Source organism: Pezoporus flaviventris, unplaced genomic scaffold, assembly GCF_033815535.1.
Source record: "Pezoporus flaviventris isolate CSIRO_AGI_PZ_B2104156 unplaced genomic scaffold, CSIRO_AGI_Pfla_v1 ptg000213l, whole genome shotgun sequence".
In the NCBI taxonomy this organism is placed as follows: domain Eukaryota; kingdom Metazoa; phylum Chordata; class Aves; order Psittaciformes; family Psittacidae; genus Pezoporus; species Pezoporus flaviventris.
The window spans coordinates 14,834,343-14,905,989 of NW_026892761.1; the positions used below are offsets into that span (position 1 = coordinate 14,834,343).

At 46.3% G+C, this 71,647-nt stretch overlaps 1 protein-coding gene and 1 long non-coding RNA gene across 2 annotated transcripts; one reads left to right on the top strand and one right to left on the bottom strand.

Annotated features, from left to right (window-relative positions):
- Window positions 1-1,755: 1,755 nt before the first annotated feature.
- LOC133262349 (uncharacterized) lies at window positions 1,756-10,317 on the bottom strand. The gene is made up of 2 exons (XR_009741280.1): window positions 9,880-10,317; window positions 1,756-2,264 (listed from the first exon to the last, which is right to left on the bottom strand). It is a non-coding gene; the product is annotated as an uncharacterized LOC133262349 (long non-coding RNA).
- Window positions 10,318-13,758: 3,441 nt separating this feature from the next.
- On the top strand, window positions 13,759-17,483 carry MAFB (MAF bZIP transcription factor B). The gene has a single exon (XM_061441271.1). It carries the CDS (start codon window positions 14,420-14,422, stop codon window positions 15,353-15,355), a length of 936 nt encoding a protein of 311 aa, XP_061297255.1. The 5' UTR covers window positions 13,759-14,419; the 3' UTR covers window positions 15,356-17,483.
- Window positions 17,484-71,647: the final 54,164 nt, after the last annotated feature.

A 71,647-nucleotide genomic window follows, 5' to 3' on the forward strand; every position in this document is an offset into this window, starting at 1 on the left:
GTCTATTTAGGCTGGTGGACCTTTCAGGACCAATTTGTAGTGGGTCACTGATTCTGCTAGTGTATTATCTTCTTTACTACTAGTACCAGTTGGGCAAGCAGCAAAGATTAATGATTTTAGCTGCCGACTGTTTGTGGCAATCTACTGTTTCTGGACCAAAGATTAAGATTTTTTCATGCTTTACTAGAAAGGACACACCTTTTATCCTGGACCCGTTTTTATGTGCTGAGTTCTGTACAAATAATATATATTAAAACAAAAAATAATAGGCATCTCAGCTGCCTTTCTAGTGGCAATAAAAAGGATTTTTGCTGGTGCATAGCACAACAGAAGAGGGTTTTGCAAGGGAATAATAAAACTTGAAGATGAGAGTAAGTTTCATTTTCATTGGGCTAGAGAACATGGCACAACACAGATCTTTTTCCCGTCCCTCAATACACAGTGCTGAGAAAATGCAAAGACCTCCCTCCCCCTCTTTAAAAGAAGGGGAAGGAGGGAAATGGGGCTCTCTACAGCAAGAGCTCATTCTCCTGGTTGATCTTTCATTATCTTTCGTAGCTGAAATCCCCAGTATAATGGATTTGGACATAGTGCAAAATAACTCAAGCTGCATCCCAGAAGAATGGATTAGTGCAGGAGCCCCTTGGCTTTGGTGGACCTGCCAGGGCGCTGAGTGGCTTTGGTCACTTCTGAAGCCAGTTTCTTCAAAAATGATGATGCTGTGTCTGTATCACTGGAACAGAGCAACACAGAACAGTGACTGACAACTTCCAAGAAAGCAAACAAGGGAGGGGAGAGACTTTGGTTAAATGTGTCTTTTCAGAGGTATGAACTGCCTCCCATCAGCCCATTAGCAAACTCCGAGATACGCTTCCAAGCTCAAGGGGTGGTGTAGGAGGACACTGGGAACTTGCAGAGAAATGCCACAGGCTCTTTATTGTAAGAGACCTGGCGCTGCTTACCTCCTTGAGCCGAGAAGAGACAAGCCACTGCTGAAGAAATTGGAAGTGGAAATGTAATGACAGCCAAGTAATTCTGCTGTTGGAAAGAAGAAGTGGCAGAACCAGGACAAAAGAACCCCAAGCTGCAACACTTCCAGAAGCTCTGATCCAAGCTTTCACTATCAGTATTACCTGCCTGAAGCAGTGCGATGTGCTAGAGACTTCCCAGCAGCTGGGGAGGAGGCTGCAGCTCTGTCAGGCAAAGGTCAGGCCATCAGGAAGATAGGAGGACCCAGCAGTGAGAAAATGGTACCGACACCAGCACAATCCCTGCAAAGGACGCGGCAGGAATTGATCTTTGCAGAGGGCTTCCGCGGCACATGGGTCAGGGCTTGGGTGAGCTCTGGGAAGTCCTGTGAGCTCCTGCAGCTTTCCCAGCCCCTGTGAAATTAAAGACATTGCACAGCAGCATTTCCACAGGAAAGCCCAGGATTTTCCCTCAACTGAAAACCAGGACAAAGCACCCAAGTGCGTGAAAAATGCACTCATCAAGGATCTAAGTTTTAAAGGGAAGAATTCTATAAATGACCTAATATAGAAGTGATCTAATTGTTTCCACAACTGCTTCTGAAATTACCAGGGCCTTTTCTCCTTGTTTGTCATTGTTCATGGAGTCATAAATCACAACCCGGGCGATCACTCAGCTCTTGACAATTTGCAGCTATACTACCAGGTCTAGTGTTCATCCGGGCTGTGATCACTGACAAGCTGTTACTTAGCAGTTGACAGGTTCAAAATAGCACAAACTGCAAGGTTACCACCAAGTAAAGAGCTTTTAATTTCTTTTTTTACATGCTTATCTTCTCCTCCTGTTGCGAGCACTATCAGAAAACATGGATACTCCATTCTATGTTGCAAAATCACGCTATGAAATCTGATGTGAATATGAGTTTCCTTCTGCACTCTTTCCTGAAATATTGATGCTATTTCATAAGTCAGGTAAAGGTCTCTCATTTTGAAGGACGCTTATACAGACAAGTTTTCCATGTGTTACATGGAGGATGTTTTCTTACTTTGACTGCTGAAACAGGCTTTCACCAAAACCAGAAAGCATAGAGAACTGAAGTTTTAGGAAAACTGTCAACCTTTCAGAAAAACAAACAGCGCAGCATTGCATCTCACACCTTCTTATTCTGTGGTGGCCGTCTCTCTGGATTTATCCTTGGTGGCATTTGGTTCCTGGGAGAGAGGTGCTGGAGCCAGAGCTCCTCTGTTGGAAGCAGATGGGAAAGCTGCCGGTCCCGTTCAGCTGCCTACACAGCGCTGTGGCATAGCAAAGCAAACAGCGTGACTGGCAACAAAGACAGGGTGATGACATATGTATTTTAAATCCCAGCTAGCAAAACAACAGTAGGTGTTTCTCAAATTTGATCCTCAGGATGACAAACACTCTCCTCTCTTTTGTTCCCCAACATAATTGAGCTGGCCCTTTTTGCAGCTGTATTTCATTCCCTGTTCACTTGCAGATGTGTTTTGACATTGCTTAGTGAGCCTGGGCTGTATTTTAAACACATAGTTAAGGAAACTGGGGTGCATCTGGCACTGGGAAGCACCACACTGGAATCTCTCTTCTCCTCTCATATGAATGGTAGAAAGCATCCTGCCTAAACACATCACAAATAATCATACCATATTTAAAGCTCAGACTCATTCCTCTAGGCACTTTCTTGGATTTAATACCATCAAACAACAACAAAAAAGATACTAAATATTAAGTTGAGCCCATAACTTCTGGGAAATTCCCTGGGCAGTCTTCTTTTTGGGATGGTCATCCCATGTACTGCAGCTCCTTTCCTTAAGGAAACTCTCCCATACCCAGGGAAAGTAATAAAAACATTTTTTTCAGTGAATCATCAGAGAGTGAGCTAACCTTTGCTCAGAAGGACCAAGCACTTGACAGAAAGTTGGGGCCAAGGAATCAACTTTCCTGACCCATGAAAGAGCTACCAAGAAACTCATTTAATAACTGAGTGTTGGCAAGGGGAGAGACAGTGTTGTGGTGTACATCTAAAGCAGCTATGTTGGAAGAGAAATGGGCATTACCTGTGGCAGGAGACAAAGTTGTACAAAGTCTTTTACAGTGGGGAAAAGTGAAGAAATGGAAAAAAAACCCAGCTTGTGGTAATCTTGTAGTGCAGTGTTTTGGGCGTTTCTGTGGGGTTTTTTATCCTCCCTCCTGGGAGGACACAGCCTTTTTAGGTGTTCTTTCTTTGATTTTGGCCTGGTTTCATGGTGCCTTGGAGCACAAGTGGAGGACACTGGTAGGCAGTGTGCTAGGTAGGGGTCAAGCACTAAGCTCAAACTTTTCCCAAACCTTGGCTGGAGAGCAAAGGCATCTCCTCATGGCCTGGAATGGGGAGGATGTACCTGTGGGAGAGCTACATGCTGCAGGGCACTTTCCTGCATCCTCCCAGCTAAGGTACAGGTGATGGAAACATTCCTTGCCCTTGCTGGAAACCCGTTAGATGTCAAGTCCTCCTGCTTAAAAATTAAAACACCCTGAATGCAAAGATCCTTTGCAAAGGGCAGAGCTGTAACAACCGGAGACTTTGCTTCCTTTTCACTCCGAGTAGAACATTATCGTATCCAAGTTCAGACTTGGATACAGCTTTTTCCCTCCTGAATTCAAAGGCAAAGTGCACAGCTGGCCTGGGATCCGGTCTTCTGTCTACAAAATCCTTGCCTTAAAGGAAGATCAGATCTCTGCTGATGGCACTCAATAGCTAGAGCAGAACAAAAGGGCAGCTGGTCAGAAATCGCTCCATGAACCACAGCTGGCCTCCGAGCAAAGCCAAGCAGCACAGCACTCTGATGTCTTTGCATGGAGACCTGGTGGAGCACTTAGGGCAACATGGCATGAAGCAATGTGTCACCCTTACAGCAAAACAGAGTGAGCCCCTGTGTAAGGGGAGTCCAGGACACAGGCTGAATGCACACAAAATCATCAGCTCCAAAGAGCTGCTTCCAGATTGCCTCCCTTCCAGAAAACTACTACCAGCCTTGCATATGCACCTTCCTTTAGATATTTAGGGTGATGGAGCAGCAATATCCCAGCTCTACCACAAGAGATTTTTAGCCAGTTAAGGAGGCACAAAGAGGGCAAGTGACATGACCAAGGCCACAGAGGAAATTAGTGGCAGGGCAAAACCCCTGATTCTTCTCCCACTCCCCCCCAAATTCCATCAGTTGCTCAAACTCCTGGAAGGTTGTGCTTATAGAAACCAACAGGAGTTTCAGTGGTTTAAAGGTCAGGCCCAAGCATAGCAAAACCCAGGGGCAAAAATGGGCTTCTCCTCTCCCTTCCCTCCAGCAAGTGTAAAGCCCAACACTCCTTCACTGGAGTCCCTTGAATAAAGAGAAGCTTCTGGGAGCACACTGAGCAAATGGGTTATTTTGAAAGGACAAGTTAGCTCTATAATTTGCCTTCACAATGTGTTCTGCACTCTAATTACAAATGCAAACACAGTAATTGAGAACAGCATCATAAAACTCTTAAGGAAGCCATAAGTGATATAATACATGGACATGTTTACCATTTGGTGCAGCAGGATGCCTCTGTGATGTTTTCCCCATGCTTAAACAGGGTGGAGATTTGCTTTTCTTTCATAAAGTTAATTCCATGAGAGCAATTCTTCCCTCAGCCTCCCTGCTCCCGAGCCTGAGTCAGTTAAAATACAGCTGCTGGAAAACATTTCCTCTCTTTTCTCAAGTGAGAAAAACACCTTTTCCTTTGAAAGATAATAAAATTGTTAATTAAAGCTGTTCTAAAGGGAATCAAAAGGGGAAGATCTTAGTGTGTTCTCCACCTGGCACCTCCCACTCTTGCCTGCAATGGCAAATAACTCAGTAGAGTGAAATACAGAAGGGATTGAGGGCTGTACTGCTGCTCACCCCATCTAAACTGTCCTTGGGGAGACTTCAGTCCTTCCAGTGGTTCACAGTAGAGGGGCTCCCCATGCAGCTTTCCTCCAGGAGCCCACTGCCTGGAGGTAACCTTGATGTTCTCCACCCGTTGAATGATCTCTGCCATGTGCTGGGTGTGGAGAGAGTTCAATGTCCCAGTTTTTCACAGTGAGAGAAGGGTGAGTAGTTTTGGCTGATGAATGGCAAATGAAGTCAGGCAAGCTGCTCACAGGCTGGCTGAGAGTTTTCTGCATGGATGGACAGCATCCTGCCCATGGTGCAGTCCCACATCCTTGCCTTCATCCACTTTTTCCCTTTTTGCCCTTCCTCCTCTGTCTCCCAGATCTCCCCCCCCATGTCAAACTGGGGTCCTGCTCCAACAAAGACTTCTAATCAAGGCAAAGTCTATGGGCTTTAAAAGGCTTACCAGAGAACAGAGAAACAGAAGAAAAGTGTAAATATAAATGTAATATCAGCCTTGTCCTCTGGAAAGGGCCTTTGGGATGCTGGTGTTAGGGAGGAGTGAACAGGAGGGATGCTCAGTTCTTCAGGGAGTTCTGCAAGACGAATGGTGGGACCATTTGCAAAGGAACCAGGTAGCAACAAATATACCAGGAGAGGATTAGGGCTGGTGTGCACTGACAGGGTCCTACAAGCTTCCCTGAGCTTAACAGCTGCTAAATAACATGACAAATCATGTGATTCAAACCAGAAGGGTTCAACCTGCCGTTGGAGGTTGATGCAGACGGGTGTCCTCTGCCGCTCGCTCGCGCACACATCCCATCTCTTTACATTCGCTGAAAGCTGCTGTGGCCTGAACTTCGGAGGTGCTGAGTGCCTGCAGCTCATCATGACAGGCTATACATCAAACCCATCACCTCTTGGGAAACTTGATTGCCCTCATGGAAACCCTCGTTTCAGACATTTAACTGGTTCCTACTGGCTTCAGCCAGCCAGCTAGGTTTTGGAATGCATCACTTCATTTGGGCTGTACTAATCCTACAGGTGAAATAAATCCAAGTCCACAAAGACCAGGATAGGAATCTACTGAAATGTCAAGAAAGGTATCAATTAAAATAAAACATACCCCAAAACGCTGTTTTTAAAACACTGAACCAATAAAAATAACTCATACTTGGCTGGTTAGAGCTGTTCATCAGGTGACTTGCTGCTGAACAGATGTCTCCAGCTGGGAATTCTTGGATGAAATTCTCTATCTTCTCCTTTTTTATATATAAACTAGTTATTAAAGAAGTACTTTAGAGGTTTGAAACATGTGTTAATTCAAGCCAGGAAAAAAAAAAATAAAATAAATCAAAACAGAAACCACACGTAGATTGCCAAGAGAGAGGTTGCTGAGGTGTGATCACAGCTTTAAGGGGTGAAGCTCTTTATGTGAATCTTTGAAGGATGAAAACGCAGTTATTAAAACCCCTGGAAATACAGAGTTAAGGCTGAACATACACAGGGCACTCATTCTGAAAGCATGGAGACCCCTAGAGAAGGCTGTCCATGAGGCTTTAATCTGGTTTTCCACACTGCTCAGAAAACGTACAATGTGGTAACTCAGTGTGTACATGGAGATTAGTTCACAGCAGTTAGAATTGGGTCTTTTTCCTAATTTTTCAGCCACAATGGGTGTTAATATATATTAAAAGCCTAATTAATATCTGTCTTAGTACTTAGCCAAAGTCTCTGCCTGGAAAAGGAACAACAGAATCTGATATAGGATGGGTATATATTGATTGCTGCAGGAGCTGTTTCTTTTCTACCTTAGAGGGTACATGCTAGAAATTTTAGTGTGCATTTTGCCTCCATTAACGTACAAGGAATTGATCCCACCAGAGGAAAACAAGGTGAAATTATTTCCTACGGTGCAGCAAATCTGAATTGTCCGTAGAATTGCCATTAAAATAGATGCAGAAACGAAGCATCTTTCCCTGACCGCCTCTCATTCTCGCTGCTGCCTGCACTCACTCTCACTGCTCCTCTCCTTGCTGTGTTTTGCTGCGAGCCCTCTCTCCAGCCAAGGAGATGTGGCCATTATTTATGGGATCTCAGAATGACCCATACAGCATCCAGGCAATTTGGCTGGAGAGCATTTAGCTGGGGAAGCAGTGGGTGAGAACTCACAGCAGGGCTGTGTTGCCTGCACTCCTGCACAAACAAATGTCACTGCTCTGCAGAGAAGCTCTGAGAGCAAAGAAATAGAAACTGCAGCTTGCCCCAGGGACAGCAGTCAGCTCCATCAGCCCTCCCCATGCCCTGGCCCAGTCCTGGTCCTCTTAGACCTGCTGCTCTTGACCCTCAGGATCCTTGTAGTGGCCAGTGATGGGAACATCTCCAGCTTTCCTAGGGCCTTGAGGGCTAGGGAGGTTGAAGCTGGGAGGTGTTCACAACATAGAAGCACACAGCACACAGCTAAAACACAGCTTTATTTCCCAAAGATGAAATGGCAAGTTGCACTATGAGCCAAATATCTTGCTAGGGCAAACAGAGCATAATTTACACTCTGAGGCTGATTTTAAATCATTTGATCTGGGGCTATTCATGGCTGTAGATCTGTTTATATGTAAAAGAAACAAAGATGAGGAACCTTCCTCTTTCTTCTGTCTGGGTAACAGCCAAAGGAGTGTTCCTCGGACAAACAAGGAGAACAAACAAAAGCACTTGCCCAGAATTATTCCCTTTCTTTGTTGTATTTCCTCTTCTCATGTTTAGGGCTTAAGAATGTTTGGGGGGGAAGGTGAAGGCTTGTGGAAGCCACCTTGTCTCCAGTTTAACTCATCTTTACCTCTCAGAAATATGCAAAAGGACTTTAATTTCACTGCATAACAGCTTTCTACTAAATACTTTCCTTCTGCACCTGGATCTATCTGTCAGGGCTAGCATAGGAAGATAGCTTCATTTCTTTAGGTGAATAGAGACCTTAATTCCCAAAGGACACAATAAACCTGATCCTTCCTCTTCTGATCAACAGGAGCACAGAAGCTGCTAACCTGACCAGTACATCAAAAAGGAGCTTGAAAACTACTTTGAGCAAAAAATGCTAACGGTGCATCCTTCTCCTGTAACGGCACTGATATTAAATCAGGAAACAGTATAGAACAACCACAAGCACATATATACAGGGGCTGTCAAAACAGAAACAATACAAAATCCCTAATGGGGACTAAAGGTGCAAAGAGCAGAAAGAAGAACACACAGCACAGGCTTTATGATTATATTTAAATCCTTATGCAGCAAATGCTGGAAAGGGAATTCCAAACATTTTCTATATATAAGCAGTTTTTTTGATCCAGGACTTTGTGGAGTGAAAAGGAATTACAGATCAGTTGGAATGAAAGGGTAGGGGTCCCTGGGGGTGCTGGAGCATGCCCAGGGGCTGCAAGGGCCCCTGATCCTGCAAGGGCGAACAGCTATGCTCAGCTCAGTGTGAACAGCCTCCTGGTGCTGCAGTGCTGGTCCTCCTGAATAGGTGCTGCATGGTCCTGAGTTTCCTCAAGCACAGCTGAGGCCCCATCTTCCTTCCCTCCTTCTTAACCATCTAAAGCTCTGATCATCAAGAAAGCCTCCAGCTGAGCCTCTTGGAAAACAGGCAACAGGCTGAGGGCAGAAAGGGATGCTGACCTTCTCTGGAAGATCTCCTGGCTGCTCATGACTTTGTGACATCAGGTACAGGTCCAGGACACTTCCCCTGTCTCCCTGACATCTCTCTTTTCTATATCCCTTACAAGGAAACCAAACTCTCTTGGGAAGATCACTTTTCCCACCCAAACACCTGTGCAGTGCCTCTGGATTTGCAAGAGAAGCAGATAAGCAGGAGAGAATTCTTTTCTAGTAAGATGTGGTCCAAGTTCTGAAGTGTTGGAAAAACCTTTGAATGACACAAAATGCAACTGCAAGATATGACTGCAGTAGAGTTCTTGAGCTTCTACTGGCTACTTCCATCCCAAAAGGCAAGTTCTGATCACTCAGAAAGGTTTTGGTACTGCCTATTAGTAAAATGCTCCTAAAGGGGCTCTGATAATGAATTCAGCATGCCCTGGATCAAGTGGGAAGCAGGACTCAGCCCAGCACAGGAGCAAAGCTGATTCTAGCCAGGTTTGAACAGGGGATTTTGTGCTTCTGGCTTAGGTGGTTTTGCTAGAAACGATTTTTACCGTGGTGACAAGGGCAGCAATAACATGAGTATGTATCAGAGAGGGGCCTATGATGAGACTGCAGAGTTTGGAAATTATGAGAAAGAGACACATTCTCTTGAGAACAAGTTTGGATTGACTCATTCAGGGGGCTAAGGCTGTGAGAAATAACCAGAAAAAGAACGTTTCTGCTGTCTGCTTACCTCCCTGCCAAAGACACCCTCATGGGACGTTGTACAAGAGGGTGAAGTGTTGCACTTTCAGCTCCAATACATCTCCTTTCCCCCCCCAGGGCGCAGCCAGACCCCGACCCGCTGCCGAGTTGCGCTCGTTTCTCCGCATGAAAGGCAGGAGGCAGCAGCCCCATCCCCACCCCCGGCCACGCATCCCTGCGGCGCGGGATGACCCCAGCAGCGGGGGCTCCCCGGGTCCTGCAGCGCAGGGACGCGGAGCATCGCCCCAGCGACCGCTGCTGCGGGGCCCCCGGGACCCCCCTCCCGGAGCCGTCGCCGCCCGCAACCCCCCCGGCAGCCGCGGGGTGCAGAGGGAGCTCGGGACGGGCAGGATTCACCTCCAGCCCCGGGAGCAGGCCCTCACCAGCCCCCCCCCCCCCCCCCCGGTTCCGACACCGCCGAAGGCACGGGTTTAATTAAATGTTGTGCTCTCAAATCACACACTTCCCCCCCCAACGCGCCGTCCCGCACAGCAACACCCGCAGCCGCTCTCCGGGACCACCCGCACCGAGCCCAGCCCCAGCCCCAGCCGCAGCCTGGATGTGCTGCTGGGGACTGCGAAGTCTCGGGGAAGAAATATCCCCCCCCCCCGCCACCTACCCTTCGGAAGTGCCGCTCCGCTCCCTTGTCACATATCCACCTGGGAAAACCTGGCTAAAGTTAGTAATGGGATTTGCCCCGCTCCTAACTGGTTCGAGGCTAAGATCTTGAAGAGGTCCCAGTTAACCCAGGAGGGTGCGATAGCTTATTTTGTACTGCAAAGTTGCTGTGAGACTGCCCAAAGAATGTTGCGCGCTTTACTTTGACAATCCCAGCAGAAAAGGGAAAGGGAGAGAGAGGAAACAAAGACTTATGATCACCATTAGTAATTTAATCCTAAATTCGTGGGCCATTCCCATCAGCCCGAACAAGCAAACATCAACACTTTCCTTTCTCATGCACATCTATCTGCGATAGATGATTAACCAGGTCCCTCGCTGCTTACACAGGGAAATACATCCTGACGAGCAGCACGGTGTCTGCTTGCAGTTTGGGAAATTAAACATCAGCGGCGGGGGGGGTAAGAATTAGGGAAGTGACAAAGCAACCCTTTTCCTGCGGTGGTGCGGCTGCTGGACACGGGGGATTCTTTAACAAAGCCCCCATTTCAGCCACTGTGTCCCACGAATGCGTTGGGGTGAAGAAGCTAATTCCAGAGGGGGAAGTAGCAGTCAGCTGCCAAACTCGAGAAGCGCTTCCCGGAGAACGAGTATACTGGAAAATACATATATAACAGTCCTATTCTTTATCAGTTACCTGAATCTGCCGCTTCAAAGAATTGGGGATTGGGATGGGCATCGTAAATGTGTAAATGTCACCTCCCGATTCAGACAGAAAACCCCCAAACCAAGCACATATATATATACACGCTATACATACATACGATGTATATATAATATATATAAGCTTCTCCAGTTTTGAGGACGAACTTTCAAATTTCAGGGACAAGACACTGCGATGACACCCTCTTTTCTTTGAACTCTTCCCGATTTTGGCCGGGAGTTTGCGAAGGGGAAGGTGGGGAGGAGGGAGACCTGGAAGAAGTTGTTCTGTGCTCGGAAGTACCCTTCAAAAAACGGATTTAAAGCATAAAAAGCTAAAAAGAGAAATAAAACCAAGCCACTGGATGATCAGCTTTGGGGTGCTGGGAGAAGGTCGCAGTTAAACACCGATGCCTCGGAGGGGTCGAAGGGGAGCTGACGGGTACCGCTTTTCCTCCGCGAACGCAGAGCGGACGGGACGGGTCGCGACGGGACAGAACGGAACGGGTCTGGAAACCTTCCCGCGGAAGCCCGGAGAAGGAAAACCTTCTCCGCGTTGACCAGCGGAGGCTTTTAGGGTGCGGGCGGCCGCGCAGAGGGGCTCCCCCAGCGCGCAGCACCGTGGCTGTGGCCGCCCTGCCCCACGGAAGGGAAACTCGCTGCTTGCTGGGATGCTCAGCCCAGGAATCCTCCTCTGCTGCTGCAGCAACACGATTTCTTCCCCAGCCCTTAAGAAATAAATAGGTAGCACGGAGGAGCATCCCCCCACCTAACATACACGTCCGAGCGAGGATAACCTGGGGTGGATGAGTTAAAAGCTCTACAATAAACAAAATTGGCCTTTAATCGGGGATTCGGGGCACTTCAGCCAGCCGCGCAGAGCCGCAAGTTTTGCTGGATGTGTTTCGTAAAGGGGAGCGAGGGATGGAAAAAGCAAAGGAACGGACTCAAAAAGGGCCCCGAAATTTTATGACGATGAGGATGGACGCGCCGAACTGATCTGTCATTCACAGTTTAAAAGACTGAGCAAAAGGATGCAGCATGTGTGGACAGGGAGATATTCAGATCGATGCTTCCTCCGCCTTTCAGTAGCTCCACCTTGTGAAGATACCTCAGTAATTATGAGAAGGAAAAGTATTCTCTAGCTAATGGCACGTTTCTCGGGGCTGCTGCTCAGCTCCCCGAGCTCGCCAGGGTCCCCTCTCCCCCGCTGCCACCGGTAACGTTTAACGTGCAGGTACAAATACCGCTCTGCCCAGCAGCTTCCAGGACCTCATAAATAACAACGGCGGAGGACCCGCCGCGGGGTCTCTGCTCTCCCCGGCCCTGGGAGGCAGCCGAGCTGCTGCTCCGATCCGCTGCCCCGAGCGGCCGGATCCCGCCCCCCCCGGGCCCCTCTCCTCCTCCCTGCGCCTCCGGGCCTCTCGTTAGCCGCGGAAAGACGGCGATTCCCCAAACCTGGAACTGATGGGAAAGCAGCAGTGCGGGGCCCGTGCGGACCCCGGAGCCCCAGCACCGCCGGGGCTGTGTCGCCCGGGGGGAACGCAGGGAATGCCGGGGACGGGGGTATGTCCAGGCGTGGGGAGCCCCGGGGCTGGCCGCTATCCACTGGGAGTGATGTTCACCCCGAAAGCATCGCGGGGAAAAACTCCAGCAAGGTACTGCCACACGCGATGAAGCCGCTGTGCTGAGAATGGGGTTCACCCAAATCCCCCTCCCGGGTCCCCTCTCCCCTCTCCAGCCCGCTGCCGGCGGGAGGGACCCCCGGCAAACTTTCTGGGGGGTGAGGATGGCACTTGGGGCGACTTTCACCTCCTCGGTTCCCTGCGCGGCCGCGGCCGGCTCCGCAGATCTGTGGAGGAGCAGAAGCACCGCGGCCGAGCTGCGGGCATCTCCCGAGGCTGCGGCTAGGGCTCGGCCCCAGGGTTGGGAGGGGGAATTTGGCAGTGTTATCCTTGCTCCAGAGAGGCAGCTCCCTCCTCATTCATTTCTGGGGCGCAGCAGATCTACAGATCTCGAACTTTTCCGTTCTTCTGGCTAAATAAATTGGGGTGGGGGATAAGGGAGATGCTGAAGCGCAGCTCCGGAGCGGCGCGGCCGGGACGGGACAGCACGGGATGGCAACAGCCCCGTTCCCGCTGCCGGTCCCGATTCCGCCTCCCTCCGCTTCTTTCCCTTTTCTCCTCGTGTTTTTATCCCTTGAAAAGTATCTGTTATTTCTGCAAACGGACACTTGGGGTCGCACTTTCTGTCTGTTTGAGCGTAAAAACAGTGCAAAAAGGAGCCCTAATCTCCCTTAATCGTTACAAAATGTTCAAAAAAAAAAAAAACAACACCAAAAAACAAAACAAAACCCCAACCCAACCAAAAAAAAAAGGAAAATCCTGTTACCGGACAAAAAAAAAAAAAAAAAAAAAACAACCCAAAACAAAACCAAAACCTAAAATCCCGGCACGGCGAGTGCTCCTTTGCATGCAGGCCCTCACTCAGGGAGCAGCAGAGGAAAGCAAACGCGGTCCCCTCAGAGCTGAAATGTAATTATATTTCCTCCCTTCTCTCCCTAACATTTGCGGCGGTTTGTGTCAATGCCTTTGCCTCACTTTAGGGACAGATTCGCTTCCTGTCACCGGAGGATTTCCCCGGTAGTACGCGGGGAGCTGCCCCTCGGCCGCCCCCAGCCCCAGCGCTGGCTCCCAGCCGGACCCGCTCACATCGGGAGCGGCCACAGAAAGTTTGAAAGGGGCGATGGGAATGCGTGGAGCGGGGCGCAGGGGGGTGAGTGTGTGACCAGCTTCGGACGTGCTGCGGGACGGCAGCGGGCGCGGAGGGACTTTGTCACGTTTAGAACAAAGGGACGGGGGGTGGGGGGGATGTCCCCAAACCCCCCCTCCGCGATCCTCTGGGGATCGCAGAGACTGAGAGGGGTGTAAGGAAGCGCAGGAGGAGCGGTGCGGTGGAGCCGAGGAGCGGGCGGGGAACGCCCGGCGGGGAGCGGCGGCCGCTCCTCCGGCGCTGCGGAGCTGTCACGGCGCGGCCCGTGCCCGCCCCCGGCCCGCCCCCGGCCCCGCCACCGCCCGCCCGGCCCGGCCCCGCCGCTGCGCTGCCATTGGCGAGGCCGCCGCCGGCCCCGGCCCCCGCCGCGCTCTCGGCGGGCACGGCCGTATAAGAAGCCAAGGGGGGCTGCGCTGCGAGCACAGCTGCACAACGAGCGCTGGCGGCGGCCGCAGCGGAGCCCCGGTCCTGCTCGTGTCCCCTCTCCTCCTTTTTTGTTTTCTCCCCTCCTTCCTCCCCTCTTCCCTCCCCTTCCCCCGCGCTGCCCGAGCCCGCCGGCGCTGCCCGGCACAGCCCAACACCCAGCGCGCTGCCCCGGCCGCCGGCCCGGGCTGGAAAGTTGCGACAGACTCCGGTGCTCTGCACCGCGGGGGGAAGGCTCCGGACTTACAAAACCCAGACGGTTCGCACCGCTCTGCTTCCTGCGCAGACCCGAAGGCAGCATCTTTGTTTTGTTTTGCTTTTGCCCTTCCTCGCTCCTTTCTCCTTGCGACCGGGCGCGTCCGTGCCAGGAGCCGCTGCAGCTTGCGGCGCGCTGCGTGCTCTCATACAAAAGGGCAGGAGACATCCAGGCGGCCCCGGCTCGTCCTTGGCTTTGTTGTCCTGACTGAAGAAGCTCCAGAAGCCGGGAGAAGGAGGCGGCGGTGGAGGGGGAGCGGAGGAAAGGAAGCGAGAGAGCAGAGCCAGGGCTGGTTTGGAATAGGGGAGCGCGGGCAGCCCCCTGCCAGGCTGCGCGCTGGGGTGAGGTCTCCAGCCCCTCCGCCGGGAGAGGTGCCCGCAAGACAGCGATGGCCGGAGAGCTCAGCATCGGAGCCGAGCTGCCCACTAGCCCCCTGGCCATGGAGTATGTCAACGACTTCGACCTGATGAAGTTCGACGTGAAGAAGGAGCCCCTGGGCAGGAACGACCGCTCGGGCAGGCACTGCACACGCCTGCAGCCTGCCGGCTCCGTCTCCTCCACTCCCATCAGCACGCCCTGCAGCTCCGTGCCCTCCTCGCCCAGCTTCAGCCCTACTGAGCAGAAGACCCACTTGGAGGACCTGTACTGGATGGCGAACAGCTACCAGCAGATGAACCCCGAGGCGCTGAACCTCACCCCGGAGGACGCTGTTGAAGCCCTCATTGGGTCCCACCAGGTGTCCCAGCAACTGCAAGGCTTCGAGAGCTTCCGGGCCCACCATCACCACCATCATCACCATCACCAGCACCACCACCAGTACCCTGCCGTCACTCATGAAGACCTGGCCGGCAGCGGGCACCCTCACCATCACCACCACCATCACCACCAGGCCTCTCCCACTCCCTCCACCTCCTCCAGCTCCTCCCAGCAGCTCCAGAACTCGCACCAGCAGCATCCCCCCTCCAGCAGCGTGGAGGACCGGTTCTCAGATGACCAGCTGGTCTCTATGTCCGTGAGGGAGCTCAACAGGCACCTCCGAGGCTTCACCAAAGATGAGGTGATCCGCCTCAAGCAGAAGAGGAGGACCTTGAAGAACAGGGGCTATGCCCAGTCCTGCAGGTATAAACGTGTCCAGCAGAAACACCACCTGGAGAACGAAAAGACACAGCTCATTCAGCAGGTAGAACAGCTCAAGCAAGAAGTGACCCGGCTCGCCAGAGAGAGAGACGCCTACAAGCTCAAGTGTGAGAAACTTGCCAGCAATGGCTTCAGAGAGGCCGGCTCCACCAGTGACAACCCATCTTCCCCTGAGTTCTTCATGTGAGTGATTAACAAAAATGATTAAAAAGCAAACACCCCCCCCCCCAATCCCCAAACCTGACCCAGTCACCTTCCCCCCGCTCCCATCTTCCTCTGACATCTCCATCCATCTGTCTGCTTGACTAGAGAGAAAGGAGAGAAAAAACAGACTTGACTTTTTTGTTTTGTTTTTTGCAGCATCCAAGTCTTCTAGAGTAGCTGTGGGAAGAGTAGGCTGGGGGTGGGGATGGGAGAGGTGAAGTGCAACTTTTGGACTTTCGTTTGTGAGTTAGGGAGAGGGACAGAGGCAGACGCCAAGGTGAAAAGGCCAAGTGAAGCAGTTTATAGCTTGCTCACTTGCCAAACGAGATGGACTTTAAGAGAATAATAATAAAGGACAATGAACAAGCCATCTATAACGTGCTGCCTGCTCGGGAAGAGAGAGGACATACCCAGCACCATCTCATGCACAATTTACCTGCTTGGAAAAAAAAAAAAAGAATGAATAAAAAGGACAATATATGCAAACTCTCCATATATTGCCTGCTTTGAGACATAAGTTGCAGGACTCAGATGGGATATTGAATCTAAGAAAGGAAAGAAAGAATGAAAGAAAAGAAAAAAAAACTCATCAGTTTTAATGCCTGCTTGATTATATAGAAAAATACGAAAATCTGCATTAAAAATATTAATCCTGCATGCTGGACATGTATGGTAATAATTTCTATTTTGTACCATTTTCTTGTTTAACTATAGCATGTTGATCATCGACCATAGATTTCTGTTATTGTTTTGTTTCATCGCTAAGAAAAGCATCCCAAGTTATCAAACTTTCTACTACTTGTGCAGTTCTGTTCGTTGGTTTTGCTCTTGGTTTTCTTTTATGGTGTTGGCTTGTAAATATCTGCTACTTCAAACCGCACAGGAGAGAAAAACACAGACACACAAAAACATTTCAGCAGGCTGGTCGTACGGTTTGTTTGGTATTAAAGAGATGCTTAAGGAAAAGAAGTTATGGGCATTTTGCATTAGAAAAAACAGAACAACTTCGTGTATCTGGTGCACTTTTGAGTTGTGTTTTTGATTTCTTTGTCTTAGTTTTCATTTTGGTTTTTGTTTGTTGGGGCAGAAGCCAAACCGCCCGAATGGCATTGACAAACCTAAACTTACCAGGGGAAAACTCCGATCGGTCACTAGAGACTCCTCCATGCCTTAGTGGCAGCGAAGCTCTTCCCTTCAGGACAATTCCCAGCCTGTAGCGGGGAGGTTTGGCCATGGAGTTTCCCTTCTGATTGTACACTCAGGAAGCGAAGGACGGACGAGATACTAGTTCCTTTAGAGCAGCAACTGCCCCTTGGGTTTCGGTAAAGGGAAACTAAACCCAACCAACCGCCTCCTCGACAGGAGCTGAGTCGCGATAGCAGCGAGGGCTCCCTGTGCCCCCTGAAGTCGGGTTCTCGCTGGCAGCAGCCCAGGGGAAGGTGGTGGGGGGGGGGGAGAACAAGTGAGCCCCACACGTGGTTTGAGGAAGACACACCGCAACTTTCAAGTGTATTCTTTTGCAATGATTTGTAACCTGCTTCTCTGCTTCCCTATGCAGCGAATGAACGTTTTAGCCCAAATTTATTTGCAGTTGTGTAGTAGCATTAGTTTGGAGTCTTATGGGTGTTTTTATTACTTTGGTTTTGTTGTTTGGTTTTTTTTTTTTCCTCCTGCAGGTCAGTAAAAGGATTTACGTTGCACTGACAAAAATACCAAAATGAAAACTTATTTTTTAGTTTCCTGTTAGGGTAGCTGGCACTGCTGGCCGGATGCATTTTAAGTTTGTATTAGTTTATAAATTAACAGTAATAACAAGATTGTAATGAACAGCATGGTGCTTGCAGTTTTAAATATTGTGGATATTAGTCATGCATCAGAAAACGAGCTTTGGTTTTTACTGATTCAACTGTGTTGAAATCAAAACATTGCAGCAGCGGGAAAAAAAATGGTTTTTATTTCATGTAAAGTTCTGAAGGGATCAATTTCAAATCCTGCTTATGATATGGAAAATATTAAAAAACCTGGTCTATTGTAGTTTTATTCAGACTGGTTTCTGTTTTTGGTTATTAAAATTGTTTCCTATTTTGCTTATTAAAATCATGGAAATGGCATTTCTTGGAGGGAGCTGCTTCTCTGACGTCTCGTATGCTGAAAAAAAGGAGAAAAAAGTAATAAAAGAAGGGGCAGGTTTGGACCCTTCCGTGTCCCCTCGCTGCTCCAGGGGCTCAGCAGCCGCCGCTCTCCAGGGGCTCACAACCGGTTTTTCCCCACCCCGGGATCTCCGCTGGACGCAGTCTCGCGCCCGCCTCTGCTTTGCCCGGGTCTCACCCGTGGCAGAGGGCAACATTCCCCCTCCACTCCCTCCTTATCTCCCCCCTGCATCCCTTATGCACTCCCCGGGTCTCCCCGCCGAGAGATGCGGAGCTGCTGAGGGGTCCCTCCCTCTGCGGGGAGCGGGAGCCTCCGGCCCTGCCGCCCCGGGCTGCGGGAGAGGGGAAGAGCAGGGTGCAGGCACGGCTTTCTCTTCTTTTCTTTTTCCCTCCTTTTTTTTTTTGCATTAGAAAAGGAGAGGACTTTGACAAGTGTGTCGTTTCTCCCTGCTCCTTTGGGCTCCAGGCTCGCCATCCACTTTCTTCTCTCCATATGCATTGTATTTTATTTTATTTTATTTTTCACTTTATTTTATTTTATTTTAATTTTCACTTTATTTTATTTTACTTTATTTACGCTATTTTATTTTAACCACACCTAAGCGGCAGTTTGTCAACTCTTTAGATGCCTGTGGAGAAGGGCTCAGACACCCCCCCCACCCCGCTCCTCTCGGGGCAGGTACCGCCGCTGCCGGGACTGCAGCCGGGGAGCGCCGGGAGCCCGGAGCCGGGCGGCAGCGTGACTGCGCGCTCCTGCTTTCCCAGCGGGAAAACTGCGCTGGGCTTGAAACCGCGCTGAAAAACCCAAATCCGAGGCACCGCACAACCGAAAATAACGGCCCTCTCCTCCCCACAGCCCCGAGCTGCCTTTGCAGGGGCTGCACAAGGCGCGTTTGGAGAGCAAACCCGCTAAGGACAGAGTGTGAAAAACAACAACAAAAAAAGGCAAATACAGTAACTTAAACCCCAAATCCCCTCTTAAATCCCAGCCGCATCCCTGCCTGGTCAGAGCCAGCTGGGCTAGGGAGCTCAGAAGGGGCCGGGCCCGTTCCAGCCCCCCGGCCACATGAGTCAGGCCGGAGAACGACCTCGTTCCCTGCTGGCCTGCGAGGGGGGACAGGAGTTTGCAGAGGAAAAGGCTCAGGGAGCCTGGCTTGCCCTGCATAGCCTCCCCCTCGCCTGTAAATGCTATGGCTGCAGAAAGCCTGAGAGGAATATTGTTTGTGGGAACTGCCACCGCATATTAATGTCCCCTCATGCATGCATTGAATAAATCACCAGGGCTAATTGAACAACAACAACAACAACAAAAAATAGGAAAAACAGGCCTTAGAAAAGCCCTTCAGATTCCCACCGCAGGACTGTGTCAGCGCCGGGGCAGACCCGCCGCCCGGTCCCATTCCTGAGGTTTAATTTATCCCATCGGAAAAGAAAAGGAAAACGGAGCCAAGCACCGAGCACCGTCACGGCTGCAGCGCGGGCATCAGCACCGGGGCCGGCACCGGGAAGGGCCAGCGCTGGAGCGGGGCCGCGGGCTGCCCTCCTGCCGGAGCTCCGCCGTGCCCAGTGGGGCGAGCAGCCACAGAGCTGGTGCTGGGCCCGGCCGGCGGCTGGGCCGGCCTCCGCCCCGGCGTCACCGGGCACCTGGCACGGGCAGCGCAGCTGCCTGGACCCCTGGACCCCAACCCCCGCGGTGACACTTCCCCCCCCCCCCGGCTTCGCTCGCCATTGCTATCCCCGCTCATCGGCCTTGATCTCCCTCTGCTCATCACTGGTTCATGGAGGGCTGTTGACACCGGAGTCGGGGCACGATGAGGGCACTTTCTTGAAGAGAAAGGGGAACGGAGCAGCCCCTGTTTTCCTGCCCGCCGTGGGCTCCCACGGAAACCAGGGTCTCTGCGGGTCAGTTCGGGGGTCCCCGCTTCCCACCCGGAGCCCTGCGAGAAGCTGCATGTCAGCTGCGGGGGATAAAGCATCTTCCCACCCTAAACCCCTCTTCTTGCCCCTCTCCGGGCAGGCAGCCTTGCGGGCGCCTCCTCTGCTGTCCTTACAGCCCCGGGAGCTGCTGCAGTGCCCGGCTTCGGCAATCGATGAGGCTCGGGGCGCCGAGCGCGACCACCTCCCGCTCCGGAAACCTTCCCAGTCATCAGCATATCGCCCTTGAGGCTCTCCGGAGCCCAGCTGCTGCAAACCGCCTCCCAAAACACTCGGTGAGGCCTGGGAGCGGTCCCCATCCTTGCCCCGGGGAGGACAGACGGGGCCGGGCATCGGCCGGGGAGGCTCCGGTGCTTACTGCCGGGCCCCCGCAGCAGCGATGGGCCGAGCCTGCACCCCGGGTACGGGGTGTGCGGAGGGGAAGAGCTCAGGGTTTGCACGGCTGAAGTAGGCTGCCGGACGACGGGTCACTGGCGATCTCGTGTAGTGCGTGAGGACGGCTCCCTTCAGCGAAACCCGTGTTATTTTGTTTGATCTCGCAGGTTTGCAAGAGCTGTTGCGAGCAGCCAGAGCAGAGCTGAATCCCCCGGGGCAGAGGAGAACGACCGGCCCCGGCTGCTCCAGCACTGGAAGAGACACTCGATCAGGAAACACAATTGGAACGCTCCCCTTCCCCCATTTACTGACAGAACTTACAGACCAACTCTGCCGACTGCTTCATAGACTCTTTTCAACATTCCCTGCCCCCCTCCCCTCCAAGAGGGTGTATAAAACCGATTGTCTTTAGTTCCAAATCAGAGAAACCAAAAAGACTTTTCGAAATAAAGATAGAGACAGCATCCCAAGACTGTCCAGAGATGCTGAGCGCGGCTGCTGGCCGGCAGCCGAGCTGCTCCGTGTTGAGGTGGGCAGGCGGGATGTGTTGTGAGGATGAGCCAGGGCTTGGAGATAACTGCTCCCAGCTGGTTTAGGGTTTAATTTTCCTTCTTTCTTTCCCTTTTTTCTCCCGTTCCTTCCCCCTTCCGGGCTGGCGCGGTGCCCGCCTGGCTCTGGCAGCCGGGCTGCACTCAGTGATTGACAGACCGGGGTCAGGGAAGCTCCCCGGGGCTCTGCGTGTCAGGTTTCGGGAGGACACACAACGCACCTCCAGCCCTCGGGATGCCCCTCCTGGCTCCGCGGCGGCGCAGCTCCCCGCGCATCCTGCCCGGCAGCTTCTCTCCTGCAGTGCCTCGCCGTGCCCCGCTCCTCTCTTCTCTCCTCTCTCCAATATCTTCTCTTCTTTGTCCGCTCTCTTCTTTCCTGTCTCCTCTCTCCACTCTTTTCCGCTTTTCTCTTTTCTCTCTCCAACTTTAAGTTTGCTCTCCCCCTACAACGATTAAACAGTAATTCCCCACCACCGAGGGGGAAAAAGTGATTTTCCTCCTTCTTTGGACAATTTTCAGTTATGCTTTTTTTATTTATTCTTTTTTTTTAAAAATTTAATTTAAATCTTTGCATTTCACTCCATTCAGGGTACAGTAAATCTGAAGTTACATGTGCATGCACACACACACACACGCTCTAAATACCCTATTGCATAATCCTGTGTAGCACATTCTGTAGTGTGTAGCAGTCTGATAGGATCCCACACCGGACTTTTGTCTTATGCAGGAAGAAGAAGAACAAGAAGATGAAGGGGGGGGGGGGGGGGGCGAGGTGGGAGGAAGCTATCGAGTGCTTCTTTTTCTTGTTTTTTAAATGGTGATGCTCAGTTGTGAATCCTGAACACAGCGCGAGGTGCTGCAAAATGTGTTCAAGGCCAGGTTGGACACAGGGGCTTGGAGCAAGCTGCTCTAGTGGAAGGGGTCCCACCCCGTGGCAGGGGTTGGAGCTGGATGGCCTTTAAGGTCCATTCCAACACAAACCAGGCTGGGATTCTATGATTCTGTGAAAATGTTTCCTTTCCCCTGCATCCCAGACAGGGAAGAGACGATTTGTATTTGTGAGCTGGTCCTGCGCATCACGGTATGTGGAAGTGTTAGAAAATGGATTGTGGTGTACTCAAACCCTGAGATACTGCGAATCCTTTTCCTTAAGCAGAACTGCTCCAATGGAGGCTTATTGTGTTTACAGCTTTGTCACAACATGGTTAGAATAAACACCGCAGTAAAGAGGGAAAAAAATCATTCCACAGAAAGCAAGACACATGTTTCCCTGTCCCACGGAGGCTGCTATTAGGTTTTGAGAGAGTTGTCCTCTACTGTGTTGTATTTCCCCTTTTAAAGTTTCCCTGTTTGTCTTAAGGCACAGATTCAAAACACTGCATTTCCACTTTATACATGTGTTCTCTTAAAAGATTTGTTTAGACAAGGAAACCAATGCTAAGTGTTCTCACTTGAAAGAAATTAAATATATAGAATGATAAGCTGCTGCTAAAATATATAAAAAACACTTAAATTAATAATAAGAACTTGTTCTGAGGCAAAATTCAATTTTACTTCCTATTATGCAATCTTTGCATGTAAAGTTGCTTTAATGCAAAATAGCAGCTCATCAAAAATTCTGTTTTATTGGTATCAAAAATTTATGATATCCTGAGGCATGAGGGGCAGAGAGCAAGGTAGGAAAGCTGTGTCCTTTTACCAAGTTTAGTGCTTTCTTTAAAGAAACATGTCAAACTTATTCCTTCTCCCTTCTTTCCCGTGTTTGGAGTCAGTGGGCAAAGGGAAAGCTCTTCCACTGACAATGTCACCGTGCCTCTCTAGCACACCAATCTGTTAACCGTACCCTCCCTGCAGACTCCTGCTTGCACTGCAGTACTGGGAGACACCAGGGCACGTCCACACAAATCTAGAAATGGGGCGATTTCATTCAGCATTGCAATAACGTTGATGAATTGCAATGACACGTGCATTGTTTGTGCCTGTATTTGACTATCAATGCCTGCAACCTCCCGGTGATAAATGTAGAGATTTGATTCTGCTCTAGTTTGGGCTTCCCACTAATGAGTCTTCATTTGTTTCCAGAGAGGTGCTCTTGGCTTTCTAAAGGATATTAAACACTTAGTGACAAGGACATTGTGTCCAGTATGATTATTTTACTCTGAAATAAGCATGGCAAGAAACCAGCGCCAAGCACCTGAAATCTGCATTGATAAACTGTTCTTACTGCTTCTTCCGTAGAACTTCACACAATTTATTAAAGGCCACTGACCTTTTATAGCTGGGGAAACTGAGGCAAGGCTGGTGGCAGGGCTTGGTCAGATACGTCCCTTGAGCCGTGGTGCCCCAGCTCCCCTTGCCACAGCTGCAACCATGCCAGGGTCTTTAATCTGGGGGGGTTTATGGATCCTGTCTTATTGGCTACTGAATGGAGCAGAAATCTTCCTGCTGGTTCAGGGGGCCCATTCAGAAAAGAAATTACAGAGGGCAATAAAGCTGCACCTTGGACTTCTAACTTCCTTGCTCCTATGCTATGGTGCACTTATTACTTAAGGCCTCTAAACACATGAGAAAGGGAATATATGGTTATAAACAGGTCTTTGAGCTATCACAGCTCTCTGGGTCTGCATTTTCCCCTAATTAAGGCAACCAACAACTACAGACAAAAGGGGTTTGAGTCTGAAATCTCTGCTCATGTGATTCTAAAGGAGAGCTTTTACATTTATCCACAGTCTGGCCTCCAAGTTGCTTACTGCCCAGCAGCATCCAGCCCCACATGCCCTGCTAGTGATATTGCAATGCTATTGTCAGCTCTAGGATGGAGTCAGCCCATGTAGTTGCTGCGGCTGATGAATGCAGAATGCATTCAGGACACCGGGAAAAGAGGTCTGCTAAACTCTTTCTGATGCAGTCCATCCTTATTTTTATGCTAGCCTTGACCCATGGATCAAGCATTTTATTCTGGGTATTGTAGTGGCAACGCTACACTGGTCTGCGAGCGCACACACTAATCTCAGGGATTGGAAAAGCACAAATTCATAAGGTCCAGCAGTGGTTTTGCAGAGTGACAGGTTAACCCACTCCACAGATGAATAAAAGGGGTAGCAAGGATGTTAGTAGAAAATGGGTTTGAAAGCATATTTCCAGGTCCTCACATACCTCTAGTTAGGCACCCAAAAGAGCAGGGTGTTAAGCAAACACCTCTGAGCCTGTGGGGCTGCGTAATGAGTGACTCACACAGAAGTCTGACAGTCAGGAATTGTGACAATAAAAACAATCACAAAAAAAAAAAGCATATGGCTTTCTGGTTGCAGCATTACCAGAGCTCTCTTATGCAGTGATTTCTGTCCTCCTGCGTGACTTATATCGTGAAGTGATGAAAAAGAAAAGGACCCTTTGCTGCTAATATTAAACAGCAGGTAAGTTTAAATTCAGAATAAACAGATTTTATAGTCATGTTACTCAGCTCCATAACTAATAAAATAGCTTGGATAAAATTTAAAGCATAGCAGAGGTATCAGCTGATCTCTCCTCCAGTATCTAAACCCAATGTTTCTATTAAATAAGTCTCATATCTTTTAAAAGAAGCCCTTTGCCATAATCTGTTTTCAATTGAAGACCACAGTAAATATATCAAGATTACCGGATCACATTGTTTACAGATGAAACAGTTTAAAGGTGAGGTTATTTTTGGTTTAAATCTTCTGTTTTAAAATGAAAGGCATTTCTGGAGTAGCTGCCGAAAAAGAAGAACACCAGAAAAAAGAAGATAAAACGTGGCACTGTGAGGGTTAAGCAAGGTCCTAGGATCCAAGTAAATATTTATACGAGTGCTCAAAGAGGGGGGAAAAAAATCTCAATATAACCAAAATATAAATCACTGTGCTTTATGTTAGCTGTCAAATTATTCTAGCCCCTGCATTCCAGTACTTGCTCTACTGGTAATGTCACATACAATATATGGGCTTATGCCCTGGTGCAGGTTTGGCTGGTAATTAAAGTCAGTTGCATGGAGGTTTACACAGACTCCCTCCGATCCACTAAAAGACAAACAACCTGTTAACTGTGATAGCTCCAAGTGTGCAAAACTACATGGGAACAGGGATTCTCCACGCAGGGAAGAGCAGCCTGACTCTGGTGTGCTGCTCCATGCCTTGTCTCCAGCATGGATTAACTCTTCGTTGCCTCTGTAGCAGCAGACCCAGCAGCCAGGCGTTTGCCAGAGGGGAAAACACAACACTAAAAGCAAGGCCTGCGGGCAGGTAGCCTCGGGTCAGGCTTGCCTGCATTCTTGACCTGGGGGGGACTATTCCTGCTAGAAGTCATCTGGGTGATTCAGTCTGATTTCAGCCTTGTCCTGCCTCTCTGTATATTGGAGACTCCAGTCATGACAGTGAATTATTCCCAACAGCGTCACAATGCAGCCTGTTCTCCAACCTGAGACGGTCCTGGAGACCCTCAGCTCCTTCCCTGGGAGGCGGCCAGTAAATGATACCCAGAGCTTAAGTCTCATGGCCTTTGATGGAACGCTGTCAATAAAAGACAACCAGAATGAAACTGCAGCTCGGCCCCTGCCAGCTTTCACCCTCTCATTTGGCTTCCTTGTATGAACAGGTCAGAAGGAAGGTTTTCAGGTGTGCTCCTCATTCTGCTCTCCCTGCCAGAGGTGATCCCGTCCCGGGGTGTGTGTGTGTGTGTGTGTGTGGATCTTTGCACTGGGAAGCACCTGCGCATCGCCTGCTCCACATAGGAAATGTGTGCAGGGCTGCAGGTTCCGCTCTGGGAACCAGAGTGCTGTGAAGCCACACCTGCGTGGATGCAACCCTGGTGTCAGGGAGCCGTGCCAGCACCGACACCACCGCCGTGCGACACCCTCTTATTTAACCACAGAATTAGCATGGCACCAAGATGACGGGTTATTGCCCTCCGGCTCTCCCCACGTGTGAGTCATCCCTACCTCCAGCCTCTAACGACACACGCTGGGGGCAGAGAATGAATCCTTCCCCATGTGGGCTGCATTTCACTGCCTTTCAATGGAAGACTCCAGGACAAAGTCAAGCTGTATGGGGGACACCCATCTGCAAGGGTAACCCCACCACCACAGGGGCTAGTGAACAACCGCCATTTAGCTGCCATCCATTCACCTAGATGTGAGAATACACATTCATATTCATTTAACCAGTCTCCTATGATAATCTCTGTCTACCTTTTTTCTTATCTTCTAGTCATTTACAAAATCAAAGAGCAAGGGCCTTCCTGTATTAGCCCAGATTCCTGTTACTAATCTTGGCAAACATGGGGTTGAATCATAGCAGTAAGGAAAGAAACCTTCCAAAACCCTAAACCAAGCACAGATCAACTCTTGGAATTGCTTAGGTCCCTTATCTGCCCTAATCAAATGGTTATTTGCCTGTCTGATCAGAGTTTAGATAAAGTTCTCATCAATTTGCAGTAATTAAACGTGAAAGGGGAAGAAGCAGAGGGTTTCCCAGCAACATGCTGCAGGAGGGGAGTTTTGGAGGAAGGCAGAACCCCTTGTTGAACATCAGCCAGCCTGCACGGAAGGTAGCGGTGATTTCCCTGCTCTTACGGAGTTCCTCCCTCCTCTTCACTCACTGCAAAGATGTTCTCCTTCTGCTGCTAAAATCAACCAGAGGAGAGAGAAAATCCCTGGAGAGCAGGAGAATATTTTCCAAAACAAGCTATTGCCTCTGATTACAGCAAGTGACCGATACGAAAAAGAAAATAAAGTCCCAAGGGAAGGCACCGTCACCTCCCCCATCAGGACTTTGCTCCCATGTCAGAATTATGCAAGCTAGAGCACAGAGCAAGGCTTGCTCTATTCGAGATAGTTGTCAAGAGCAAAGTATAAACATTTCCAGCAAATGCACTTAATAGAAGTTTGTTTGCCCAGTCCTGCAGCCTCCTTTCTTGGTTATGGTGAGGAAAAGGCCTTTTTCATGGGGGGGGGGGGGAATGACGGGACACCCCCTCTCCCGATTAAAGGAAATCCTAAACCTGTGAATGTAAAGCCTTTTCTAGATGCCTGCATCAACTGTAGCAGCAAAGTAGCCAAAGTCTATCCAAAGGGGATGCAGAAGGCGTGGAGCAGAGCCCCTGTGGTACATAAAACATGGTCACATTCCTGGGAGGAAAGGCTTTGGGAATATGCCCGTTGGACTTTGCTGGAACTAGAGTTTCACTCCAGCCTTCAAGGGGTTAGGTGCCTTCTGCCAGGAGATAGCTGAACCCAGGGAAGAGAGACACTGTGGCAGCAATTAGGCTATAATCTGCCTTTGCTTGAATCACTTTGCTCCACCCTGAACATGCAGTACAGCAGGGCTGGAAGCTCCTCCAGCCAAGAACTTGGGACTCCAGGGAAGGGGTGTGTTTGTTCCTCTTCTGAACAAACTACTTCATTCCAAAAGTTGTCTTGAGCTACTGTCGCCAGCTCAATATGCCTTTAGCAGGAAACAGGAGCTTTCTGTGAATGAAAAGGGCCTGAAGAGGATGCTTCTGTTTTAATTAACTGATGTACCCTATAGAGTCATGCTTTTTCCTTGAAATCTCAGTTGGTTTCTGTCATTGCTGTCCTCAGTGACACAGCCTGATTCCCCCTCCCTGCACTACACTTGCCTTTTCCCAGGGCGCTCCCAGTGAGCCCTCCCATAGCCGGAGTGCGGGAGGAGCTGCTTCCCACTGGGAACCTGCTGATGACTCCAGGATGACTGCAGAAAACCCTCCCTGACTCCATCCCTCCATGCTCCCACATGACAAGTGTTGGCTGGAGAGGAGCTCTGGAGGGCTCTCATCCACCCTCCCGCTCCAAGCAGGGCTGTTGCCAGCACGAGATCGGTTCAGCCATGGCTGTGCCTCAGCAAGTCTTGAACCCCCCCAGGTGGAGATCCCACCACCTCTCTCGGTGTCTGTTCCACTCACATTCTGCTGATTCTATTTCTAGGAACTTACCCGTCTGCAAAGAACTCTGTTCTCCCACAGGACAATAGCTTCAAGATGTTTTGCAATGCATCCCACCTCAAGTCCTTTAAGGACCTGAAGACCCAGAAACACACAGGAAGTTGAACACCTATGATAGGAAGCAGGAGCATTAAGTTTCTGTTTAGGTCCTCAAAATCCCTGTCAGAGCCAGACTGTTCCTCAAGCTCACAGGCTGGAGACACCTGTAAAGTTCTCCAGACCCCTGGAGTCCTGCTGCTTGGATGGCCAGGAGCAGCTTGCCGCCTGTCGCAAGCTTAGGTCTAATTCACATACATGAAAATAAGATATTATTCTACCTCTCCCAGCTTAAGGCTCAATTTGCCAAGGTGTTCTTAGAGCACTGCCATCAGATCTACCTGACTCTGCAGCAGGATTTATGTACTGAGTGCATATCTATTATCCTACCCATGCCCATATATTCATGTTTGCAGTCTATTCCCCCTGGCCCAGGTTGCTCTGCACATAGCAGAACAGCTTTAATAGAGCACAGCAGGAAAGTAATGGTGCCAGGCACCCCTGGGATGGGTGCTTATACCCCTGGGTGCGGTAGCAAACCCAGTCCATGTCTCTTGCCCCATAGAAAGGCAGCCAGGGCCAGGGCTTCCATTTGAAAGGAGAGCTTGGGATGCCCACCTTCAGGAGAAAATTCTATGTGTGACGGGGAAGCAGACGCCAATATAAGCCTGAATAGGGTGGATAATTGCCATTGGAGCATGATCTGAATCTTGCTTTGTTTCATGGATCCCATGGTTGTATAGCTTGTGACAGGGCTCAGAAAAAATCATAGGGATTACAGTGGAAAAGTCAGTGTCCTGCTGTTTCACCACCAGTTAGAAGCTCCAGTGGTGGCTTGGTTGCCATCTAGCCTACACAAAGAAAACAAATCTCACAGGGGAAGGACTCAGTATCTACAAATCAGAGGAAGATGGAATTCCAGGCTCAAACAGAGGACATTTGGATGGGAATGATAGAGCTAAAATAAGCAGTGATTTGAACAGCTCATGGGGGGGTTGCAAAGGTACATTCAATTGCCTGGAAATGGTAAGGAAAAGATTGGATATGTTTCCAAGAGTTGTTTTAACCAAATGAGGAATTAATCCAGATGTGTCCTATGGTCTATTATACATATGAAATCAGATTAAATGGTCACAGTGGTTTCTTCTGGTCTTACAATCAATGAAAAAAAGAAAGTAATTGTGGTGGTAGAGAAACAGTGAATAAATATAGTGCTGAATGAGCAGGGAAGGTACAGCCATATGAAAATATTATGAATTCTAGAAGTTATATAATAGATTGCATTCACTTCAGCAAGAACCACCATTGTTTTTTTCCACATTTAATTTAAAGAGGCAATATCCTTTTAAGCTTTCATTCTGCAGCAGGGTAGATTAAATTTAAAATAGAAAAGTGCTGCAGAATAGATCTAGGGATGTTCAGGGCTGGAGGACAACTTAATGAAGCAGAAACTGAAATACCATACGTCTCCAATAGCTTTAATTTATATAAATATTATCTTTGTGTCTTTCATAACATGATGCAGAGGAGCTCAGAGTACAGTGCAATTCCTTTGCTTTTCAAGACAATTTTATCCATTTTAGTACCTGGGTTTGAAACCAGCCCAATTCAAACCAAAAGAGCTATAAAGATTTTTTTTTTTTGCTCTAATTGCTGAAACAGGCACACATAAAATCAGTTTAATGGCTGGAAAAGGCTGTATGATGTATAAATAGGGATAAGTACCAGACCACCTAGAGCCCAGTCCTGCCACAGTATTCAGACTGTTCAGTGCTGTCACATGTAGACAGCGCAGGATTGGTGGCAATGTTGGTCATGCTGAGATGGAAACTGGGAACCCTCCTAACACAGGTGCTTCCAGACCCAGTACATCATGCTTTAAACAGCTTGGTTTTGTAGGGCTGTACCTTCAACGAATCATAGAATAGAATCACACAATCCCAGCCTGGTTTGTGTTAAAGGGATCTCAAGGCTTATCCCGTTCCAGCCCCTGCCATGGGCAGGGACCCCTTCCACCAGAGCAGCTTGCTCCAAGCCCCTGTGTCCAACCTGCCCTTGAACACTGCCAGGGATGGGGCAGCCACAGCTTCTCTGGGCACCCTGTGCCAGCGCCTCAGCACCCTCACGGGGAAGAGCTTCTGCCTAAGAGCTCATCTCAGTCTCCCCTGTTTCAGTTTGAACCCATCACCCTTGTCCTGTCGCTCCATTCCCTGATGAAGAGTCTCTCTCCAGGTTTCCTGTACCCCCTTCAAACACTGGAAGCTGCTCTGAGGTCTCCATGCAGCTTCTCTTCTCCTGAACAGCCCCAATGTTCTCAGCCTGTCTTCATGCAGGATATTTGCATGAAGCCGAAATCAGCAGCATCAGTAAGAGGGAGCTGTGGTTGAGCATGCACTTCAGATGGGATTTATTCTCTGCTAGTGAAGGATTACATGCTGGAATAACATCAATTAGGCCAACAACCCCATCACTGGGGCAGTCCCAGGCAGTCCCTCTGGTGAGGCTTTTCCTGATATGTCTGGACATCTGTGTATCACTTCATATGCTCTGTGGGATCCCAGACCCATCTCTGCTCCTAACTCACTGCATCAGTGTGGATAAAGCAGCCTCCCTGTGAATTCATTTTCATTTCTCTGTGGTGAAATAATATCTTTTACTAATCTCTGAAAAAGACTTTGAAACTTAAATAACAGTATCTGATGTCTAGCACCTTATTCATTCAGATATTTGAATCTGCTCAAGACATGTAAAACTGGGCTTTTTTCTTTTCACTCTGTGTTAGAAGTGGGGAGAAAGAGAGAGAAAGAAAAAACATGTTGCTGGAAGACATCCATTCTGAAGAAAAGTAGAGTTCATTAGTGAAGAGGGTTCATCTTTTCTTTATTCTTCATAATAAGCATTTTCATGATTGGTTACAAGTCTGGCATTGCTTCTTCCTTCATATGCTGCCAACACTTTTCTGTGATCTTAATTTTCCCCCTCTATGAAAACCTCAGGAAAAAAAAGGCACCATATATTAGCCTGCAAGTATTTGATTGACACACAGATTAATGTTACACAATTAAGGAGTGTTACCAGGTGAGTGCTTCAAAAATCACAATATTTCACAAGCAGGCAGGTTTCCTGACACCACCGTAAGTAGAAATACTTTAAAAAAATTATTGAGAATCACCATCTATCATCATGAGAAACCTTGTGTTGTGCAGAAGTAATTGACAGGTTCATATCTGTGAAACGTTTCCAATCCAATCAAATACAGCATGGTATTTCCAATAACAACACCGATACGCAAGGATTTACAGTGGTTACCAATTTATTATGGAAAAATTATGGAGTTCTCATTTGTGAGCAACTTGAGTGTATTTCAACTCCACGATCAGTGTCCTTCAGACCATCACTAATCCAGTCATTTCTTTCATGAATAAACGAGCCATGAATATGCATATTAGATGTAGCACAGCATGGGCTGCTCTGCCATCTTACATCCAGAAGGTCATGGACATAAATCTTCTTAGGTGCTAACTATTCCCTCTATCTCAGGTAGGTATCGAGCAGCTCCCCAGTTTCCTGCATTGTTAAAGAGGGGTGCAGTTGGGTAGAAACACTCACTTATTCACTCCCTCAATAGCTCACATGGATGAAAAAGAAGTTAGAATTAAAAGAATGGAGCTTGAAATGGACCCGCCAGGCACTTCCACGCAGTTCATCAGTCACTTAATGTGAACCTAATGGCTCTGCCTCTTCCAGGAGCTGTGGCCAGCATTGGGGCTTCAGCTGCACTGTCCTTGCTGATCCATTTAAGCTGGGTTGGAAATGGATCCTCTCCTCCACAGCTCATGCAAGAAATACTTTTGGGGATCTTAAACCCCCAATTTCCTGCGATGGCATAACACACATGGTTCAATCTCTGGCTCACAAAGTATGTAAAAGAGGTAGAGGACCTGCACAGAGGAGCAGCCAGGATATTCAGAGTGATGGGAGACTTCAGATAGGGTAACTCCCCTGCCTGGAGTTCCATCCAGCTCCTTTCCCCTGCCTTCTCTTCCCACTGCCATGTTTCCTACTCTCCGTTCCCCCCTGAGAAGTCTGCAGGAAGGATAAAGAGTATGGGCTTCTCCTCTACTCAGGGGAATAAAAAAACCCAACAGTGAATTGGAAGATGCAGCATCTCTTGTTCACTCATTTCCCTTGCACACTTGGAGTTATTTGGGCTAATTCTGATCTTGTTAACCTGGGGTTTAAGTCACAGAGAATCTCTGACGTTGATGGAAAAAACCTTCTGCTAATGTTAATAATAAAACCAAACAAAAAGTAATATATGTTCCTGATTCAGACCTGTTCTCTCAGCTTCAGGACCACCAAAAGAAGCAGGTAAAATCTTTTCCTTTTATATGCAAGTGTTTTCAAACAAGAAGCATCTTTGAACTGTTTAGTTTTCTTCTAAGACAAACATTTGTTTTAAGACATTTCCAGCATTTAAGACATTTCTAGTGTCAATGATTTCCTTTCCCCACCCTGTTCCCAAAATTAATGAGGGAGAGATGGAACATAATATCCTAGAGTAACAATTAACCTTCAGCCACTTGCTTGTCACACAGCATATGCAGATGCAGAAGGAAGAAAAGCTCAATTGAATGCACACTGAAGTACTGTCCTTTCAAATTCTTTACAGAGGACACAGGTTTATAAAAAAGCCCATTAATAAACTGGACCCAATTCTGCAATAGGTTCCTGTGGGGCACAGAGGTAAATGTGGTCATCCTTCTCCAAGACTCACTGTGAGACAAAAGGTTATAACAGGAAGTTTCCTAACTAACTCCTGGGTTATTGAAAAAATAGATGTAACTATACGTATACCTATATGTATAACTGTGTAACTCTATACATAATTATATATTTAAGTATATATAGCTATATGCATAGTGATACATATAGTGGTAATGAACATCACTACCACTCCCTTTGCAGCTACCAGACGTTTCTCACTAGGTAAGTTCAATGAACTTCAAGAGCTCCCACTTTGACCAAGAGAACGTTGCTCACTTTCCCCAGCAGTCATCTAGGAAGGGTTATTGACAGGTGTTTGACATTCAGTTTCTGCACAGTTCAGCCAAGAGAGCTGGGTCTGAAACAGGGATTCCCTGCCTCCTGCTCCACAACATATTGCTCTGTTCTCCAGCAGTGACAAGAGTTTCTCACTGTCCAAACTGTAGCAGTTCTCGTCAGAAAGATGTTTTTCTTTTCAGAGACATGCTTTTATTTTTTTTGGTTTTCTTAGTGTTATGTATAGTTGCTCCAAAAAATGAGCTGTTATAGTAGGTATAACCCACTGTATATTTTATATATATATATATATATACATAACCCAATATGCATTATTTAGATGGCATATTAGGACTGGATTATAATTTCCATGGAAAGAAGCCCAACACCCATGAAGAGTTATTCAAGCAGATTAAATCTATCCACTGGTGTTAAATCCAGGCAGTGGGCTGGTTTCACCACCACATGAAATGAATCTGGGCCGGTCAGGCTGGCTTTTTATCCCTCTTTTCTTTACCCAACCTGGCTTAGACAGCTTCTCTCAAATATTTTCTTTCACATGTTGCTGGCAAAAGCATCAAACCCTAGCTGGGCTTAGATTACAGCTGACAAATCACAGTAATTCATGATCAGAGCTGCTGTAGTTATTCAGAGCAACTTGTGCAGCCACGGGGGCTGAGAGTGACTGACAGCACTGCAAAAATTACCTGCTAGAGTTTCTTACAGCTGCCAAGTAATTTGGGTTAACAGTTCTTTTCCTGAGAGAAGCACCTAGTGAAGAGGGTTGGCCCCGTGGTACCTTGCCTCTAGATGGATCACAGCAGTCAGAGGAGCAGGATGACTGTGATTAAATTGTCCTCAGAGGTGTATGATGTTGAAAATGCTGTTATTGTCAATGAAACAAAACCATAACAAAGCCAATTAAACAGCTATCCAAGCATTCCTGGTTAATAGAGGGAGTTATCCCTGGAAATGATAACAAATAAGACAATATCCCCACTTTCCATCCTTACAATCACCTGCCGTATTGTACCAACGGAGATGTATGCTTGCAGGTCCCTGTGCAGGGAGAGCTCTTGCTCCTTTCTAGCATGTGCAGACCTTGCTACCACAGTCCTTTCATGGCTTACAAAGTTACACTATTTTAATAGTGGTTTAAATTCCTTGACACACCAGTGCTGAAGAAACCTGAATAAACTGCATAGAATGAGAAGTGAAACTCTCATCACCATTTCGAGTTCTAAAACACCAGCTCTGTCAGGAGAAGTTTCAGGACCCCTTTTTCCAAGTGTAGCCAGGTTTCAAAACCAGTCACAGTCTGGATTCCTTGTTTGAGTTTACCTTGCTTTAGAAAATGGAAGTTCCTGTATTTGTCTGGTGTGGTATAGAAAGTAGTTTAAAGTTGATGTATTTTGATCCTTCACATTTTAAACCTTCAGTTTTCAACTGGCAGCTTCTGGCTTCTCCAGCAAGTGCTTCCAATACCTTTACAGACTGGTGTATTGTCTATTAGACTGCATCTTGAAAAGCTACCTCTTTTCGGGGGAACGGAGCTGGTACTTTCATTCTAGGAAGCTTTCTGCATGACACAAAGATCTTTTGTGGGCACTTTGCTCTTTTCCTTTCTAGGATTCCTTATTCTAAAATAGAAGTAACTTTAGAGAAAAAGAAGTACAAGACTGCTCTTTGTGTATTCAGCTAGTGAACTGTCATGATTTTATGAGGAGTCTCATGATACTTGGTATTTTTCTTAAAACCCTAGACCTTGGAGTTATATTATATGTATATACCAGAGTTTCAGCATTAATTAAGAGAAGGTTTCCAGCCTGCCTGGATGTGGCAAACCCCTGGAAATAGTGAACTCTGAGAACAGAAGAGTAGAGCCCTTAAGCTGCTTTTCCAAAAGCTCCTGTTTCAGGAGCAAAAATCCTCCTTTCTGGAGGGACAGGGAAGTGTGGAGGCCAGGGGAAGAGGAGTCCTGTGCCCAGCATTGAGCTGTGACACCTCTGCCACTGAAACACACCCTTCAAAACTCAGCGCTCTGTTTTTACTGTATTAGGCTAATTGGAGTCAGAGGCCATTCAAACCTGCAATAGGAAATGAGATTTGGGGAAAACCCACACCCAGATCACTGGATTAAAAGGAGCTTCCTTGAATCCCAGCCCAGCTCCTGCAGACAGCCTGCAGAAGTTTCAGGTGTGCTAATTCTATTCTAAAAATTCAATTTATAAAGCGAGATCAAGCAGAATCAAAACACTGCCCCTTGCTCAGCGATGATTTAAGACAGGGGTTGAAGAGGTCCTTACAGTCTGCAGGTCAGCTTTCAGAATTATACTGACTGAGGCTTTACTAACTGAAGGACTAGAAGCATCTTTCAAACTGCTCCAGGCCACCAAGGAGCTCTCTTTAAGAACAGATGCTGCCAGTCTCTCCTCAATAGTTGGACTTTTGAGGACAAGGATTTTTTGGTCAATACAGAAGACTCTTCCCTCAGAGCTCCCACAGGGAAGCAGCGTGTAGCCAGTCCAGATCACAGAACAGTCCTTTGCTCAGCTCAGTATTTTTTTCCTGTGTCATTATAGATGTTTGATAACAAAGCAAACCTGCATAAGCAAGTCAGCCCATGGCAAAAAGAGCAATCCACTTAAGTTGGGTGGTTTCTGTGGTGCAATCCAGTGTAACACTGCTTCCCCTCTGGCACTCCTTGCTAGAATCTAAGACACGTTATAAGTGAAACAAGTTTGTGAGGCTCAGACAAGAGACCACTTTGTAAAGTAACTTGTGCCTGCATGACTTGAAAGAGCAAGAAGAAAGCGCACTTAGGACACGTTATTACAAGATCTGGCAGCAGGTAAAGGCCTCCTTTCCTGTCTTAGCTGGTTCATTACTAATATGACTGCAGCACCTTAGATGTCAGCTGTGCACAAAGACTCCACTAGGCCTGGCACCTAGAGATGTTCCTGGTCCTAAAAAGCCCATGTGTGTGCATGGGCTCTTCTGAGCTGTGCAGATAAAGCACTTGGCTTTTCAAATGCATCCACTCATTGCTCGTCAGAGACCCCAACGTATGTTCCTTTCAAGGTAGGGAGGTACATGTGTGAACAGTCATGCTGTCAATCAGGGTCTAGAAGGCATCTGAATGCAGGTGCACCTGAGTACAGGACAGATAGAGCACAGCCTCTGAAACCTTGCAAGGTTCAAGTCTTTCCCCCGTACATACTTGTTATGCACTGATCCTAGAAGGAAAATCCTCATCTAACTTTTCTGCAGGCAGCTCAGGATTTTGCAAGTGAGTCCAGGATAGGTTTGTACCAGACACGAGGCATCTGCTAGAACAGCTTCACAGTCCTTTGCAGCTCTCAGTCTGGTCTGGCAGAGCCCTCACTGAGCTCTGATCATCGGTTAAACCATATGGAGCTGCTCTGCATGTACACAAACCAGCTGCCTCACACACCACGCAGTGTAAGAGCTAGACCTGTCCTCAGCAGTGAAGGCACTAACTCTTCATCCTTTGCAAGTGTCTGCTGCTACAGAAGGACTCATGAAGGAGCTTGACCTACTTTGGAACAGGGATGTCAGAGTTTGCTTCCTTCCTCCTCACTTTTACTAGCAGCTGTTTATGTAGGGCCTCTAACACCACTCATTAGAGGGGTGGCAGCAACTCAGCTAGAATATACTTCACTGAGATCAAAGCATCATGCAAAAATCCCATATTCAGTGTATTTATTAGAGATCAAATAATATCTATAAAGCATATGATTTTTTTTTTAACTCTACTGATCCTACATTGAACTGCTGCTTATCTCCTGTATTATGGAGATCTGCCTTGCAACTGCAGGGAGCTGAGGAAGAAAGAACAGACATATTTCACAGTTCTTCCCTTTCCTGATTTTTCCTCCCATACTGCTCTCAGCCCCTGCAAGCAGAAAACAAAAGGAGCCCAAAGACTTTGTGTACCCTGTTTCAGTCAGCTCATGGCAATCAGCTAACTCTTGTTTATAAAAGCCATTCACATGAAATATAATAATCACCTACACTGAGAAAGAAGTTTTGGCACTATCTTTACAAAAACAGAGTTTGCTGAAACCCACCTGGTTTTCCCAAGCATCCCACTTTGAGAAGAGACATATGAGCTGTTTATATCCTTAAAGCGGCTTGCCGTTTAATCCAGTCTTGTTTCATGGGCATCAACTCTTTTCCTTCCCTCGTAAGGCTGATCAAGATGAGAGACTTTCTTTTCTTCCCCTTTCCTGGAATATTGGTTGCAGTGTCTGCAGACAGTGATTTGGGGTACCCACCAGGAAGAAGGAATAGTCATACAGTCAAAATACTGCTTTGTACACAGTACTTGGCCTTTGGCTTTTCCAGAGGCTTCCTGTATAACCTTTGACAAAAATCACTCAAAAAAAAATTGTTTTTGACTCTCTTTAGGTAAGAAAAATGATGAGGAAATTGTTTTGGGGATCTGTCATATCTCAGTTTCCCACATGTAAAATGAAAGCAACAACGCTATTCCCTCCCTGTTGGCTTCTCTGAGATGCCAGGTATGGGGTGGAGTGCCTCTGAGGACAGGCTGCACTCTGCAATGAAGACTGAGCTGCTGGATCCGTGTTATTGCATGATGGGGCCATGCCAACCTTGGAAGGCACCAAATAGGCGATGTCTAGGGTAGGACCAGTCTGGTGGCACTGGACCTCTTCCAGGCACAGGGCTGAGATGGGGCTCAGGTTTGCTGTGGGGCTGGTGAGCAAGCGAGCTTGGAGAGGAGGCCAGTGCCCATGCAAGCAGCAGTGTTAGCGGTGCTGCTGTGATGCCTCACACCATAAGGGCTCCACATGTCCTCATGCAGGGAAAAGAACAACTCAAAAGGTTTGAGATGTGTTTGTGCATTTAATTTTTTGATGATGCCATTTGGGCTGGAATCAATTGACAGTATTCTTTGATGGGTGGGATGCAGGAGGTGAAGCCTTGTGAAAAAGCTTTATTAAAATACTTCAGGTGACTCATTTTAGTATATCAATGTACTGAGATGTTTGGCATAGACTCTGTAGCAATTCTCCCCAGAGACTTCAGAAATTTGATCATTTTTTTTCCTAAAGCGCTGTATGCTTTAATTAATAGCTTTTATATTTCACTAGCCAAAGGCAAGCTTCTTTAACCAGAAAAATGTATATATTGACACACCTTGAAGGCAGCAAACTTTTCTGCATATTAATATTGAACAGAAGCTCGTTAATTAGGCAGTCACACACACAAATCTTCTGATAGAATAAGTGCATTGAAAGTTTTAGATCACTTGGGACAAGTTCTGCCTGGAGCAAAGCTGCAGAGTTAATGCTCTGTATTAACTCCAGCAATCAACCCCCAAAATGGCTTCATCCCTCAAGGCCAGTCGTTCCATTTGATCAGGATGCAGAGCAAATTAGTATTCCCTTTGCCCTGGCTATGATGCTTCCTCTTCTTTTCATGAATGATTTATTGGTCTCCCCTGCCCAGGATGTGCTTATTTTAACATCTACCTTTCCAGAGAAGTTTGCCCCAAAAAGCGCCCTGTGGTTTTAGGAACCAGCACTAGATGCTACTCTGTGTCTTGCACTGAAATGCAGCATTTGCTGCATGGTGGCAGTTCTCTCTAGTGACTGCTTTCCCATTCATCTTCCTTCATAGTCTTCCTTCTTTATTTGGATAAAACTCCCTTTTACAGAAGTGCTCACAGACTGCAGTGAAAGCCCTGCCTTTGCAAGGAGATGATAGTCTAGCCCTGCAGAGGTGACTCACAGTACCTGGTCCTCTTGGAGGATCTCTTGCACACTGACAATGCTGGCTGGGGCGTACCAGGGCTCCCTCACAGCCTGAGTCTCTGCTGTGGAAGCTAGAAAAGAAACTCTATTGCTAGAGTTAATATCCACGGTGAACAGTGCTCCTCAGGGCGCAGTGTCGGGACCGGCGCTGTTTAACATCTTTGTCAGCAACATGGACAGTGGGATTGAACACCCTCAGTGGGTTTGCTGATGATACTGAGCTGTGTGCTGTGGTTGACACTCTGGGGAGAAGGGATGGGATCCAGAGAGACCTGGGCAGGCTGGAGAGGTGAAACCGTGTGAACTTCATGGAGCTCAACAAGGCCAAGTGCAAGGTCCTGCCCCTGCACAAGCACAAACACAGGCTGGGGGAGATGGTATGGAGCAGCCTGAGGACAAGGACTTGGGGTGTTGGGTGAGGAGAAGCTCCCCATGACTCAGCTTCAGTGTGTGCTTGAGCCCAGAACCCCCCCGTGTGCTGGGTTGCACCCCCAGTGCGTGAGCAGCAGCTCGAGGGGGAAATCCTGACCCTCTGCTGTGCTCTGGGGAGACCCCCCCTGCAGCCCTGATCCAGCTCTGGGGCAGCAGCACAAGAGGGATGTGGAGCTGTTGGAGCGAGGCCAGAGGAGGCCATGGAGATGCTGTGAGGGCTGGAGCAGCTCTGCTCTGGAGCCAGGCTGAGAGAGCTGGGCTGGGTCAGCCTGGAGAAGAGAAGGCTCCTGAAGGGGAGACCTAAGAGCAGCTCCAGTGCCTAAAGGGGCTGCAGGAAAGCTGGAGAGGGGCTTGGGACAAGGGCCTGTAGGGACAGGCCAAGGGGAATGGCTTTAACCTGCCAGAGGGGAGACTGAGATGAGTTTGAAGATAACTTTAAAAAAGTAATGCGTAAAAATAAGATTGAGATGATGTTCTTGCCCTCTTCCTCTCCCATATCTGTGCACTGTCTTGAAAAGGTTCTTGAAAGACAAAGCCCTCCCCACTTCTCTTTTCTCAGTTCCGACTTCATGAAACCTTGCTATCAGTAAAACCCTGCTTGATTTTCAGGAAACTCTCCTACAAGGTATGAAAGGGTCAGTCGCTTTGGCTAAAATCTGAGTCATCTTTCCCATACATTCCTGAGCTGAATCAGCCTGTTTGTCTTGGTGGAGTCTTTTTTTTAACTCCTGGAATTATTGACAAACACATGGAGAATCAATCCTAATGAGCTCTCCTAACCTACTGTACAGACCCGATGTAGCATGTGTATTAAATAGAGAGCTGAACCTCAGAGAGGTACCCAAAATTAGCATGAACTTCATCAGCTATAGTTTGACTACCATGTATACCTGCACTGATTTTCATGAGTTATTGCTTATTTTCATCTGTGCAATCAAGACTGAAATCAAATCTGTGTCTTCTGATGTCCAGAGAAGAGTGACATGAGACCTGGTCTCATTAGCACTCATGGGAGATGCTGGTGCAGCCTGGGAAGTGAACATGTAGTTTCTGACTTCTTAAAATTTAATGATACAGTTTATAGGGCTTTGATCCTCTAAGTTATCTTTACTTACAAGCAAGCTCATGAAAGTCAATGGGACCTATTTAGACTATAGAGAGTTAAACACAGGAGTCTGTCTGTGCAAGATCTATGGCTCTGAAACCAATATTGCCTTGTACAAATGTCCTAACATTTTCTAAAAATTAGTAAAGGAAGAGATTTTTTCCTTTTCACTAAATATTGAAAGCAGTTGGATTCTCTGTGCCCATTACAAGTGTCCCTCATGGGCTGGAGGGAGATTCCAGCACTGGATTTGAATACCTATTATTCTGTACTTAGAGCTTCTCTATACGTTCCTCTTGGTGGCTACATTTCTCTTTAAAATTCTCAAGGATGGTTCAGTAGTCCTATAGAACTGCTATAACTGTCAATAAAGTGCCTCTGGCCATTTTCATAGGTCTTAGCCATAGCTTAGCAGCAGCTTATTTGGGTGGAAGCAATGCAGGGATGGAAGAAATATTCCTTGCCAGGTGGAGTTATGCTGTTGGCAGCTTTTTGTTGCGTGTGAGTGTCCATTACCTGCTGTAGAAGAGAAGCTGTTAAACAAGTCAAACCAGCACTTGGTCCTGAACCAGCCAAGTTCCTCTGTCCTGCAAACCTTTGTAGATAAAGGATTGGCTTTCCATAGCTTCTCATCTAGTCTAGTTTATTCTGTTCCTACCTCATCACCAAAGTATATGAAAGTCTTTGCACAGATACTAAGAAAAACAATTAATCCATTGAATTTTCTATGCTGGCAGATGACCGGTATGGAAAAACTTTAGCGTGAATATTCTAGGTTTGGCAAGGTTATAATTTACTGCAGATGGGGTCTTAACATAAAAAATCCCCATTTGGTTACCTTAAGAAAGGGCAAAATATGTGCAATTGTGCTGGGAGGTATCATAAAAAATAATTAAACTCAAACTGCTGTTGTCAGTGTTGACAGACATTAGTCATGTCACCAGCCAGCAATGCACTGCCAGGATGAGGTAGGAGTGCTCTGATCCTGAGGTAAGATGCTGAGTATCCTACAGCTTAGCAGAAGATGCTGAGACAGCCTGGGCTTTCCTGGAGCTAAGCCCTGGAACCACAACATCTGAAACCTAAAGGTAGTGTAAAGCTCCTGTATTCATAAAGGCCCTGTTCCAAAGCCCAGTGATCTCACTCTTTCAGTTTTCTAAAGACCAAGCCCTGACTCTTTCCGCAAATGACACACCAAACAGACGAGCTAAAAGGGGCTACTTGAAGGGTAAAACTGCAGGAACGGGTGGTTCCTGGGACAGTTTTCTGCTGTTCATTACTGAAGAGGAACACTGTCCCGGTGCCTGACCATAAGAACATTAATAATTGTCTGACAGCTGGGTGGTTCTTCAGATTTTGTGCTCAGTTACTGACCCCAAGCTAATGATAAATGCATCAGCTCTGGTTCTTTGGGTGTCTACTTGTCTGTGCCCCTGCTTGTTACGTGCCTGTCCTTGCATGCCCTCGTGTCTGTTGAAAAGACACAGCACTCAGCAGAGGCACAGGGCCAGCCCTTCCACACATGCGAGTGTGAGAAGGCACAGAGCCTTTCCCCAGTGCACCTGCAGAATTAAAAGAGAGGCTTTTCTTGATCCAGGCAAGGCACGTGGCTGACCACACTTAGATGAAAAAAAAAAATCAGATTCCTACAGCTTTGCCTGAAACTTGGCATGGAGCTTCAAAGTGAGTTTTAAGTACAGGACGTTGCGCCACGCTAGCCTGGAGTTGCCAAAGTTGCTAATGGACAGTGAAGGCCTGAATCCAGCCAGAAAAGATGTGCCAAGGCAACAGAAAGCTCAAAATCACATTCTGGGAGAAGGTTCACACCATCAGCAGCACCCATATGCTGCTCCCAGGAGCTCTTCTAGTTGCTTCCTTCTGCTGAAAGGTTTCTTTGCATCCCAAGGATGGGTCTCCAACAGCTGCTGCATCCCGTGCTGATGAACACAGGGTTTCAGACCTGATCCTTTCCTGAGCAGCGTTAAGCACCAGATGAGCAAACTGCCTTCCTTTGTGGGCTGTGTTAGCAACTGCTGAGGGGGTCTTGCAGTGGGACCTCTGTGGGAAAGTAGGAATACTGCGAGGGATCCACCTTTCCTCCTCCAGAACGGATGAATCAACTGCAGTTCATCTTCCAGAGCCCCAGATGTCACATCTCACCACCCCTGCAAACGGATGAGTTCTGGCACCAGGGCACTCTTGCAGCTTGGAGCTCTGAGGCTCTAGGATCACCGCTGTGACAGTTTGGTTCCAAAGCATGGTGAGCAGAAAATCACTGGCATTTCCCCACAAAATAGTTTGCAAAGAAAAACAAAAATAAAATTCACTTTTTCCATTCTTTTGGAAGAAACTTCTCAGCTACTTGCTCAGAAACAAACAAAACCCAAAGCAGAAAACTTCCAGCTCCTGGCTATTTCCAAGGCTTTCAAATTATTAATTCAGTTGGGGTTTATTTTTTGGTGTTGTTGAAAACCAAACTGTTTAAATACTTGCTTTTTTTTAATAGCTTCAACAAAACACATTGAAAAGATTTGGCTTCATCTGAGTGTGGGTTGGGAACATTTGAAAATTCTCTGATATTTTGCAGGAAGAGAAGTCCCTCTTCACCCAGCTCGGCCATCTGCCTGCTGTAGTAATGCTCATTTCCTTGCTTATTTTACCCCTTTCCTCTCTCTTCTATTTGCACTGATTCTGAATTTCTCTGGACAGAGGTTTTACCTTCATTTACAATTGTTATTTACAAAATTGTTACAATTGTTAATTTACAAAATTCTCTATATTTAGGGTATTACTTTCATGCAGATGAGAAGCAACAATAATGGATTTGAAAATGTATATTTAAGTCTAAAGGCTATTTAAGAGTCAATTTCATAGAATAATTCACAGGCAAATCTATACAGAGCTCTAATTGCCAGTCTTTTCAGAGGTCAATTTCTTCAGGGTTCAGTCACAGTGCTATGTGCTTTTTCCAGAAATTTCTAGAAACATTTTTCTTGGTCTTTCCTCAGTACATAAGAATTCATTGGCCTTGATTCTTTGGCTTGCGGAAACTGAATGTAAAAGCCCTTGGAAGAAACTTGGACCACTTGACTTGGCTTAAAATGTTCAGCAATTCCATTTAGGCATCCAGACTTTACTCAAAGTGCTCAAGCCTAGAAATGCAATGCTTTCTCCCAAAGGAAAAAGGAGATTTTAGCAGGACTTCCTGGCTGCTGCTGCTGGTGATGTTACAGGGGCAATTGTCACTGTGGCAGCTCTTTGATGCCTCTCCTTCTGGCCCTTGCTGAGAAGTAGGAAGTAGCAAAGTGCCTGAAAACTTAATTAATACTAGTAAAACTTTGATCATTACTTTCATTAACACATCTGCGAGTGTTTCAACTAGACCAGGTAATAAAACCTCCCAGAGCCTTTTAATTGCCATTTTATTACAGATGGAGCTGATTGTACCGCCACCAGTTACAGCAGGTTGAAACTTTGCATGGCAAGCAAACGTGGCTGGGAGAACCCAGCTGTCTAAGACCACAATGCAGTTAAAAAGTATAGTTCAGAAACATTAAAAACTATTGAATCTTAGCCTGGTTCCAGTTTGCTGACATTTTCATATGCCTTTGTTAACCAGATGAAAGCATCCCATTGCAGCACTCAGGAGGTGACAGACTTGTAAGTACTCTTTCCTAGCGTGGTTTCTCAGTGTTAACACTATGATTGTGGCTATCATTGTGTGGCTATCAGTTTCTCCCTAGTGGCTTTTGGACCTGTTACCCAGTTTCAACCCATTTGTCACTGCATTCAAAGATATCAAGTGCTTTTAAGTCATAGGAAAATAGATGTCTGGGTTCAGGAAAGTGATTTTGTCAGTGCTAAACCTGCTGTGTGAGCTCATCCTCTATGGGACATCAGAAAATCAAGTCAGTCTTGAGCTACACATCCAAGGGCTACGTTGGTTCTGCTGCTCACAGGACTCTATTTCTCACAATGATTCATCTCATTCATGCTCTCCTACACACAGAGGCACTTTCCTCACTCTCACCACAAGCACTGCTTGGCAGGATGATTTTCTGCAGCTCTGTAGATACCCTCATGATCTCTTCTTTTTGGCGTCCTCTTTATCTCTGGGTAACAGGCATCACCTCTCCTCTGCATCCTCCCCTGCTCTGATCTTAAGCCATCCAGCTCTTCCTAATACCCAGCCTCCTTCATTAAATATTTGCTTTAAAGGGACTGTGTGTGCTTTCTCTTTATGGCCCCATTTAAGTTTTGCTATCAAATGTCCCTAAAATACTGTTACTGCTGCTTAAATACTTTATCATCATTATATACAACTTCTTGATCCATTTAAAATTCCACTTAAGTCCCAGTTCTCCTCTGTGGATGTGATTTTTTTTTCTGAAGGCTTTTGGAGTATCTCTGTTTAGGGTCTGTTGATTTGGAAATCACCTTCTTATTAACAACAAGATACAAGTGAAAAACTGTGTCAACCCTTTACTACTGCTTGGATGATTTATAGCACATTCCTCCTACCGGTTTCTTCTTTTTCCATGCTTTTTTTCCTCCAGAAGAAATGGGCCAGAGGGCAAAGTTGCGAGCTGGTTCACGGTTGAACCTCCCCAAAGTGCAGAGGTGTGGGTAAGTCTGTCAGAGACACAGGGGTCTGTTATAGGGATCTCTGGTTTAGTTTCCCTAGAGCCTGGGTAACTTTTCCTCTTATTTTGTTTCCTCTCATGGTTTCATTGTGCAGTTTGAGGTAATCATCCTGAAGTCTCGCACACCCTCCTTGTCATCTTTGCTCGTGCCATCTCAGCTCTTCTAAACCTTTCATTACTCAGAAACCCACTTCCACCTTCTCTAATCTCTGTCACCTCTTTTGCACAAGTCTGTGACCTTCAGCCCCCCTGGCTGTCATTCCTCACCAGGCTTTGGTTATGTCTGATGTTGAAATCTCTGTGCGGATGCTGCAAGTTCCCCTTTCCAGGTTGTCGTGGTTCTTGTATTGTTGTAAGAAATTAACCAATTGTGTTCCTGCCATAAATCACTGAGAGACCATTCAGGGAAACCCAGCCTCTTTATCTGAGATCAGATCAAGGGCAGAACTAAAAAACGTGTGCCACAAGCTCTGGGGAGCCTGGATCAAAATTGTGCATACTATGGCAAGATGAAGAAGCATCAGGCAAATATATGTTTTTAGTTCACTACTTCTACCTCCAGCACACACAGTCATAGTCATACTCAAGAACTTCTTAACACCCTATAACAAGACTTTCAGTAAAAGCCATTAACATACCACAGGAAAAGACCAGAAGACAGAGAGATCTCACTGATGCTCTTGATCTCTTGAATAGCTGTAATTTTTTAGGTTAAATGGCCAAAACAGGCACTCCTAGGCAGGTAACAGTTAACAGCTGCCCATGCTGCAGAAGAAGGCAAAGAAGGCAAAGAGCCTTCTCCTCTGACCTTGGGGAAAATCTTGTCTTGACTCCAAAATAAAAGACACGGCTTAATCTTACATATAGACATAAAAAAGTTTGTGTGCCTGGAGCAAGACACACAAACAGGGAGAAACTGAGGATTTTTTATGTTCTTTATTGAATAGGAAGTCCTCTCTGGAATTTGCAGACAGGGACTCTCAAAAGAAGCTGGGGTTTTAACCTCCTGAGCACCCGAATGCAAAGATCCATTTCTCATCGTAGCCTTTCTTCAAGCTCAGCCTGTTTGCTTTTTCATGAAGCTCACTTGATCCTGCCCCTCTGCTCTGGGATCTTCAGGGCTCCTCGTCTTCCCATGTAGCCGGTTCTTCTGACCATGTTCTCAGGAGCTCCTAACACACAGCTCCTCATTATCTGCTGCCAGACTAGTGATTTACTTGCAGTGTGCAGTGGTGTTCCCATTGCAACATCACACTGCAATCCCCCATAGTGGTGTCTCCGGAGAACCACAGGATTATAATACAACTGTTTAAAGGGTGGCTGTGAATCTGAGGGTGCAGTGCTGGGCTGGGTTTGGCAGACTTGCAGGTAGCAAGCTTGGGTGGGTGCAGATTTCTGCATGAATAATTAATCCATCCCTAGAAGCGTTATTTGAGGCTTGGGTGTCAGAGCAGATTTTGTTGAATTTTAATGTTTCCTGACTTACATATCTCACCATTGCCCAGTTATTGTTCCTTGCGCTCCCTGGAACGATACCACCTTCCCCTTGCTGGCAAGTTGTGGCTCTGTGAACATGTTTAATCTCTCATCCCATTCCAGAGTATTTTCAGCCCTCCAGCAAAGTGTTTGTAATCTTGTCACCCCATGTGGTTTGATCTTCCAACACCCAGCAAGGGTGAATAAACTTGCCCTGTAACAGCTCTTCATTAAGGGAAAATGGCATACGACACACCCAATGAAACAAAGCAGTGAGTAACAGTAGCATTATAGACACATCTTAAACCCAGCACTCAGATTCCAGTGATCATGGGTCCTGCTGAACCATTTCCATCCTCACAACCCATCCTGTGCTTGCAAGTTCTCCAAGTGAGGTGGGGAGCGTGAGGGGAGACACCGCTGCGGTAGACCTGAATAAATGAGGCAGCCCCAGAGGCTGATTTATGGTTGCAACACTGTGCGATGAGTTAAGAAAGAAGGAAAATAAAGCAAGCAAAGTGCGTAGGAAGCACACTTCTTGTGGCAGTTCAGTGCCACCCCAGTGTTCAGAAAGGCTCATGAAGACTGCATGTAGCTTCATGTGCAATTAGGAGGGATGTGGCTATTTACTGCCACTGTGAATGCAGTTGCAGTTCATACAGTGAAAGTATGGGCCTGAAGTTTCTGAATACAAAAATGCCATTTATACCACTGTTTAGGAAAAGAAGAAGGATAATAAACTGCAGCAGTTCCTGCTTCTTGGCAGGAATGGTTGAATTTTGTCACAGCACAAATCTGTGAATTCCCTGAAGATGGTACTGCTCACGCACCAAAACCCGTGAGGTGATCCCTGCTTCTTTGGCAAAGTGACCACTTTCTGTAGACTCTGCTCTGTAAAAATAAACTGAATGGAGTAATTCTTTCCCTTTGGATTTTTCTCACTCAGGAAACACCTATACCCAAATCCTCAGCTGGTGTAAATCTGCAAAGCTCCTCTGGCTTCTGTAATGTGATGCCAAGTTCCTCCATCAGAGAATGTGACCTGTTATTTTGGCTGAGCCTGTAAATCACCAATTCTATGTTTTTGGACCAATTGTTAGGTAGCTAATCCTCCAATTTGCACATACAGACAGTCTGAGCACTCCCATGTGAGTTTTTGCCTGAGCAAAACTGTAGCCAACACAAAGTGAGTAGGCAAGCATCTAGGTGTGTAATTCAAAGCATGCGAATGTGGAGGCTGAGTTTAGCTTTCCCCCAAATGTAGCCCTTTAAATCTTTTTCTGAAATCTCCTCGCACACAAAAACCACACACACAGTCCCTCAAAGCCCACACTCACAAAAACAGCTGTAAGAGAAGAAAAGACAATGAGGCGCATTGTGGAGGAGCAGTCAGTCAAATCCCCCCCTGTGCTCCCCACCCAGAGCCAGCACATGCTGGGAGTCAATCAGCTCTTCAGGGAGCACAGGGAAAACATACACCCACAGAAACTGCTTACATGATCCCACTCCCTCAAATCCTACAGGACTTTGAGTGTGAGACTTCCTTTCCACTGACTTCACTCCAAAATAGTATCTCAAGCTTGAAGCTTTAAGGGAAAAAGTACATTATTTGTATTTTTTAGTTTTTTTTTATCTTCATTGTGCTCTCCCAGGGAGAAAAATTGTGTTTTTACATGGAGAGAGTGAGATTAAGCCTAAGACTGTCAAAAGTGGAGCCTAAATTGAAGATTATATGCAGTCACCTGCCAGTGTGTACAGTGGAGGCTCTGCTTTGCCCAACCCTGAAGTGGGAAAAAGGTTTCTAGCCAAGGACTTAAAACCTAAGCCAGTAAATTCTTCACTGAGGAAAAAATAGTTCTGGGTTTTTACTTTAATTGTTTGCCTCATTCCTGAGAATAGCTGTGCAAACTGCTCAGGATGATCTGAATTCCCAGCAGGCTTGCTAGAGCCCAGTGTGTCCAGCGAAGTCATCCCTGCCAGACTCCTCCTGCAAGTGCTTCCACTGACTGCAGCGAGAGGCTCACCTGTGCAGTTACTTACAGTATTGTACTTAATGATGCAATGATGTAAAGAACCAAGAGCTATGGAGCAAATAGCTAAACACTTTTGAGTGCCCTGAAAGTGTTGCTAAATTGCTCATGGAAGCAGGACTCCTTGCTGATCTGTGCTGATTCTTTGTACCAGTCAGTCCATGATGAGTCAAGAGACACATTTCGTTATTTCCATCTTTCTTCTTCCAAGCAGCCTGTGGTCACGACATGTCCAGGACATGGACCCTGTTTATGAAGTGCTGGGATGATGAGATCCTTGTCATTTGTGCTTGGAGCAAGAGCCAAAGAAGGAAAAATGCAACTCTGCCCCCACATCCAATACTCAGGGACACATCTCCAGTGCCATTTCTGCCACCAGGAAGAGCTCAGGAGAGGTAAGGGAGCTCTGGGCCATCTGTATCTCCTGAGTGGAGGATTTGCTGTCACCAACAGGGTGAGATGCGATGGGACAGCACTCAGGGAAGTAAAGGCCATTCCTTGGCCCCCTACAGCATGCACATCTGAGCTGGGATATCTGGAAAGCACAGGCCTGCACACCAGTGCTCTGTGCCCAAATATATTTCACAGGCATTTAGTTAGGTCTCTAATTCTGGAGGATTTATGAGCCTCTATCTTCACTAATTTACCTCAACACAACATCAGGTGGTGTTTGAGCATGTCCAGGAAGTATTAACATAGGACTAAGTGCTTCTAAAAATACTCTACCTGCCAGAGACAGTTAAATTTAAAGCAAAGTTGGGTTTGGGGCTTTTCTTTGGGGTTTGTTCTTGCCAGAAGCAGCACCCTTGAAGAGTCCAGTAACCTGTCTGTCTCTTCAGAAAATTATAGCTATTGAAGCGGGTTGTGCTGAGAGGCAGACTGCAGATAATGGGTGCTTTCTGCCCCTCCAGGTTCTTCTGCTGCCCCTGCAGCTCCTCCTTCCCACATCCATGGGGTCTGCTGGCAGCCGCTCTGCTTTGCAGGAATGGGTCACCCTGAGCCTGTTGGGCAGGTTCAGTCTGAGCTGAGGCTGGTGATTACATGCTGGGATGGTTTGCTGGGGCTGCAGTGCAGGACCCATCCTTTCCATGCACTTGATTGGCATTGTCACAAACCCAGTTCTGAGCTGTCCTGAAGTGTGGTGGGTCCTTATGTCTCTTGCCTTGGTGACTTGATTTACTGCCATTTAACCGCCAGCTAGTCTGCTATTGCTGGGCAAACCCACTGCAAGTGCAATCAATGAAACAGAAATGCTCCTTGCAATTTGTCATCCAGGCTGCCAAAATAAAAAGGGTGAATAGATTGTGCCTCTCTTTTTAGATAGGTTACCCTAAGGATTTTTCTCTTGTACTCTCCTTTCTGCCTGCCAGCCAGACAATATCTTTTGCCAGAGCTCCCCTCTTAAAAGGTTCAGAAGCACAATGCATCTGTTAGGAGAAACCTTATCTGTTCTACTCTTCTTCCCTATTTTCTCTCCCCCTACTTTTAAAAAGATGCACTCTTAAATATTGAATTCCATCTTTAAAGTGTTGTCCTAACGTCAAGTTAGTGAAAGGATGTCAGTCAGAGCCAGTCAGGTTGGTAAAGCCTCCCACTGACTTGGCGAGCCCTGGTCAGCTAGGATACCCTCTTGTCTTGGACTGCCACACGAGGAAGCGGTTTGTGTGGAAGGAGGGTTGGGGAAGGTTATAAGGAAAGAAAAAGAGCTGTTGGAAGGCTGGAGGGGAAGGAAGCTCACTTCTGGGACACCTCAAGCAGCCGCTCAGCAGAAGTATTAATAACTTGCAAAAAGCATACAAGGGATGGGCAAAGCAAACTGAGAGAACCTGCCCGAATTCCCAGTCGGGTTTTGCACACACCAGTGACGATGATTCACTGTCTGGTTTTCACTTTGTTCCCTTCCTTTGGCACTTGGCAGTTTCTGAACTCCTGTGAAGCTCTGCCTGGCCTGTCACTTTTCCTTAACCTTTTGCTTTTCCTCTGCTTACTTTATTAGAATGACCCAAACTCCAGAGAATTGGACACCCATTTTCTCTCTGTTTCTGTAATTTAATTTCATTGACTTACCCTAGAAATTATTTAAGTGCTTCAAGAGCATAAAAATGAATTATTATTATTTTGTCAGATCTCGCCTCACCATGAATAGGGGATTAACATCGGGAAGTTAATCAAACATGTCCTCTTGGACAGAGACACACAGCAAAATGAAACCAGCCTCCTTTATTCCTTTCCTGTTTTTGCAGACATCTTCCCAAATTAAAACTGTCACCAAATACATCTACTGAGCTATGGCAGGACTTACAGCAATGCTGCTCCTGAGCAAATCCAGGGCTCCAATGGGGTCAGGAACGGGATGAGCTTTAAGGTCCCTTCCAACACAAACCAGCCTGTGGTTCTATGATTCAATGACCAGGGCAGGAAGGTCTCTGCAGTTGCTGTTCCTTCAACCTTGCTGCTTCAGTGGGGCACGAGCAGACCCGAGGTCAATGGCTGGGGCAGAACTGGGAGGTCATGATCCCTGCAAGGCAGAGAGCAGCCCCCATGAGAAGGGAACAGGAAAGTTCTTCGAGTTCTGTGCAAAGAGAAATCGTGAGTCTAAGATCCCACCAGTGTGTTTCACTTCCCTGAACATGGAAACTGTGAAGCAATTGCGGGCAGTAACCTGTTCTGTCATGGTGAAATGAACTTGGTATGTGACCCTGTTTTGAAAGGTGAGGAAGGATCTGTCTGCTTCTGCTGGTTAGTGCTAGAGCTCTAGTGTTCCACAAGTAAATATATTGCAAAAGGAACTTTGTTGCCATCAATAAGGTGGCCTGGCAAAATTCCTGGAGTGCTCCATGGGCACTGACTTGCTGCTGCTGTTAAGAAGATATTGCTGAAATTTTCAGCGTAACATCACAGTCCCAGAATCCCAGCCTGGTTTGTGTTGAAGGGACCTTAAAGCTCCTCCAGCTCCAACCCCTGCCACGGGCAGGGACCCCTTCCACTAGAGCAGCTTGCTCCAAGCTCCTGTGTCCAACCTGGCCTTGAACACTGCCAGGGATGGGGCAGCCACAGCTTCTCTGGGCACCCTGTGCCAGCGCCTCAGCACCCTCACAGGGAAGAGCTTCTGCCTAAGAGCTCATCTCAGTCTCCCCTCTGGCAGGTTCAAGCCATTCCCCTTGGCCTGTCCCTACATCCCTTGTCCCAAGCCCCTCTCCAGCTTTCCTGCAGCCCCTTTAGGCCCTGGAGCTGCTCTCAGGTCTCCCCTTCAGGAGCCTTCTCTTGTCCAGGCTGACCCAGCCCAGCTTATCCTCCACAACCAATTTACTCCTCTGAAGCAATGTGTAGTGCTTATTTTTCAGCTTTCACATGCTACCCTCTCCCCTTAAGGAACTCGTGTGCCTCCTTGCAGCCCATGTTTTCCTAGGCCAGGCAGGAGCCAAGTCCTCTGGGCATGTCCACACAGAGAAGGCTCCCAGGTCTCCCCGGGCTCTGTGCCCCTCCTCACAGCAGAAACACAGGCTGTGTTACATGGGTCTCACCCATGCTCTGTGCAATGGCATTTATCCTCCCTGAGCAGCAGGCGGTGAGGTTTAAGACAGATCCTTTGAAAAGATAGGCATTATTGGCTGGAGAGGAATTCCTGGAACAGGAAGTGGCTCTTGCACCCTAGTTCCTTTCACTCTTAATAGGGCCACGTCTCAAAGTAACCCTAGGTAAGAGGGTGGAAAATCACATGCATCTCGATTCACATGAATTGAGTGTGACAGGCAAGCTGATGGTGCCTGTGGAAGTTCAGCACCATCAAACCCTCCTCTCCAGGGCAACAGAAAATTTCCAGGGGTCTGCTTAGTTCAGCCTCTCCAGAAGCCACTGGGATGTTTCCAGGGGAAAATTAGGCTGTATTCTTATGCTTTGGAGGTAGAAGATACCCATCCCCTTACGGTAAATGTTCATTGAAAGACACTTTCAGTCTGAACTTTTCTGTTTCAGCCACTGGACTAGAAAACAAAATTAAACTGGACTAATGCTTCCCCAGCTGGATTTAGCTGAGCATTGAACTTCTTTGTGGCGAAACGTGTCACTAAATGAGCATGAACTGGAACATACCAAAGCAGGCTGGCTGAGGAACAACGTGGGGTTTTCCAGACAGAGGGGCTGATTCCTCATTACTTTGTATAGTTACTTATAGCTGAGCTGCCTCATCTCGGTTACACAGGGTCACAGAGCATCTGAATACCAGACAGGTGAGATACACGTTATCATCTAAAAAACAAGATTATTTTTTTACCATGCCTTCCGTATAAGGTGTATTTTGACTTCAAAACTTAACCTCTCCTTGCGTCAGGCTATGAGAATTCAGCGTGCTGTGAGTCAAAGCTCAGGCGAGCACCAGAAGAGATCACCCAGGGAGGGTGTGGATTTGTATCCCCAGATGCTTTTGAGAACAGGTTAGGCAAAGAAAGAACACCATAAGTAGACCTGATCCTGCCTTAGGGAGCTGAGGTGAACTACATGACCTCTCCAGGTCCCTTCCAGACTGTTTTCCACAGCTCCAAGTCCACAGTTACAGCAGGAAAGGGAATTTGGCTCTTTGAGCATTTAGTTACTCTCTGAGTTCTGAATTTAACACATGCCATTGTGTACTCAGCAAAGCACTTGAACATGGAGATGGTGCATGAAGTAGGCTCTTCGCTGGAATACAGAAATGCCAGCTTGTGGCTCCAGTGAAGGTCTAGGACACAGCAGCATCTCTAAAGCTCAGAAGCAGCCCCCAAAGAGGCTGGGCAATACCCACATCTGCTAATAACAGGCTGAAGGGGGACCTGCTGTAACTATGGGGTTGCAGTCCCAGAAAGAAGTTTTGGATTTTTTCCTCCTCACAAACAGAAAAGATTTGTTCCCCTCCTGTTAGGAACTGAAACGTCGATATTGGCATTAACCCTCAGGCTACCATTAAGCTCATTGACTCACAGGCTTTTCAGATCAGGAGGGACTATTACACTCACCTTGCCTGCCCCCTTGCAGAGCCTGGAGAACCTCACCCAGGCATGTCTTCATAAAGTCATTGACTCCTGTTTGATCAAGTGCAAAGCCCTCACCTGACCTGGGGAGAGGAAATGTAAGAGGCAATGCAGCCACATGGCTGGTCCTGCACTGTGTGGCCAGGGGTGTGCATACAGCACATACTGTCTCAAGGGAACTCATATACCATTATTTCTTACAGTGAATCTGCACCTGACTGTCCTAGCTGCTCTAGCGGAAGGTGTCCCTGCCCATGGCAGGCGTTTGGAACTGGATGAGCTTTAAGGTCCCTTCCAACCCAAACCATGTCTGGGATTCTATTATTCTGTAATTCTGGAGAGTGACAAAGTTACTAAGCCTCCATCTCCCCTGGCTCTAGCAGCCAAACACTTCTTTTGTACACTTGCATCTCGTTTTCAGTTGTTCTTTTTCCAGTTTTAGCAAAAACACTTATTTGAGCAAAAACCTGCCTTTATTTTTATCCTCAGTAATACTGCTTAGCTTGTACCCAGTTCTCTATCGGCAGAGCTGAAAGCAATTTATCAAGAGGGACAGTATTTCCTCATCATCCCCGTGAGAAAACTGGGACACTAAATAACTTAGCGTAAGTTGCATTATTAATGGCTCATATTTCTAAAAAATAAAGGACCACAAAAAGTGCTTTTCCTGTTTTCTTCATTGCACACACACTGACAATAATGGCATATTCAAAGATCTCTTCCTAAAACCAGTATGATTTCTTGTCATCAATAACACTGTAAAAGTGGCTTTTTGGAAGGTAGTGCTCCATAAATCAGAACCATTCACTCCTGCATCTGCATTTTTTTCTTTAAAAAGTTTTGTGATAGTGGAGAAATCAAACCTGCAAACTCAGATTAATCTAGTCTCCAGCTAGCCCTCAGTAAGTGTGGTTAAATCAATAGGAAGCATGTAATCAGAAAGTAGGAAGAAGTAATGATACCCCACAACAGAAGCATGAGAGAGGAAACTGCAGACCTTCCAGAGCTGTAATGCATTAGTTAGAAGGAGGCACAAGCTGCTAAACAGAGCAGCACCCCCCCCCCCCCCTTGCCTTCAGTGTACTAATTAATCAGGCATAAAAAGCTCATCAAGGAGCAGTCCAGCAATGAGAACCAGACTGAAACAAGGTTATCCTGAAGGTTAAAGACACAGGATCTTCTTTTATTACTTAAACAGAAACCAAAAGACAATCCCCTTTGCCATGTTCCCCAGATACACCACTCAAGGGCTGACCTAAACCACCCCCCTCTTGCAGGGGAGGCAAGATTGACAGCTGTCACTGAGGCCTTAAATCTTCTTGGGAGGGTAAAGTGAATGACAGGGGCTAATACTGAGGATGGCTCCTCAGCTTTGCCTTTCATTTTCCTGTCCTTTGTTTTTCAGCCTGGATCTGTCATTGCATTTACATGGGTAGCCCTTGGTTGTTGCCTCTTCAGTCAGAAAAGCTCAGGTGTCCAGGCAGACGCCAGAATGAGTCCCTGCATCTACAAGTGCTCAGCATCATGTGAGTGTGGTGAAAGCTTCCAATTGCAGAGGCTTTATCCTCTCCAGTGATTGCTGACATACACCCAAACCCTCAGTCTTCACTGGAGAATGGGGGAATGGGGTCTTCAGTTTTGGGAAATGCTGATGACTGCATGGAGAGAAAACATGAGTCAAATGGCAGAATGTTTTCTGGGCCTCTGGAGGATGAACAAGCTGCTACCAATCTTGTCCTTAGGCTATCAGGAAATGGCCAGTGTCAGGCAGGACCACGTTCGTTCTGTAAGCATTAGGAGTGATGTACACTACTGCCCTCTACTGCCACCATCGCCCAGATTTAACCATGGGTTACATCCCAGAGTCTTCTTCAGCTCAAATGGGACATCTGTTCTTGGAACAGGGTTGTCTATGCTAGGTCCTTCCAACCCGTCCGCAGGTCTCAGTGGCCATGGTCCACAGCAGTGAGACATCCATGAGATGCTAGTTAACAAGATACGATGACTTTTGGCAGGCAACCTTAATATACCCCAAACCAGTCATTCAAATACATATACATATATATGTATTTTCTCTGAATAGCAGTCAGCAGTCTCCTGCAATTCTATTTTAGAAACTCCATTGAGTGTTTGGAACTTCATCTTGTGAAGCTACAACAAGGTGTCTCTGGGACTGTATTACCCGTTACATGCGTTCCTTAGTGGTCTAGTAGATAGAGATATGTCTCTTAGTACTAGGCTGTTAGTTAGAATATGATTCAATCAGTGTTGTCACCGAAAAGAACTCTGCTTCTCATTTCTTCATAGTACCCCAGCTCACAGCAACTGATCTTAAAATGGGCAGTCTCAGAAATGCAGCTAACAACTGGATTGAGCAGGACAGTCCCCTCACTTGCCCAGGTTATTTGGAAACCCTGATATCATGCCTGGCTCTGCTAGATGGACTGGAGTTAGGCATTTGCAGTCAAAATTGCCAAGGATCAGTGGGACTGAATAATACAGTCTTCCAGTATCTCTTAACCTGTCTGCTTCTCAAAAGAAAGAACAATATAATTTCTTTCTCTTGGCCTTTGCCTCTTGTGGTTATATCAGTCTTGGGATAATGACTTTTTAAATGTGATTAATGCCCCTACCCTGAAGGGATGTTGGTATCAGATAGCAACAGAAAAAACAGTGGCCTTAATGGAAGAAATGCTGGAGAAATGTCATCGCTTTGCAGCCCTGAGTTGTCGCAGGGCTGAGCAGCCTGCAAAGCAGTGCTCTGCAATACTTCAGTGCTGTTGACCATGTTTGTCCAATCCCAGCTATCGTTTCTTGGGAGAAGGGAAGAGGACTCAGAGCACACACTGTTTGGTGGCTGCTGGCATGAGCCAGGGCATGAAGACAAAACCAGAATATAAACAGGGAGAAGGGAGAGGGGAAGACAGAGAAGAAGGGTGAGGAAGGAAATGCTAACCAAAGGAAATACAGATTAGATCTGAAGTATATATCACTAGAAAGATGAATTGGCTGTTATTGTGGCATACAAATGGAGAATGAGATAGACATGAAGAGCATGAAAGTGTTTGCAGAGCATTGAAGTACCAGGACTTCCATACTCTGTGCAATCTCTATGCAAAGTAAAACACTTCAACAAGACTGAGCTTTTCTATTGACTACAAGATTCCTTGGAAGAGTTGTCCTTCCATCTCATTCTTCCAGTCCTTACTGGGCTTCTCTTAGTCAGGAATGAACACAAGGTTAAACCAGATAGGAGCTTTGCAAGACAGAGGAGAGATCATTGGCCATTAAAGCTCTTATATTCTGGCTACAGGAGAAATTTGGCTACAGGGAAGCATGCTGGAGTTACTGGCTAAGAGTGTTGTTTTTTCAAGCTTTATGTTCATAAGGAAAGCTTTTATTCATGCTGGCACACCACAGATGTCTTACTTTTAGGTGGGCATGAGAGGTGAGTAGCCGTGTTCTCTGGCATACTCCACGCTGTCTCCTGTGAATCTCTCCAGAGTATCCAAGGGAAGCAAATGCTGCTCAACCTTGGGCCAAAGTTTGTGTCTACACCTGGCTAAGATAGAAGACCTTAAGGGTAGCCTGAAGCCAACCACCTAATGTTGGTATTTTCTTTAAAGGCAGCCACAACTCAGCCCAAGCTCTATGAGCTGGAAAATCCCAGCTGCTTCTGCTGGGAGCAGTACCTGGTCCCTTGCAGGAAGAGCCCAGGGCCATTGTGTCTGCCCTACATTGGTCATATGAGAGGCCGCTAGGCATAGCACTGGGTGCCAGGGCTAAGCGGCAGAAGATACACCCAGGATCTCTCCCCTCCTTTCCCAGTGTCAGTTGGATCACCCACAACTAGCCCCAAGGATGCTTCCCCAGGTAAGTGAAGTGAAAGGGAAGTGAACGTTGCCTCAGGAGCCACTTTGACTTTGCTTTCACAGAGCATAGTACCTGCAGTCAGTGAATCATTACAGGAGTAATTGGAAAGTCTTGTGTAGGGCATCTGAATCTACTTCTAAATTAGGTGCAAGAATGAGTTTCAACAAGTGCATTTGAGAAGGGGCATCAACTCCAAAGCTTGAAGAGAAAATTAACAGCTTGAGTAAAACTTCAGTGCTGATGGTGTTTTCAAACGTGGAGACCAACCGGCATGTTAGGTAGGAGTTCAATCACCTGGAAAGAAGTAAAATATCCTGTTCATTGAACAGAAAAATACAATCACCAAAAACTGTATGTACAAAAAAGAATCAAAAAGATGTTGAACTCCTTGGGACATGCCCCTTAGTTCCCAAACATGCATCCACAGATTAAGGCATTGCTGGCAGAAGGAAGAAGGGTGTCTTTGAGAAAAAGAAGAACCTTAAGGGCAAAACAAATGTCCCAGCATCAAAGCTGCAACAAAGAAAGAAGTGCCAAGGTATAGTTTTCATCCTATGTCCTTGTCATGGCAGTTCAAATTATGGGGACTGAAGGCAGTGAAGGTATGGATGCACAGCTATAAGTGACTTCATGCTAACTAACCAGAAGTCCTAAGAGCAAGTCAGCAGTGATCAGCTAACACTGTGAACTAAATTTAGCGAGGTGATACTGGAGTATTTTTGCTATTAATAATAACACTGACAGATAATGTATTTTGCTGTGATAACCACCAATCTTCAAAGATTGAAGTTCCCTTCCCTTTAAAGATATTAAATATTATCTTGCTTAAAAGACATCACAGGTCAGTGACTTTTCTAGCTCTTCTGATACTCAACACAAGCAATTTCATTTGTACTGAACACAGTAGACCTTTCCATCTGGACATAAAGCAAAACCATGTATTCTTCCCATGCCAAGTGACTAGGTGAATTGATTTTTCTTCCCCTTAGTTGTCATTGTTGCTCTGTCATTAGCTCTCTGCAAACAAGCTTGGCAATGTCTCATTTTGAAGCTGCCTTTGCATACTGAGCTTCAGACCTCATGGAAAAGAGGGTAAATTAAAAGTGCACTATGCTAATGGACACACTGAGAGTGATGAGTATCTCCTACAACATGGTCTGCAGAAGCACTCACTGCTCTGTGAGTGGCACATGGAGAGGGAGGTAAGGACCAGGGAAGCCACAAAGCATCACAAGTTGCAGCTTTTGAACAACATCAGTGCTAAAGCATTTCCAAGGAGAAAAAGGCAGGTAAATTCAGATTCTGCAACCCAAATCAATGTATTTTGAGGAATGGAGTCAGTGAACAGGGAAGGAAAGTCCTGCTTTACGCACTTCTCACCTGCCACAGGTACAAACTGAAGTTTTCTTGATTGAATTATTTTTATCTTTCTTTTTTTTTTTTTCCTTATTCCTCACCTTTAGGGATCTGCAAACACCAGCAGTCAGGAAACCTTCCCCATAGCCCTACACAGTATTTAAGTGGACTGTAGTATTGCAACACAAGTGTCTGGGGTCCATTCCTCCCTACGGCTGGAAGCAGCAGGCCCCTTACAGCTAAGGCGTGGTGGGGATGTAAATTTAAGAGGTTATTCTGTGGAAACAAGGGCTGAGCTCTTCATCTGTCTTCATTGCTATGAGGTTTTGAATGATCACAACATACCAGCCGTAACATCAAGGCCACTTACCACACTCAGCTCTGCTGTAACCTAATGCAACTTTTTGGAAAGGCTGGATTTGAGAGCAGCTCATGTCCAAGTGTAAGAAAGCTGTAGTTCATAAAGTCATCCAACAGAAAAATTCCTGAACTGCTGTTTCATAAAGCCCTGATGTGATCTGGCTTCAGGGTACAGCACTCTTAAAAAGTGCCCAGATTAAGGATACAGCAGATATGGGCTATGACATGGGCACATAGACATCAGATCTTATTAGAAAATTAGGTGTCATTACGGCTGTTCTCTGTTAATGAGGCCAACTAATCTGGAATGAGCCATGTCCATATTATTATGATCCTCTAGTTACCACACAGGACGACTGAACATACAGCATATCTTGGAATGGTCTTTGGCTGTGCTAACTCCTTAATGCTTGGGACATGTGTGGGAGAATGTTAATTGATCCAGGCCAAAAATGTGCCAGGGCAGGTTCTAGGAATTTAACAATACAGACTATCAAATTCCAATGCCTGGGAATATTACCTGCCACTGTTTAATTTACTGACAGCATAGGTGTAGCCCTAAGGGAGAATGCACACACGGGGACGCTTACGATACTTTTGAGATATGTTCTGAAAGGTGCCTGGAAGATAATGTGATGATCAAGAGACAGATGTAAGAACAAACTGCTGCCTTTCGGAGTTCACATTAGAGCTTTTTTCATTGTGCTTCCCATGGTTAGACATCATTCTTTTACATATGGACAGCACCTAAAGTACTGCTGAGAATACTGGAGATAAATGCATAAATAAAATATGTCTCCTTTACTCTGCCTCATCCCATATTCTGGTCAAGAGACAGACTTTAGAGGTGCATTTCATGCGATCAATGTTGAGAGCAAAATCCCAGTAACTGCATTTTCCTTCTACCTGCGTGTGCCAGAGAGACCGTAAGCCACAGGGAAAAGGAGTACATAGGAAACTTATTTGTCCACATTTCAAGGAAATTCACTTCTCCCTGCGGATTAATTCTGTACAATGGCAGGTTTTAAATGTTTGATTCTTGTTTGTGTCTGTTTTTTAACCCACATCTCAAGAGGATTTAATTAGATTTGATGCTCATGATATGCTATTTACTGGATTATGATGAGATCAGCTGATAAAGCTTGACATAAACTTGGCAACTTGGTTGGTGCTTTCTCAGTCTTTAGAATTTAATTATGGCAATTTCAAAACAAGAAGCTTGGAAACAACACAGGGATTAAGGACTTGCTGTTGCTCCACCGGGATCAGTAAGAGTTTTGCCATTGGTTGTCACTGGCTCTCAGCATACGCAACCGTCTGGGACGTGGTGGCGTGTGTTCCTGTTCTGCCTAAAGTGGACCAAATGTCAATGACATTTCTCCTTAGAAATGATTCTCCTGAGGAATCCCACTAGCTTCAATGTTTGTTCATGGCTGAGGTGAGAATGGATTTAAGTGACACTGTAAAGATACATGTAGGCATACAAAAGTCTGGGACTGAAATTTTCAAGCAGTTTCTCAGGATATAGGCATGGATGTATGGATACATGCCCCAGTGCAGCATAAAATACATTCAAGTGCACAAGGCCAGAGCAGATGGAGTTCTTTACTGTAAAGATTATTTGCACAAGTCCTATTTTTCCACACTTCCACTAATTTTAAGCTTTTTTTCCATTTCACCATGAACAGCCACTGCTGGTGCTGGTGGAGGCTGCTCTGTTCCTTCTTTAAGCCATCCAGATACCAAGAGCCAACACACTCCACTGTACACAAGCAAGTTCCATCCTAAATGTATCTATGGTTAAGGATAAAAAGATAGCGGTTGAAATGCAGAACTGTTTCTTTTTATAGCTGTCCACAAGCATGGAGATCACATCTCTCTCTGTTTATGTTGTATTTTAAGCCCTAATAAAAAGCCTTGCGATCCAAGCATCTTATTGAAACCACCAAAGGAACGTCAGTCACTTTCAGAACTAAGTCAAAGCTCTCTTTGCGCACTTTGTTACTGATGCATGTGCCAGGGTGGTGGACAGCCCTCCTCCTACTTTTCTGTGTGAAGAAGTGTCACAGGCATTGCTGATATTTTAGCCCTCAGATGGTTAAATGTGGATTCTTGGGCCATTTTAATAATTGCAAAAAATGTAGATGCATGACTGGGGACAAGCAAGGGGCTCAGGAGCCAACATTACACTGGGATTTGAAGGCTTCAGACACTTAAATGTTTTTGACAATCTTGTTTCGCACCATCTTTGAAGGAATTACCTGCTACATCTGCTGAACTCACTGCTGGAAGCAAACACACCAAGCTCAAGTATGAACCCAGCCTGTCTGAGCTCTGACAAAAGGTATTTCCAAAATATCCTTCTTAATTCATTGCCCTCCCATCAGGCACTGTGTTGTCCTTCTGTAGAAGTAGTGAGAAACAAAATATGTCCTCTGCAAATTGAACTATAGTTGGTTAGAAATTAGTACGAGGTTTGATCCTCCTCTTTCTACAGGTTTGCAGATAAGCCATCGATAAACTGTCTTGGACAAGTCCTGCTCTACCACCGTTACACTGCACGGTAACTGGGGTAGTGTGCTCTGAGGTACTCTACCCACAGACTACGTCCTTATCTTAAAGTTGATAATTGCTTGTCAAACTGATTGACATTTGTAGAACTGTTTTTTCCATGTGACATTACTCCCTCCACACACATCCACCAAAAAAAGAATAGACAATTTGATTTTTACTGTTTTTCCCCTCTTTTAAGTACAGTAACTTCTTCTGCCTAAAAGTAGTAATTACTTAATGAATAGTCCTCCATGTTTCCCTGTCAGTCACTCGCTGTAATGAACAACTCGTTTTGTCTGCTTTGTTAACAATAAAAAAAGTACTAAACTAATAATAATAAAGATTTTCCAGGACTTTTCTGTCACACACAGGGTGCCCCACGGAATGTGTAATTGGGATAACAAGAGGGGGAGGGTGAGTTTTCTCTCTAGACATCAAACAACATTTTGCACTTCTCTTCGAGTGATGGGACTGTTTTCCCCTTGCTATTGTTGTATTTTCTTATCTTCAACCATCCTGAATAATTGGAGCACATTTAGGGGGCCAAGTCCAGCTATTATTTGCTCCCCCTCTGTGAAAGTTTTAGTTTATTTATTTATTTATTGAAAGCCAGATCTGTGAACCTCTGTTACACTGCTGGTATTGAGGTCAAGGCTTTTTACAAGCTAGAATTTTTATCATGAACTGGAGCCCAGAGTTAATTGTACACAAAGACACATTGTTGTTTCCATTAGGATTTACAGTACCACTGAATTCTAATTATTGGCTAACATTTCTTTCAGTGTAGCATTCATTCCTCCTCCCCTTTTTGTGCCAACCCATGTTTCTTTTAGTTGTAGTAGCTTGCAATGGAAAGTGCAAAAATACCCCTGAAAGATAAACAAAATGTAACCTCAGCTTTGATGAAACGTTCTATTTGTCCCTGCCTAAAACATAAAAACAACAACAACAATAAAAGCTGAGAAAACAATTTAATGCAATCTGCAAACTGTAATCTATTGTTTCCTGTTTATCGGCACTGGTTACTTTTAAAGTTCAAAGCCCAGTCCTAGACAAGAGCTATAGAGGAGGTCTTTATCCCTGCTGGCACAAAAGCATCCACTCCTTATTGACTAAGGCTCTTACGGGCATTAAAATGTTCTCATATTCTTTCTATTTGATGATAAAACAGATGTACTGAAATGCTTCATCAATTGCTATTGCTTCTATGGAGTTTTCAGGCAAGTAAAACTCATAATTCACTCCTAGAATGTGAGCGGTTTCACAGGCAGAATGTTTGTACGACTGAGCCTTGAATCTCCTTTTTAAAGCAACTGCAGTAGTTTCAAAAGGCATCTAATAAGCATGAGACTGTATATATTAATTGGCTTCTCCCTTAATTTTCCCCCAGTCTACATGCTTTAGTTCTGTGCAGTATGTGAAGCCTCAAGCAGACTTCATTTAAGTAGCCCCAAAAGCATAATGGGAAAAAATGATGCACTCAATCAATAAAAATCCCTTTTCTGAACCAATTGTATGAATAGTTGGCATCAGTTTATCACTTAGTCTCTAGCCACTTCAGTCCTGTGTGTTGTTTAATGAACCATAGATATACCTCACATACACAAAAAAAAGGTTTTTTTTGGGGCTGGACCAGTCAATTTGAAATGAATTCCAGCCCCAGTGGGGATGACATCAGAGGCGTGGTGGGTTTCCAAGCTAAAATAAACCCAGAAAGGGCCCTGGAGAGGTTCCGTGGGTGGGAGAACTGCAGTGTGTGCAGTGCATGGGGTAGGTCCCTGTTGTGTGCATCCCAGAGGCAGAGCCTTGCCAAATGCCTGTGTCATCTACAGTGCCAATAGTCAGCAAGAAGGGAATAAAAAGGTTCTTTATAAAATGGTTTTATGAACTCTTCCCCCTCTCTTACTCTTCTGCTGTGTTCTTCTCCCTCTCCCTTCTTACTTGTCTTTTAGCTCCCACCCACAGTGTGGCTTTGTTTCTCACTCTGGATATGGTGGTCTCCATGCAGTTCTCCCAAGTGCCCATATTTGCCTTTTGCTCACCAAGTCAGAGTGTGGTCTTTGGGTGTGTAGGAGGAATTATTCCCTTTCTCATATCCAGCTGACTGTGGCTGCTGCCTCCATGGACAAGCCAAGTCTTGGTCAGCCAAAGGGTTTGGCAATTAGCTGTTTCCTTTCAGCATTTCTTGATAGTGAGAATGTATAAGCTGGTCCCTGAGGGAATCCAAGTAGTACCTGTAGAATCACGGAGAGGGTGGCCTTACCCCCTCCACGGGCTGAGTGAAAAGCTTAGATGAGCTTGGCAAAAAGTAGCAAAGTCAAGGGGAAGGGTAAAGGGGTCTATACATCTATGAGGGCATGAGTTGCTTAACAAAAACATCCACCCAGCTCATCTCTGCAGGGACAGGGACCAGCCTCCTGGGTGTTTGGTTTGACTGTTGTGATAAATGCTAAAAGAGACTGAGTTCCAACCTCTCTCTGTGGATGCTATTTCTTGAGCATGTTTAGGGGTGATCACACGGAAATTACACATCTTTAATGGCCTAGGCTAGTTACATGCTTAATAAACAGACAAAAATTGATTTGGAGGAAGTGACCCAGGCAACATGGGGACCTTTCCCCTCCTGTTGGCTTACGGAGAATAGTGTAGATGTGCTGATGAGAAGCAGCACCATTAAAAGCCATACTATCCTGTCTCTCAGCCTCTGAAAGATCTGGATCTTCTTTTCTGAGGGAAGAGATAGATACTGGTCGCTGTGTACCCATGCCTGGGAGAAGTGAAATTTCCTGTGTCCTGGTATGGGTCAACAAAGACAGCACAAGAGACAGTTGAATTGAGTCTTAGGAAAGAAACCCCAAATGGGTCTGTGCATTTGAAAGAGCATTTTGTGCCTCAGAAGGGCAAATACGGGAGGATGGGTCATAGCTCTGTTCTGCTGTGGCACGCTGGGAAGTGATGAGAGAAGAGTTCCTGTTGTAAAAGCAGCAAAAGATCAAGTCATTCACTGATGACGTGTGGACAAGACTTTAATGGGGAGGTGACTAAGATTGCCAGCTACTCTTATGCTGCAACAGATCGAGCAGTGATCTGCTTCTCTGAGGGGCAGAGAACGCAGAAGCACCCACTGGTAGCTGGTGAGCAGAGGGTGACTCAGATAGCTGGAAAATGACTTTCCTCAACTGCTGGCTTCAGAGTCTTATGTTGAAACACCCAGTTCTGCAAATATCAGTTTTGCTGGTTGTGTGTGATTTGCTGTGCCTGGACAGAGAAGCAACAGAAATGCAGAGAGGGCTGTCTCAGCATCCAGTGACTGCTCGGAGAGCAAACCATGGTCTTTGACTTGAAGAGACCTTTAAGAGTGGCAAATCTGCTTAGCAGAATACGTAGATTTTGTCAGGTAACATGGCCATTGTTTGCCTCCGGTAAGCCCAATGGCAGGCAGCAGCCATACGTCTGTGGAGAACCTGTTTTTGCTCTTCCAGAAGAAACTTGGCTGAAAAGTTGGATCCTAACAATGTTTTGGGAGTTGCTATTAGCACAACTGATAGTGGCAGAGCAAACAATTCCCTCTGTAATAAAGACATTTCCCCCATCAGTGAACTTGCCAGAGCTCAGTGAAACAGGATACGTTGAATTGACAGAAAATCCCAGATTTACAGACTGTAGCTGAAGGAAAGTTTCAACATTTCAACATTCACATTTTCCACAGCAATCTGAAAAATTTTTGATAAAAAAATAAAAAAAAAAGAGAGAAGGAATTTCCTATTTCCTCTCTCTCCTTCTGATTTTAACCAGATTTCTTGGAATCTTTGTAACTTGGGGAATTAAACTGAGCTCTGCATGTGCATTTTCTGTACATACAATTAACAAACACTTGCCCTTCAGCTCATTTAGTGAGCAAAAGAAAACAGGACAGGATTAACTTTGCTATCCTCCATTGAAAATGAGTTTCCCTACTGTGCAGTAAGCACAACTATGGAATACACAGTACTGATTTAATACACTGGGAAAATATTCTTTGTTGGATTTATGCTCTCTTTCCTGAATTATTTTGCTTGTTGTTTTTTTTTTCTTTTTTCCCTTTTATTTTTTGGTAACAGCCAGAAGGGACAATCAACATAATTTCCGTATACAAACTGGACACATAGATTTTTTCCAGTCACTTTAATGAGAGCCAGGCTTGTGTAAGGAATCTAAGGGTGAGTTTTTTCCTGCTCCCTCTCACATCAAAAGAAAAGTTTTCATTGACATCATTACTGCTAGGTCAGGATGGAGTGAGGTATTGAGAAACAATACTCAGAGAAGAAAAGTAGCATCAGCAAGATGCTATAGTATCATTCTTTTACCGCAGGTCACTATCAAACTGATATAAATGCAAATCACTGGTTGCACTAATATTTTGTAGAGAATCTAATGCAGCAGCTATTTAACAAAGCAGAGGAGTAGCAGCAATGCAGTAGAGGAATCCTCCCAGTGTCTTTATGTGAGTTTTATCAAGTCTAGAGAACCCACCAAGTTGGAAAGACTACTGCCCTTCATTAATGCAGTAATGCAACAATGAATAAATCAGCATGTCCTTCAAATTCCCAGGAGTCCTCCAGGCCCATACACAGTGTGATTGTAAGACGAGGGGAAGGAAGGCAGGGAAGTCCTAAAGATTAATCAGATAATAAGGGAAATTCCTTAGCACAAGGTCTTTTCCCTGCCCAGCCTCCCCCAGCACCCGCAGAAGCCGTATTGCCCCCAGTTTGCAGCAGAGATAAGGATTCCCTGGCCACAGGGAGATGTGTAACAAACACAACTTTATCTCCACGGCCACACGCAGGCTCAGGATCAATAAGCAGTCATCACTGAGACGTCTTGCAGGAAGGATCTGCGAGATGAGACTGCCCCTTCGTGCCCCCCCTTTCCCACCCTTAGAAGTCCCCGGGTCACACAAGTGGGGCCTTGGGAGAAACAGGAAAACCTTTTACCCCAGGTATGAGCCTGGGTCTCAGTGGCAGCAGCCGAACAAATGAGAAAGGAAGAAAACGCTTGATTTTGACTGTTTGTTTTCTCTTGTTTGTGGAGTTTGCTCCTCAAAGCAACCATTGGAGAGCGGTTTCATTCTGTGAGTGCTTTCCTGTGGGCCTGGCAGGAAAACAGAGACCAAAGAAAGGAAAAAAAATCCTGATGCTGGAAACATCTGGATTTTTATATGTGCTTAACATCTCGGGAGAGTCTGTTTTTGTTTGTCCTTCTTGCCAATAAATTCAATGCCTTTCCCTGAAATATATGGAAGCAGGAAATATATATTAAAGATAAGTATTCCTGGTTAAACTCAAGCTTGGGTTATTAACAACAGTGCGGCCATGATGAGAAGCAGCGAGATGATAACCTTTATGAGCAATATTAAGCTATCTCTCAGCCTCTGCAGAGTTAGCTGTAATCGTTGTGCAAGCCAGACCTTCAAAGGAAAGATAAGATCAGATAACCAAAATACTGTTGTGATTTTGCATCAATGCTGTTTAAGTTATAATTACTGCTTTTCCTATCTTTGGTTAAAATGAGGGTGAAAACCAATTCTTTATTTACAAACACTTACATACATACAGATGTATATCTTTGACCTAGCAGACCTGATCCTGCCCTTCTACTCTGCTCTTGTGAGACCTCACTTGGAGCATTGTGTACATTTCTGGTGTCCTCAACATTGAAAGGACATGGAATTGTTGGAACAAGTCCAGAGGAGGCCACAAGGATATCAGGGGACTGGAGCACCTCCTGTATGAAGGTAGGCTGAGAAAGTTGGGGCTGTTCAGCCTGGAGAAGAGAAGCTGCGTGGAGACCTCATAGCAGCCTTCCAGTATCTGAAGGGGGCCTATAGGGATGCTGGGGAGGGACTCTTCATTAGAGACTGTAGTGATAGGACAAGGGGTAACGGGTTAAAACTTAAACAGGGGAAGTTTAGGTTGGATATAAGGAAGAAGTTCTTTACTGTGAGGGTGGTGAGGCACTGGAATGGGTTGCCCAGGGAGGTTGTGAATGCTCCATCCCTGGCGGTGTTCAAGGCCAGGTTGGACAGAACCTTGGGTGCCATGGTTTAGTGTGAGGTGTCCCTGCCCATGGCAGGGGGGGTGGAACTGGATGACCTTGAGGTCCTTTCCAACCCTAACTATTCTATGATTCTACAATAATACTATCTCAGGAAGACCCTTGTTAAACTGCTGGTGGCTCAGTCAGATGGTTTAGCACACAAACAGGAAAGATGCAGCCTTCACTGTACAGAAGAAGTCACCTGAAGATACAAGATGATGGAAGGAAGATTTAGAAAGGCAAAGTCTCCTTCAAGAAATAGCCAAGAGACACTGACATGAGCAGCTGACTTCAGCAGGTGGGCACTGGAGCTTCCAGCCATACTGGCTGGAGCTTATGATTTTTGATACCTGGAATAATCTCGACTTGGCAAAGTGAATGGGATGGATGACTGGAAATGCCTCCTGTGCTTCATCTTGAATACCCACCTCCAACTAGGCTGACGGGGTACCAAAGAAATACTCCCTAGGATCTACACTTTTGCAGGCTTCATAAACCTGCAAGATCTGTGAAAGCAACAAAAATCTGGGTGCCTACCTAAATCCTTTCTGAGCTATGCAGAATGCTTGCAAAACCAGGGGGTGATTCCCTGCCTAGTGAGATAACCATGTGCTTTATCACTGATTTGGGCTGAAAAAGACTCACACCCTCACCCTGTAACTTTCTTGAGGTCAAGTTTGCTTCCTATATTGCCAGCACTTCTGCTTTTGGTCCTGAGTTGAACAGACTTTCTTGTGGGTATGTTTGTACTTCCCAGACATTTGCATGTAATTTTATGCAAACATTTTTATCACAGATCAGTTCACACAACCACAAGCTGTGTTTTTATTTTCTCTGTCAGCTGAAAGCTTCGTCTGCATTGCTTTTCTTTCCCCTCTGCTTGCTCCGGTATGACTACATCAAAGTAATTGCACAGGTGCAAACCCTGACTCTCAATGCTCTGCATTTGTGCAGTAAAATATTCTGTTTTCCATGTACCTGATGTTGGTCTGAGACAACACCACAGCTTTGGGAGTTTCACTGAAACATATGCATTAAGGTAATTGCAGCAGAGTAAAACTTGGACCTTGCAAAAAAGGCAAACAGACCTTTCGGACCTTTCTTGCCAGAGGAGAGAAGTAAATTCTTTACAAAACAGGCAGTTCTGGTGGTGGTGGATCATTTCTTCAAAAGACTCGAATCAAAAGGTCAAACAATGCTACAGAATCTTCCATTTTCCAGTCAATAATATACATTCAGATGAAGTGCCTCTGAAGTGCCTGTCCCCAAATGGTTGAGAGGATGAGAGGTAGTGCTGGAGGCAGGCTGGAGGAGCAGGAGCAGGTCACACCAGGACCCGCTGCAGGACAGGCTTGTGCAGTGTGACTGAAACCCTCACTTTGCCACACCAAGTAGCAGAAACCCCATGATTTCACAGGTAAACGCATGCTGATTCAGAGTGCAGAGCTCAAACCAGATCAGAGTGATGAAAAACACCAGCAAGCTTCAATTTAAAATTGTTAGGCTGGAGCTGGCACCTCCACAAGAATAACGCTTATTATATGGTATCAGTTGCATCTGATTCTTCTGGTTGATTAAATACTTTTATCTTACAGAATACTGGAAGTTGCTGCTACATCACATTGTGGATTTATCAATAATGAATTTGCAGTTGGGGAAATATGTATTTCACGTCTGTATACACAGGGTGCTCATTGCCCAATGTAAAACATGCCTGATATGAAGTTAATGCTCACATTTCTTTTCATTCTTTCATTTTTCATGGTGCCTTTTACCAGTTTCAGATACAAGGAAATATGAATTAACCCTTCAAAGATGCCAGATTCTGGTGCAATGTGAGGAGCCTTGAAATGTCCACTTTCAGCCCATTGAATTCTTTCTTCCTCAGCCCAATTTTAAATCCTAGAAAACAGGCGCTGATGCTGGACATGCTGAGGCAGCTGTCAGTGAGCTGTAAAAGCACAGACTGCACCATGATGCCATCAGGGGCCAGGAACTGCTCATGGAAAAGCTCCATGTTTTCACACGCAAAACGGAGTGTAAGGTCTTTGTTAGTACAGCCCAGAGTATTTCACGTTATGGCTCCAGGAAGAGCAGCACATTTAACACAGCGCTGTGATCATGGACAATGCAGCTACATTCTCCCAGTGGTGGATGGCCATAGGAACAGGGACTACGATTAACTCCATCAGTGCTGACTGATACACCATGAGCTCCAGCTAATGCCCCTTTCTGAATACAAACAATAAAATCAAAATGAAAACCACATGACATGTCAGGAGTTGGTTCCCCCCCCCCCCAATTATTCATGTAATTGTATTTTTTTCTTGTTTTTCTTTTTTATTTTCTAAGAAATTACCAGAGCCAAGGCATGAGCAGGTGCTGCAGGATCTGAGCTGCACTGTCAGCCTCATTAACGTGACCTCAAACTACCAACCACAAGTACAGACCAGAATAGGCTGGAGTGTGCTCTACAAAAGAATATTCATAGAAGACTCAGATCAGTCTTCAGATTGTATTCACCATCATCTCCTTAACTCACATCTCTGCAAGTAAAACCACACCAGAGAAAGAAACTGCTCCACCTTAGTATAGCTAATTCCTTTTTAGTCCCCTCTTTTTAATTGAGATGTCAGTAGGGGAAAGTTTTTGGAACAAAACGGGGAAGCTTTTTGCTCCAGGAGCAAATGGGTTAAAGCAGCTTTGGAGTTTTAAAGCTCTGTTTTGCTCATCCTTAATGGAAATTCAGGGACTGAATTTAGAATTGTGTTTGTTGAGAACAAGGAAGAAAGCCTCAGCGAGGAGGCTGGCAAAGGGAAATGGTATGCACAGGAATTAAATGTGGTTGGTGTCACTGCACAGGGCGAGTCTGAACTATGTATGTGCGTGTAAGAATTTGTAGTAGTCTGTGCGCTGGCAAAAGAACTGGCAACCTGCCCTAAAACATCTAATAGGCTCCTCCTGAGGTTTTGAATCCCTCCTCGGTGCTAAATGACAGAGGAGAACTTGATCCCCATTTTAAAGCACCCCTAAGTGAGGGGTATGTGAGCTATATATGAGGTGGTATTTAGATATAAAGAAATCAGCTTGGACTTTAATAGAGCTGGGGACCATGTGTAGCATTTGGAACCGGCTCTTCCCACATCAGAACTGGGGGATGCCTGGAGGTCGGTCAGTGCCAGGATCCAGTTTCAGATGCCTTCTCAGTCCCCAGAATCCATAGCTGCTTGCTATGGATTTCATGATTCATACTTACCCAGCTTTTCCTGCAAAGAGAAATTGAGCTGTGCAAGTTCCTCTGAAAGCTCCTCCCTCAATCTCTGTAGATGCAAGAGAGCTCCAAGTTCCACCCTAAGGAGGAAGTAAGTCTGGTTGGTGTCACTCAGTGGCTTCCTCAGCTCTTGCAGTGACCAATCTAGCTTTGGCCATAGCCTTTGCCAATTTAGTTACTGATTTTAGAGATTAAAGACTCAACAAGAAGAGCAACTGCAGCAGACTGATCTATTTGCTCTCTGTTTTGATCATGGCTCTTCTGTGCTGCTGACTGATGCTTGTCCATGCCTGCAAGAGCTGAAGAAGACTTCCACAGAGGGTAGACCAACCTACCCACACTTGGTCTACCTGGATTCCCTGAGGTGTCCTTCATGCCCCAAGGTTCCTGAGCAGTCTTCACCTCTGCATGGGTTTGCACGAATGGCAGGTGTCTGGCCTGCTTTAAGTGAAGAACATTCAATACTTAAAGACTGAAGACAAGATGGGTAAGAGGAAGAGGGGGCATCTCAAAACAGCATTTCTCATGTTATTCAGGCTCATGGAAAGTCCCTGATTACCCAGCACCAAGGGTTAGTATTGCTAGGTCAGTTTTGCACAAGTCTCTAGTGAAAGCCATTGGACTTCTGCAGAATCCCTGTAAGAGGAACAAACCCAGTCACCAAACACAAAACCAGCTGTGCTGAGAATTCTCTATCTGCTTCTGATGGCCTCACATGGCACCCACAGAAAAGCATCCATCCTCGTATTTATTGCAACTATCTAAATGCTTCTTTATATAAAAGCCTGGAATAGCTTCAAAAGCCTCTATCTTAGGAAAATAGCATGCATTTAATAGCCTTCCAGGAAAGTATCACATATAAATTGAACGAGATCATTTAGCCAAGTAGCACTTAATTACAGCCAGAAGAGCAGCACCCAAACTCCATTGATCTCCTCCATGGGGGAGCTCTTCCTCCTTGGACGGAGACTATAAAAACGAGTGGGACTGTGTAAATTCAGCAGGCTCTCTGTCAGGCAGAGACGCAGTTGAAGGGTCCAACTTTTCATCAGCTGTGCTCAGTTTTCTCTTTACCTCAGCAGACTGGAACTGCACCAAGCAGAGCTGCACTGACGACTGTGCAGATGCAGTGTGGGACCTAGAGGAGGTATTAACTGACTGAGAGAGTCAAAGAATACACTAATCAAGATGTTTCCCTCTGCTAATTAAGGTCCTGTGGGGCATCACCTCTG

Bases quoted from the DNA above. Each gene is read 5' to 3' on its own strand.
- MAFB (XM_061441271.1), top strand. From the start codon at position 14,420: ATGGCCGGAGAGCTCAGCATCGGAGCCGAGCTGCCCACTAGCCCCCTG.